This window comes from Jaculus jaculus, chromosome 17, assembly GCF_020740685.1.
Source record: "Jaculus jaculus isolate mJacJac1 chromosome 17, mJacJac1.mat.Y.cur, whole genome shotgun sequence".
Lineage (NCBI taxonomy): Eukaryota > Metazoa > Chordata > Mammalia > Rodentia > Dipodidae > Jaculus > Jaculus jaculus.
In genome coordinates this window covers 15,318,643-15,390,015 of record NC_059118.1, presented here as the reverse complement: position 1 = coordinate 15,390,015, position 71,373 = coordinate 15,318,643, and the positions used below count along the sequence as shown (strand labels likewise).

The 71,373-nt window shown below is 46.6% G+C and overlaps 1 protein-coding gene across 1 annotated transcript; it reads left to right on the top strand.

The window, feature by feature from the left end:
* The first annotated feature begins 34,749 nt into the window (after window positions 1-34,749).
* Window positions 34,750-61,343, top strand: Ltf (lactotransferrin). Its single transcript, XM_045136797.1, has 10 exons — window positions 34,750-34,850; window positions 36,935-37,089; window positions 40,274-40,364; window positions 41,282-41,329; window positions 44,861-45,016; window positions 46,021-46,162; window positions 52,627-52,694; window positions 56,970-57,154; window positions 58,682-58,871; window positions 61,152-61,343. Exons 1-10 carry the CDS (start codon window positions 34,796-34,798, stop codon window positions 61,184-61,186), a joined length of 1,125 nt encoding a protein of 374 aa, XP_044992732.1. The 5' UTR covers window positions 34,750-34,795; the 3' UTR covers window positions 61,187-61,343.
* The last annotated feature ends 10,030 nt before the right edge of the window (window positions 61,344-71,373 follow it).

The window sequence follows — 71,373 nt, the reverse complement described above, 5'->3', positions numbered from 1 at the left end:
AGGCTACCCTGAGAGTGAATTCCAGGTCTGGCTGAGTTAGAGTGAGTCCCTACCTCAAAAACCAAATAAATAAATGAATGAAAAATTATAAAAATGCAGTTCCTGACCACTAGGCACAGTGGCGCACATCTTTCATCCCAGCACTTGGAAGGCAGAGAGATAAGAGGATTGCCATGAGTTTGAGGCTAGCCTGAAAGTAGCCTGAAAATGAATTCCAGGTCAGCCTAGCCTAGAGTGAGATCCTACTTTGAAAAAAAGAGAAAAGATTCAATTCCTGGGCCTGAGGAGATGGTTCAATGTATAATCTACTTGCAATGCAAGCATGAGAAGCTGCGTTCGGATGGTCAGTTCCCATGTGAATGTGTGAGTCCTGGTCATGCCTGCAACCCCAACCCTGGGAAATGGGAGTCAGGAGAATCCCTGGAGTTTATTGACCAGCTTGTCTAGCAGAAGTGTTGTCCAGTGAGAGACCCTATCTCAACAATTAGGTGGTTGGGGGCTGGAGAGATTGCTCAGTGGTTAAAGACACTTGCTTGCAAAGCCTGCCAGCCCAGATTCATATAAAGCCAGATGCACAAAGTGGCACCAGCGTCTGGAGTCTGGAGTTCATTTGCAGTGGCAAGAAAGCATTGGCATGATCTCTCTCTCTTCCCTTGGAAATAAAGTGTTAAAAAATAAACTGTAGGGCTCTCTCTCTCTCTGTTGCTCTTAAATAAGTAAATAAAATACAAATAAACAAAAAATAAAAACAACTGTGGCTGGAGAGATGACTTAGTGGTTAAGGTGCTTGTCCACGAAGCCTAAGGGCCCCGGTTCGAGGCTCGATTCCCTGGGACCCACGTTAGCCATATGCACAAGGGGGCGCACACATCTGGAGTTTGTTTGCAGTAGCTGGAAGCCCTGGCGTGCCCATTCTCTCTCTCCCTCTTTCTCTCTTTCTGTCACTATCAAATAAATAAATAATAAATAAAAATAACAACAAACTCCAGATGTATGGACCAAATAAATAAGTAAATAAATAAACTGTGGCTGGAGAGATGACTTAGTGGCTAAGGTGCTTGCCTGTGAAGCCTAAGGACCCAGTTTTGATTCCCCAGTACCCACATAAGCCAGTTTCACAAGGTGGCACATGCATCTGGAGTTCATTTGCAGTTGCTAGAGACCCTGGCGTGCCCATTCTCTCTCTATCTCTAATGTGCTCCCCTCTCACTCTAATAAATAAATAAGTAAATAAAATATTTTAGTAAAAAAAAAGGTGGAGCGTGATTGAGGAAGATCCTCCAACAATGACCTCTGGCCTGCACACACAAGTGCACATATGTGCATACGAACCCCCACACACAAATGAGTGCACACCACACACACATATACAGACAAGTGGAAAACATTAATTTTTGCCTCTGCTCATTTGCATTTGAGGTGACAGGCAGCACGAAATCTGGTATTCCAGATACATTTGTAGGGTAGCCCCAGGAAACAACACTCCTGCACTTCCCTGATGTCCTGAGGTCTATAGTAACATGCCCGCTTTCCCAACTGGGACTAAAACAGGCAATTTGCTTTTTCTTCCCAACTCTCACTTCCTTGGGAGCAGAACCTTACTATGTGTTGACTGAACAATTTTTTAAAAATATTTTATTTACTAATTTATCTGAGAGAGAGAGGAAGAGGCAGAGAGAAAGACAGAATGGGTGTACCAGGGCCTCCAGCCACTGCAAACGAACTCCAGATGTGTGCACCCCTTTGTGCGTCTAGCTTACGTGAGTCTTGGGGAATTGAACTGGGGTCTTTAGGCTTCACAGGCAAACGCCTTAACCACTAAGCAATTTCCCCAGCCCTTGACTGAACAAATTCAATAGTTCTTTTAATAGTATGTGTTCCTAACTCATACCCTTTCCCATGCATGTGTCTAAAAAAAAAATCATTCTTAATTGAGTTGCCATGGGAACTCTTTTTATAATTAAAGTGCAACTTTGGCCAGACTGGCCTCAAAGATATTCCTTTTCTTTCTTTTTTTTTTTTCTTTTTTCCTCATTTTTTTCAAGATAGGGTCTCACTCTTACCCATGCTGACATGGAACTCACTCTGTAGTCCCAGGCTGGCCTTGAACTCACAGTGATCCTCTTACCTCTGCCTCCCGAGTGCTTGAATTAAAGGCGTGCACCACCACCACACCAGGCTCTTTAAAGATCTTTGAACATGATTTGCTACAGCATGTCTCTCACCAATTTCTGTGCCTCCCTCAAATGTCCTTTTTGGGGGCTGTGAAGAAAACACTGGCTGTGCAAGTGTCATGATCTGAGTTCAAAACCCCGAGCCCCTGTAAAGCCAGACGCAGTTAATGGTCATTTGTGATCCCAGCACTCCAATGGGAGGTGGAGACAAGAGAATCACCGGAAGTTTACAGGCCAGCTAGCCTGCTGTAGACAGCAGGGAACAAACAAAAGACCCCACCTCAAACAAGGTGGAAAGAGAGGACCAACTCCAAAGCTGTCCTCTGATCTCTACACAAATGTCATGGGATGCACATGTCTGTACTCCCAAACATGACCACACACACGCAGCGTATGCACACACACAAAGATTTTTAAAAATGTATTTATTTTATGAGAATTTATTATTTATTTATTTATAGTGGGGGCATGTCAGGGCTTCCAGCCACTGCAAATGAACTCCAGCCACTTGCGATACTTTGTGCATCTAGCTGATGTGGGTACTGAGAAATCCAACCTGGGCCCTTAGGCTTCACAGGCAAGTGTCTTAACCCCTGATCCTTCTCTTCAGCCCCAAAGAAATCTTTCTTTAGTTTCTCTAGATAAAATAGCAACACTCCCTCTTGCCTCTCACACTCTTCTCACCATTTTGGGTTTTTCCATTTATTTACTTATTACCTCTTGATGTAATTTTAGCTTGTAGGAAATGGGCAGTCCCAAGGAAAGTACAGGGAGTTTTTGTTTGTATAAACAGGGCCTGGGTATTCGGTCATTGTTTGAATGGTGAAAGAATTCTGTCTCCAATTCTGCTACCATTCTGTAGAACTATCCTGATCTGGGGCATGGGGGTGACAGAAGGGAGAGATAGGGGTGATCCCCAATTGTCTTACCACAGTGTTCTGGGATATGTGCTTTGTTGGGGGAATTGTTCCCTCTTTTCTATGGCAACTTGCCTCTTTATCTGATGGATCTTTCTTTTAAAATTTTATTTATTTACTTGCATATGTAGGAGGGGAGAAGAGGTGCATCAAGGCCTCTTGCCACTGCAAACAAACACCAGACACTTGCACCACTTTTTTTTAAACTTTATTTTTATTTATTTCTTTGAGAGAGAGAGAATGGGTACACCAGGGCCTCCAGCCACATGCACCCCCTTGTGCATCTGGCTTACGTGGGTCCTGGGGAATCGAACCAAGGTCTTTGGCTTTGCAGGCAGATGCCTTAACCACGAAGCCGTCTCTCCAGCCCATTGCACCGCTTCTCTTGTATGTGTGTCTGGCTTATATGGGTTTTTGTGGGAATTAATCCGTGGGCAGGTGGCTTTGTAAGTAAGTGCCTTTAGCTGCTGAGCCACATTCCCAGCCATTGTGCCTGGTTTTCCTAGAACATGCCATCATCCCTGATCTATTCATAATTTTCTCTTCCAGATTCTCAACTTTAAGATGTGGGTGAAAGTTAGCCTGTCTTCTCTTTCAAGTTTAGTCACCCTACCTTCTGTGCCATTCTCCCCTAAAGAAATTATACTCAAAGTCAAATTTAGTGAAAAGTTCCTCCCCATCTTCAGTTTTTTCACTGTTACTGTATTGAAAGCATGATCAATAAAACTTAAACAGCTATGTTAGGAACTGGGGAGATGGCTCAGTAGTTAAAGGAGGCACTTACTTGCAAAGCCTGTCGGCCTGGGTCCGATTCCCCGGTACCCACATAAAATCCAAGTGCACAAAGGGACAAACAAATGCATCTGGAGTTTGTCTGCAGCAGTAAGAGGCGCTGGAGCACTCATACTCTCCCTCTGTCTCCCCGTACATACATTTTTTTTTTTTGAAAAGTCGTGCTTATTCCTTCTTGAGACTGAATGAATGTAATTTCTAGAAACTTAGTTTTCCAGCCTTGGGACTTCTTAAAAGTTTTGTCATCACACGGCACTACTGATTGTATGCGAAGGGTTAATGAAACCCTAAAGTAGCTGTAAGGGTTAATAACGTTCTAAAGTTGCTGAGACAAGCTGACCCTAAAACCGAGGCTTGGGAATGAAGGTCAAATTCCTTGGTAATAACATTTTCCCAGACCTTGGGCCCCAAAAGAAACAAACCCTGTTTGATGAAAGGCCACTGTTCTATACACAATAACATATTCATATCCCAAAGACAATACATTTTATCTTAAAAGTTGTAACTGTCTCATCAGCCAGGGAAATGGCCTCGTTCCTGTCTTGTTTTCCCCGGGGCCCACATCCTTGTTTATGCTTTTCTCGCCCCTCATTTTATATAAAAATCTGCTCATCTATGAAGACACCACTGTAGCCTCTTGCCCCCCAAAAAGGTCTTACAGTCCTTCACTGCTTGACCCCAATAAAACAGTCCACATAGCCCTTGAGGTCTGGTTTCCTTTCTCATTCATGTCACCCCAGCAAGTTCTGATTCTGACTCACATCTAACGTGATGTTCATTGACAGACATTCACCATGCACCCAAGGTAAAATCCACAGCCTGGGTCAGGGCATGTGCAGGGAGTCACCCAGAGCCAATGCTAAACTGTGTGACTTCGGAGCCTGGACATCTCTATCACAGTCTTGCAGGTGCAACAAGCTCAGGTGCATGTGCTAACACACGGAGCAGCAGGTTTACACCAGCCGGCTGTGGAGCCCGAGGCAGCTGAGCTGTGGGCCTGCTCTTATCCTGCAAGTGGAAATTCTCTGAACTAGGCTGCTTGACCGTCCGTGCTCATAAGCCTCTCGGGACCTCTTTTATGTGTTTCACGTTTATTTTGCATAATTCTGTTGTAACTGGTACCCCCCCCAAAACTGTAAAACTAAGTGAAGAGGGCCTGGAGGGATGGCTTAGCAGTTAAGGTGCTTCCCTGCAAAGCCAAAGGACCCAGGTTCGATTCCCCAGGATCCACGTAAGCCAGATGCACGGGGGGGGGGGGGGGGTGCGCACGCATCTGGAATTTGTTTGCAGTGAGTGACTGGAGGTCCTGGTGCGCCTATTCTCTCTCTCTGTCTGTCTCTCTTTCTCTCTCCCTCTCAAATAAATAAATAAAAATAAAATATTTTTAAAAGTAAACTAAGTGGAGAATAAAAACATAAAATTAGTAAGCCAGGCACTTGTAATCCCAGCACTCGGGAGGCAGAGATAGGAGGATCGCAGTGAGTTCGAGGCCACCCTGAGACTACATAATGAATTCCAGGTCAGCCTAAGCTCAAATGAGACCCTACCTTGAAAACCTAAAAATAAATAAATAATTCAATTAGTTAATTAACAACATATAATTAATTAAATTTTCTTGGTGAAACTCAGCTTTGTGCATCCCTGGACAGGAAACATCAGATTTCTTTAAAGTTGTGTTTGAAAAGCCGCCTCCTTCCTAAGGGTCATGGAATCACTTTGCTGGTCCCACCCAGGGAGAAGGGGGTTGGATAGGGTTGCCAGATGAAAGGGTGTTTTGTTTTGTTTTGTTTTGTTTTGTTTTGTTTTGTTTTGTTTTGTTTTGTTTTGTTTTGTTTTTCAAGGTAGGGTCTCACTCTAACCCAGGCTGACCTGGAATTCATTTACATGTAGCCTCAGAGTGGCCTCGAACTCACGGCGATCCTCCTACCCGAGTGCTGGGAATAAAGGCTGAGCCACTATGCCCGGCTCAGATGAAAGTTTTATTTGAAATTTATTTGAACACAAAATAGTGCCGTGTACTAAAAGTTTGTTCATTGCTTATCTGAGATGCACACTTTCACTGGGACTCCAGCTTTTTGTTTTCTTTGCTAAATGTGATTTCTCTGTAAATTTGGCCTTCACTATGCCCACTGTGAGGCCCAGCGAGAAGCTCTGGAAAAATGCCATGACAAGAATTCCCGGAAATCCTCCAATCTACTGCCTGACCTCAGCAGTGGATGGGGAACTACAAATCCCATGAGGCTATGCGGCCCACCGGACGTGCGGTGGGCGTGCCGGAAGTGTGGCGAACAACGCGCTCATATTGAGGGTCACAGAAGTGCCCTATGGTCTTGCCCTCTCTGGCCTGCGATCTTGACCTTCTGGCGTGACCTCAGAGCCGACTTCCCTTAGTAGGAGGCCCACTTAGTCTGTATTGCCTGCTGATGAACATAGATTCGAAAGCTACCTAACAAAATGCAATGTTTCTAATTGTTTAGGCTTAAGGTTTATGACCTCCTACTCCACAGAATGTATTTTAAAATTATTTGTTTATTTATGAGAAAGAGGCAGAGAATGGGAGCGCTAGAACAGTGCTACTTAATACATACCTTCATTTCCCATGGTTTAAAGAAAAAAAGTAGGGCTGGAGGGATGGCTTAGCTGTTAAGGAGTTTGCTGTCAAAGCCAAAGGACCCAGGTTCAAGTCCCCAGGACCCACTTAGCCAGATGCACAAGGGAGCGCACGCATCTGGAGCTCGTTTGCAGTGGCTGGAGACCCTGGCGTGCCCATTCTCTTTCTCTCTCCCTCTTTCTCTGTTAAATAAATATTTTTTAAATAAAATTTTTAAGAAGTAGGGGCTGGGGAGGGGGGCTGAGGAAATGGCTTAGCAGTTAAGGCACTTGCCTACGAAGCCTAAGGTAGGACCCAGGTTCGATTCCCCAGGACCCACATGAGCCAGATGCACAAGGGGGCGCACGCGTCTGGAGTTAGTTTTCAGTGGCTGGAAGCCCTGGTGTGCCCATTCTCTGTCTCTCTCCCTTTCTCTTGCTCTCTGATAAATAAATAAAAATTTTAAAAAGATGTTGGGTGTCGTGCATGCTTATAATCCCAGCACTGTGGAGCCGAGACTGGTGTATCACTGGGACTCTTGGGCAAACCAGTCTATAACCGCATTGGTGAGCTCCATTCCGATGAGAGAGATGGTCTCAAAAACAAAACAAAAACCTAAACAGAACAAAACCCAAGGTGGATAATGAGCCTAAAGAGAAGTACCAAAGGTTGTCCTCTGGCCTTCACAGGCGTGCACACACGTGAACATGCACATGCAAGAGCACATGTGCAAAAAAATTGAGGTAGACACTTAAGACACATAAGATCTACACCATTTGGGAAAAGAAACCACAAAATGAGAAAAGGAATCTTCATCACATGGGAACCAAGGGAGTGTTAATAGACTGTATGGAGAATGTCTTTTTTCGAGGTAGGGTCTCACTCTAGCCCAGGCTGACTTGGAATTCACTATGTAGTCTCAGAGTGGCCTCGAACTCACAGCGATCCTCCTACTTCTGCCTCCCGAGTGCTGGGATTAAAGGTGTGCCCCACCATGCCCAGCAAATATATGGAGAACTTCTATAAATTAATCAGAAAAGTGTAAACAACCCAATGGAAAAATGAATGAGCGATATGCATAGACGAAAGGCAGGCATGGGTGCATGCCTTTACTCCCAGCATTTGGGAGGCAGAGGTAGGAGGATCATCATGAGTTCGAGGCCACCCTGAGACTACATAGTGAATTCCAGGTCAGCCTGGGCTAGAGTGAGACCCTACCTCAAAAACAAAAACAAAAAAGATGTGCATAGACGAATTGATAGGTGGCTAGGAAAACACATTACACTTGGAGGTCATTGAAGGATGGACCCAACCTCGGTTTCCCTGGTAACAATGAGAAAGGGAAACATCACAATACCACATGAGAGGCAGGAGAATGGAAGTATCAGGGCTTATTTATTTACTTATTTTGGTTTTTCAAGGTAGGGTCTCATGCTAGCCCAGGCTATTGTGGAATTCACTATGCAGTTTCAGACTGGCCTCGAACTCACTGTGATCCTCCTACCTCTGCCTCCTGAGTGGGATTAAAGGTGTGCACCACCTCGCCCAGCAGAATGTATTTTTACGTGTGTGTGTGTGTGTGTGTGTGTGTGTGTAGGGGGGCATCAGGGCTTTTGTTGAGGGAAAGCTAATTTGAGTTTTACCTCTGACCCTGGGTGGGGTCATGACATTCTACACCATCCAAAATATAAGATTATGGTCCCCTCCCTTAAGAGTTATCCAACTGAGCCAGTGAATCACCTTGCCAAGAGACCATCTCTCACCTAGGCAAATGCTAAAAAGGCTATAAGGTTATCCTCTGAATGAGATAATGAGCTTATGCCGGCAGAAGCCCCTCTTGGAACTGTGGCTCACAAACTGTGCCTGCTTTTCTTCTTCTTTTTTTAAAAAAATTTATTATTTATTTATTTGAGAGAAAGAGAGAGAGAATGGACATACTAGGGCCTCCAGCCCCGCTGCAAATGAACTCCAGACGTATGTACCACCTTGTTTATCTGGATTACGTAGGTCCTGGGGAATCGAACCTGGGTCTTTGGCATGGCAGGCAAGCACCTTAACTGCTAAGCCATCTCTCTGTAGCCTTCTGCCTGCTTTTCTGAGTTCTAATTCAGCAGGTTTAATTTTGTCTTCCCCCACCTTTTTCCCCCTGTGGTTGTCATCTGAAACCCGGAGCATGCTTGTCCTGGCACTCTGGGCTTTTTGCACAGTTTTCTTTCTCCTTCAGTAAACCTTCTTTGCCTTACACCTTGTCCATGTACTTTTTTTTTTTTTTTTTTTTTTTTTTGTGGTCACAAGACAAAATAAGCTTGACAGTATGTAACTGCAGCCAAATAACAGGAGAGAAAATATAAAAGGTCGGAGAGCACTTGGAAAAGATGTTCAACCTCAACGGTAATCCAGAAATGAACGCTAACATCAGAACGAGGGAGCGTTGTGCAGTTGTTAGATTTGCTAATCCTGACAATCTGAATCAAATGCTCGTGGGGCAACAGAGATCAATGTAGTATTGCTACTGGTAGAAATTAGCATAAGCACTTGGAATTTTTTTTTTGTTAACTCGTGTTTATATAATGTCATATGTGTGTGGTATGTGCACATGTTTGTGCCCTTGTGGCACCCTATACGCTCACCTGTGTTAGGGGCACTGTGGTGCCCAGAGCAGTATCCATGCAAAGTCAGATGCATAAAGTGGTGCTTGCATATGGAGTTTGTATGCAGTGGCAAGAGGCTCTGGCGTGCCCATTCCCTCCATTTCTCTCTCCTCTCAAATGAATTAATGTGGGGTTTTGTTGTTGTTGTAGTTTGTTTTTTTGTTTTTATGGTTTTTTTTTAAATTTTTATTAACATTTTCCATAATTATAAAATATGTCCCATGGTAATTCCCTCCCTCCCCACCCCCACACTTTCCCATTTGAAATTCCATTCTCCATCATATTACCTCCCCATTACAATCGTTGTACTTACATATATACAATATCAACCTATTAAGTACCCTCCTCCCTTCCTTTCTCTACCCTTTATGTCTCCTTTTTACCTTACTGGCCTCTGCTACTAAGTATTTTCCTTCTCACGCAGAAGCCCAATCATCTGTGGCTAGGATGTTTTTATGTATTTGTTTTTGTTTTTTCAAGACGGGATCTTGCTCTAGCCCAGGCTGACCTGGAATTCACTGTATAGTCTTTGGGTGGCCTTGTATTCACAGCAGTCCTCCTACCTCTGCCTCTGAGTTAAAAAAAAAAAAAAAAATTCTTTTAAGGGGCTGGAGAGATGGATTAGCAGTTACAGCGCTTGTCTGCAAAGCTAAAGGACCCAGGTTTGATTCCCCAGGACCCACGTAAGCCAGATACACAAGGGGGCGCATGAGTCTGCAATTTGTTTGCAGTGACCAGAAGCCCTGCCGTGCCCATTCTCTCATTCTCTCTCTCTCTCTCTACCTGCCTGTTACTATATATCTCTCTCTTAAATAAATAAATAAATAAAATATTTATTTAAATTCTTTTAGCCGGAGGTGGTGGTGCATGCCTTTAATCCCAGCACTCAGGAGGCAGAGGTAGCAGGATCGCCATGAGTTCAAGGCCACCATGAGACTACATAGTGAATTCCAGGCCAGCCTGAGCTAGAGTGTGACTATCTCAAACCCCCCACCTCCCCAACAAAAATCTTTTTTTTTCTCAATTGTTATTAACATTTTCCATGATTATAAAAAGTATCCCATGGTAGTACCCTCCCTCCCCCCCACTTTCCCCTTTGAAATTTCATTCTCCATCATATCCCCTCCCCATCTCAATCATTTTCTCTTTTATTTTGATGTCATAGTCTTTTCCTCCTCTTATGATGGTCTTGTGTAGGTAGTGTCAGGCATTATGAGGTCATGGATATCTAGGCCATTTTGTGTCTGGAGGAAGCACGTTGTAAGGAGTCCTACCCTTCCTTTGGCTCTTACATTCTTTCTGCCACCTCTTCCGCATTAGACACTGAGCCTTGGAAGTTGTGATAGAGATGTTACTCGGTACTCCAGTCACTTCTTTCCAGCACTATGATACCTTCTAGATTATCCCAAAGTCACTGCCATCTGAAAAGAGAAGATTCTCTACCCAAAGTGAGAGTAGCATTAATATAAGGGTATAAATATTAAGAGAAGTGCTTACCAGGCTGTTTGATAAGCATAGTAAATACATTTTTCCAGACATCAGCAGATGTTACACCCCTAGGGCTCATAATTACCCCTGCTTTCAGTTTTCAGTATCAGGGATGTGTTTCTCCCCATGGAGCGGACCTCCAGGCCAATTGGAGGACAGTTGGTTTCCACCATGACAGACATGCCACTATTGCACCCGTTGGCTCATTTGGCCTGGCTGGCCAATTATAAGGCTTGCAGTGTCCACTGTTGAGTATCTTCACTGGTGGTATCTCTTTCTCCCATTGAACTACATGTAGAATGGCTTCTTCCAGCTTTCTGTTAGCTGGTCTACATGGAGGAGGTTATCAGCTCAGTTCCAGCAGGATTTCTCAGTGGCCTTGCAGCCCAAGTATGTGAAGTCTTCAGCAATAGGGTCTTACTATCTATTCCTGGTGGGAAACCAAGGGCCTTGGCAATGGCCTATAATGTTTTGAGGGCATCTGGGACCTCCCTGGCCAACAACTCACTGGCGGTATCCCATGCCTGGCGCTGAAAATTTTCTAACAACGATCTATGGCTCCTGAGTGTTCCATTGTCTGAAACTGGAGGATTCCATATGATTTATTTGCATACTCTTAGATTTTGGTTAGCCCTCCCTCCACCTTTCCTTTACTCAATCTCTTCCCCTGACCTCACTTTGAGCCTTTTGACCCCCAAGAAAAATCTTTTAAACAAAGGTAAGTCTGCCTGGGCCTTCATTTCTTTTTCTTTTTTTTCTGTTCATTTTTTATTTACTTATTTGAAAGTGACAGAGAGATAGAGAAAGAGACAGAGAGAGAGAGATTGTGAACGGGTGCGCCAGGGCTTCCAGCCACTGAAAATGAACTCCAGATGCGTGCGCCCCCTTGTGCATCTGGCTAATGTGGGTCCTGGGGAATCGAGCCTCGAACCGGGGTCCTTAGGCTTCACAGGCAAGCACTTAACCGCTAAGCCATCTCTCCAGCCCTGGGCCTTCATTTCTATAACCAGCAAATGTGAGTAACAGGCAACATGCTTTGAACTGCTAGGATTACACCCATGAGGTATGACAGACAAGCTTTGATAAAATGACTTTATAGGCGTGACTGTCAACATCTAGGGCACAAAGAAGCCAGGTGGAGTGAAGGGTTCTGGAAAGAGCTGGGCAAGGGGAGAGTTTGCTGTGAGGCCTGTAGGCTGAAGCATGTCTTGCAGCCTCTTCCAGCCTGGAGGCCTGTCACTTTCCCTAGGAGCCATGTTGAACCCTCTGCCTGTCCCTCCTTCCCCAGCCTTGGCCTGTGACTTCAGCATCTCTACGATTGGCATTAAGGTTTCATATAATCCTCCCTTGATGTCATCAACTGTGACAGAACTTTGGGCTGACACCCCTACCTCAGGGTTCCCTCTTCCTCACGAGTCTTTCTTTCTGGCCCCTCAGAAAAGCCTTCACCCACCTTCTTCCCTTGGCCACACAGAAGTTTGTGCACATTCTTATTCCCAGCAGGCTCTGTGCCTCGGTCTCCAGTAGGCTATTTGTCATAATTCTCACAGCTGATCTAGGCCAAGACCACACTGGGTCAAAGGAAAAGACTTGGGGTCCTAGCCAGATCTTATTGTTTGTTTGTTTGTTTGTTTGTTTTTTGTTCTTTCAAGGTAGGGTCTCACTCTAGCCTAGGCTGACCTGGAATTCACTATGTAGTCTCAGGGTGGCCTCGAACTCACGGCGATCCTCCTACCTCTGCCTCCCGAGTGCTGGGATGAAAGGTGAGTGACAGTATGTCTGGCTTCAGGCTTTATCATTTCTATCTAGCCACTTGCCTCTGGTGTGACCAGCTTAAACCACTGACCTTTTGCCTGATTCCTGAAACTCCTAGACTGTGTTTGGACTAATCAAGAACTTGGCCAGCCTGCTTTCTGGGAAGGAAGAAGGCTCATTTTCCCCTCATGTGGGGCAGGGACCAGCTATGCCCTAAAAGCTGCTGGCACCAGGGACAGGAGGTGAAGAGAGGCCGGCCAGATAGAGGGTGTCTCCACAGAGGCCAGGCCCAGGCTTCTGTACCCTGTGACCCCTCTGTTGGCAGTCCCCAACTTCTTTGTGAGAGTTGACCACTCTCTGCGCCCGGAAGACCGTGGTGGGGAGGCGGGCATGGGAGGAGGCAGTTGGGTCAGCCCGAGTTCTCATTTGTGCCAGGAATGTTTGACTTAACTTTTTTTTTTTTTTTTTTTTTTTGGCTTGTTTCCTTATTCCTTCTGTGAGAATCTTTGATGCCTCTGTTTCATCAAGCACATCTAATTTTCATCAATAGCAGAAGAGCCCAATATGCTGGGCTCCTAAGTGCTCAGCAGGGGACTTAGAGGGTGTTTCCCCCAAGATATGCCAAACATCCTTGTTCCTTCTTTCCTTTCTCCATTCTTTTGTTTCTTCTCCAGCCCATGTTCCTATCCCACTGTGCCTGGCTAACCATAAGCACTGTCCACTTCTGAATATCCACCCTGCGCCTCTCCCTCTAATCCTTCCCTCTCCAGCCTCAAGGCTGACATGCGAGGGAGGAACAGATTCCAAAGGTCTTTTAGAGGGCAAGGCCCCCTCCTCTGGGCAGTGCCAAGGAGACAATGATTCACAAGGCTGAGGCTGTTTGTATATTGTCCTGATGGTGGATTTTAAAAGTAAAATTTCAGTATTTTACTCTTTTGATTTTTTTGAGGTAGGGTCTCAGTCTAGCCCAAGCTGACCTGGAATTCACTATGTAGTCTTAGGCTGGCCTTGAACTCACAGCGATCCTCCTACCTCTGCCTCCCGAGTGCTGGGATTAAAGGCGTGCACCACCATGCCTGGCTTTACTTATTTACTTTTTTTTTTCCTTAATGTATTTATTTGAGAGAGAGGGAGAGAGAGGCAGATAGAGAGAGAACAGGTGCACCAGGGTCTTTAGCTGCTGCCAACAAACTCCAGAAGCCTGTGCCACCTTGTGCATCTGGCTTACGTGGCTCCTTAGGTAATTGAACTTGGGTTCTTTGTCTTGGCAGGCATGTGCCTTAACCACTAAGCCGTATCTCCAGCCTTACTTATCTAATTTTGAAGCAGGCTTCCACTGTAGCCCAGGCTGACCTAGAACTCACCCAGGTCAGCCTCAAACTCACGGCGATCCTCTTACCTCAGCCCCTTGGGTTAAAGTCCTGTGCCACCATGTCTGGCTCTGAAAGTCAATTTTGATATTGAAGTGTAATATACATAATAAACCATGCACAGTTAAGCTAGGTGAATTACCACAAAATGAACATCTTTTCATAACCCAAGTCACAGAATACAGAACAAAACAAAACAAAATCATCACCAGTCCCTGGCATGATCCTGCCCTCTTTAATCACCGTCTTACTCCTTCCTCACAAAGAGGTAGTCCTAAGTGTATTCACAGAAGTTTGCGCCACCCTGCCCTTTCTTGCCTTGTGTCCCTGCGGCTCTTGAGGCTGCCTGTGTCTCTTGTATCTGCATGGTAATAATCTCTCCCCAGCTGTCACTCCTTGAAATCCTTCTATGTTGGTAGTTTGAAATTGGCCATAGAAGGAGTTTTCACATCATAGGAATCAGCAAATGCTACAAGTCAGGACTTCATCATTAAAAAAATATTTTAGGGGCCAGAGAGATGGCTTAGTGGTTAAGCGCTTGCCCGTGAAGCCTAAGGACTCTGGTTCGAGGCTCGATTCCCCAGGACCCACGTTAGCCAGATGCACAGGGGGCGCACGCGTCTGGAGTTCGTTTGCAGTGGCTGGAGGCCCTGGCACGCCCATTCTCTCTCTCTCTGCCTCTTTCTCTCTGTCTGTCGCTTTCAAATAAATAAATAAAAATAAACAAATAAAAATTAAAAAAATTTTATTTATTTGCAAGCAGAGAGATACAAACACACACACACACACACACACACACAGAGAAAGAGAGAGAGAGAGAGAGAGAGAGAATGGGTGCACCAGGGCCTCTAGCCACTGCAAACAAACTCTAGATAAGTGCACCATGTTGTGCACCCAGCTAATGTGGGTACTGGGGAATCAAACCCAGGTCATTAGGCTTTACAGGCAAGCACCTTAACCGCTGAACCATCCCTGCAGCCCCCATGGCTTGCTTTTTTAAAATTGATTGTACCCGTCAAATTCACTATGTAGCCAAGGTTAACTTTGAACTTCTGATCTTCCTGCTTCCACCTGCAGAGTGCCTGGGCCACCGTGCCTGGCTTATGCAGTGCTTGGGATCCGAACCCAGGGCACAGTTTGTGCCTGCTTGGTGAGCACACTACCAACTGAGCTACACACCAGCCCCTGGTGAGTCTTTCAACGCAGTCCAGCCATTCACAGGAGCCGCAGAATCATAGGTAACGCAGCTGTGTGTGGCTGAATAGTCTGGCGCCCCCTGGTTGACAATTATCAACCAAAAGGTCCCAGGAGCAGGTGCTTCTTGGAGAGGATCACTTGCCAAGGTGTGACCCAGGCAGGCTGGTGGGTTTCAGGAAGAGGTCATGACGGGCCACTACCCAGCTTCCAAGAGGGCACCGAACTAAGATGGCCTTGAGAGTGGTATCAGGGAAGAAGGGACATCGGAGAGCAGTCAGCGACACCTAGCATCAATCAGTAGCGGGGGACAGAAGCTAAGACCACTGCCCCTGGCAGATGTGCCCCATGGGGCAGGCCCTAAGTCCAGCCCTTAGGGAATCAGGAAAATAACACGTGATGAGTGAAAATTGCCAGCCTCAAGAGCCATGGTGCCAGGAGAAACACCTATTTCCCTGTTGTGATAAGTTAGGCTCACAGCTAAATCTACACACACATATGTCCTGACTTCTGTTTCACCTTCTCTATAAATTGCCCTTAACACGGCTATAGACAAGATAAAGACAAATTGAGGATTTTTCTTTCTCCAGTTCTGGCCAAAACTGTAAATGTTTTTTCCCCACCAACCTCTCCCTCTCTCTCCCCCCCACCTCTCTCGGTAGAATAGTAATCAAGGCTTCTGTCTCATATTTCACTGATAACACCTTTCAGGACAAATTCTTTTGTTCACCTAACACCTGTGGACAATGAGAAGTGACCTGCAAAGCAATGAATAAATAGGTAGCCGGAGATGTAAATTATAAACTTTAATAAAATCCTGGATATATTGGGGGACAGCCATTCAAGTTACCACATTTGTAAGCACATCCTATGGTCTCCATTTCTTTAAAATTTATTTTTATTTGGTACAGGGAGAAAGAGAGAGAGAGAGAGAGGGAAAGAGAGAGAGAGAATGGGTATACCAGGGCCATTGCATTGAGTTGTTTGCAGTGGTAGAAGCCCTGGTGTGCCCATTCTCTCCTTCTCTCCCTCTCCCTTTCCCCTCTTTTTCTCTGCTTCTCTCTCCCTCTCAAATAAATAAATCAAAATAATAAAAAGATAAAAATAACAAATAAAGAGTTGGAAACTGGACTCTAATATCCTGGGATTCTGCAAATGAGCAGCCCTGGGTAGCCAGGGGCAGGCAAAGTGTCTTTCTAAAACAGGGCCGTCCAGGTTTTACCTGAGCAGTGTCCCTGTGTCCCATTGTATTTACACTCGATTTCAGCACGGAGTCCTTGGGAACTGTCGCCCGGATAGCCTTGGACACATTGACATCAAGGTTTGAAGAAACTTTGGTTTGGGGGTTCACAGACAAGTCCCTCCAGTCCTGCCCCTGATACTCACTGAGCTCTAGAGTTCTCTCAAACGAATAAAAATAAATTAAAAAAAAAAACCCAGCAACAATAACGACAACAAAAATCTCAGGGGCACAAGGAAAGACCCAAGCCCATGGAGTTTTATGTCTCCACCATGTGCCTTGGATGACAGAGACGGACTTACAGAATTTAAAGTTTGCCCTGCTGGGTTTCAGTTTTATTTAGGTCCGATCTTTCCTTGCTATTCTATTTCTCCTTCTTAGAATGAGAATGTTTATTCTGAACCATGGTATGTTGGAGGTATATAATTTATTTTGTAGAGACTCACAACTGAAACTTTGCCTTGATCTTCAGAAGACTTTTTTTTTTTTTTTTCAAGGTAGGATCTCACTCTAGCTCAGGCTGACCTGGAAATCACTACAGAGTCTCAGGGTGACCTCAGTCTCACAGCCATCCTCCTACCTCTGCCTCCTGAGTGCTGGGATTAAAGGTGTGCACCACCACACACGGTCAGAAGAGACTTTTATTTTTAAAGTTTTTATTTTATTGATTTGATATACATATAGAATGGGCATTCCAAGGCCTCCAGGTACTCACTGCAAATGAACTCCAGAACATGCACTACTTTGTGCATCTGGGTTACATGGGTACTGGGGAATTGAACCTGGGTCCTTAGGCTTTGCAGACACAAACCTTAACTACTGAATCATCTCTCCAGCCCCAGAAGAGATGTTTTTTAAAAATATTTTTATTTATTTATTTGCAAGCAGAGAGGGAAAGAGAGAGGGAGGGAGGGGGAGAGAGAGAGAGAGAGAGAGAATGGGCACACCAGGGCCTCTTGCTACTGTAAACAAACTCTAGATGCATTTACCACTTTGTGCATCTTGCTTTACATGGCTACTGGGGAATCAAACCAGGGGCCACAAGGCTTTGTAAGCAAATGCCTTTAATTTCTGAACCACCTCTCCAGCCCCAGCAGATACTTTTGAACAGTGTGGGACTGTTAAGATTATGCACTTTTTTTTTTTTACAGGTAGCTTCTCACTGTAGCCCAGGCTGACCTGGAATTCACTATGTAGTCTCAGGGTAGCCTCCAACTCATGGAGAGCTTCCTACCTCTGCCTCCTGAGTGCTGGGATTAAAGGTGTGCATCACCATGCCTGAAGACTCTGAACTTTTATTTACTTATTTATTTATTTTTAATTTATTTTATTTATTTATTTTTAATATTTTTTGTTCATTTTTATTTATTTATTTGAAAGTGACAGAGAGAGAGGGAGAGAAAGACAGAGAGGGAATGGGCGTGCCAGGGCTTCCAGCCACTGCAAATGAACTCCAGATGCATGCGCCCCTTGTGCATCTGGCTAATGTGGGTCCTGGGGAAACGAGCCTCGAACCAGGGTCCTTAGGCTTCACAGGCAAGCACTTAGCTGCTAAGCCATCTCTCCAGCCCTTTTATTTATTTTTTTAAAAAATATTTTATTTATTTATTTGAGAGAGAGAGAAGAAGAGAGAATGGGCGTGCCAGGTTCCCCGGCCACTGCAAACAAACTCCAGATGCACGCACCCCTTGTGCAGCTGGTTTACAAAGGTCCTGGGGAATTGAAGCAGGGTCCTTAGGCTTTGCAGGCATGCGCCTTAACCACTAAGCCATTTCCTTAGCCCTGAACTTTGTTTTTTTTTAAGTAATGAGGCTGCTTCTTTTAATTGGACCAAGGACAAGGACTGGCCCCCTCAGAGAAGAAGGGCAAAACCAGGTGATTCAGACAATCTTCTTCCCTCAGTTGATGGGGTCCTAGTTGCTAGTGCTTTCCACAAGGTTTCTACAAACATTTGACCCTTGAGCAGTTCGTCATGACACATCACAAATGTGTGGCATGGGGCAATTAGATGGTCCCGCTGGACATCATCACCATCAAAGAGATCTTCAAAATTATTTTTAGGTCAGCCATGGTGGCACACACCTTTAATCCCAGCACTTGGGAGGCAGAGGTAGGATTGTGTGGGTTGTCATCCTGAGACTCCATAGTGAGTTCTAGGTCAGCCTGGGCTACAGCAATAAATATATATATACATATATATATATATATACATTTATATATATTTTATATAATATAATAATATATTATAATAATATAATATATTTTATATTTTATATATATATATATATGGCACACACACAAAAAATGTTTTAAAAAAAGTCTTCATGATGGCCTGGAGAGGGGGCTTAGTGGTTGAGGTGTTCGCCTGCAAAGCCAAAGGATCCTGGTTCGATTCTCCAGGATCCACGTAAGCCAGATGTACAAGGTGGCCACATGTATTTGGAGTTTGTTTTCAGTGGCTGGAGGCCCTGGGGTACCCATTATCTTTCTCTCCCGCTCTCTGTCCCTCTTTTGCTCTCTCAAGTAAATGAAATATATTTTTAAAAAAAACAAAAAAGCAAACAGACTTTAAAAAAGTCTTCATGAGCTGGAGAGATGGCTTGGGCTTTTCTGCGAAGCCTAAGGACCCCATGTTCTAGTCTCCAGATTCCACATCACCAGAGGCCACTCAAAGAAAACCATAACGGGGCTGGAGAGATGGCTTAGCGGTTAAGCGCTTGCCTGTGAAGCCTAAGGACCCCGGTTCGAGGCTCGGTTCCCCAGGTCCCACGTTAGCCAGATGCACAAGGGGGCACATGCGTCTGTAGTTCGTTTGCAGAGGCTGGAAGCCCTGGCGCGCCCATTCTGTCTCTCTCCCTCTATCTGTCTTTCTCTCTGTGTCTGTCGCTAAATAAAAAAAAAAAAATTAAAAAAATATTAAAAAAAAAAAAAGAAAACCATAACGCCATGTCATTGTTTCCCACCAAGAGGGCTAAAATGAAAAAGAACTTAATTCCAACTGTTGCCAAGGATGGAATCTTCATGTGCATTGGTGGGTTTTCTGGTTAGGATGTCAAATGTCTCCCACAGGCTTCCGTGTTTGAACACCTGGTCCCCAGCTGTCAGGATTGTTGGAAGGTTGTGGAACCTTTAGGAGATGTCGGAGATGAAGGCTTGCTAGAGGAAGTGGGTCACTAGAGGTGGTCCTTGAGGTCTCATCGACTGGCCCCACTTCCTGCTCTCTATCTCTTTCTTTTAAATAAATTTTGTTTTATTTATTTGAGAGAAAGAATGGTGCACCAGGGCCTCCAGCCACTGCAAAAGAACTCCAGATGCATGCACCCCTGTGCATCTGGCTTATGTGGGTCCTGGGGAATTGAACCAGGGTCCTTAGGCTTCACAGGCAAATGCCTTAACCGCTAAGCCATCTCTCCAGGCCCCTCGCTGTCTCTTTCTGACTGTGGATGCAATGTGACCAGCGAGCCGCTCACTCCCGCCTGCTCTGCCTTCCTCATGGACTGACCTTTCCTTCTCGCTGCTTGTTGTCAATTCTCTGGCCACAGCAACGAGGAAAGGAACTAGTATAGTGGGAATTCCCCTCCCTGTTTGTTGGTTAATCAGAAACACAAATGATGGGGTACACATTTCTATTTCCTCCTCAGCCCCAAGTTTCCAGCTTCATTGTATTTTTACAAGAAGACAGAAGGTTACAATGGCCCTTCGTGTTGCAGCTGAGCAGTGGAGGGAAGGGAGGCAGGGGTGGTTTAAAAGCAAAACCAGCCCCTTGGGCTTCTCTCACTCGGAATCTTTTTCCTGTTGGCCTGTAACCACAGAGTGTTTCTGGTCAGGTTGCCTCCACCACACCTGACCAGAGCCAGGATGTCACGCCCTAGTAAACCCTACCTCAGAGGGATTCTATCCCAGCCAGGAGCTGTCCTTCAATCTGTTGGCTGAGGGATGCTATGAATATGCAGAGAATGATCCAGGCAGTCCCCATGTGCGCTCAGCCACTATAGAGTTCTCTGCCACATTGGCTCAGTTCCATGAACAATCACTTGATTTTTTTTTTCTTCTCCATCTTCAGGAGCAAATTTGGAATGACAAATGTCTCTGAGGACATTTAGCGAGCATAGTTATCTATCTTCAGGTGCCAAACAAAATATTTTTAAAAAATTTTTATTTTAGAGAGAGCAAGAGAGACAGACAGAAAGATAGAGAGAGAGAGAGAGAGAGAGAGAGAGAGAGAGAGAGAGAGAGAGGGAGAGGGAGAGGGAGAGATAATTGGTGCACCAGGGCCTCAGCCACTACAATGGAACTGCAGACACTTGCACCACCTAGTGGGCATGTGCGACCTTGCGCTTGCTTCACCTTTGTGCTCTGGCTAACATGGGATCTGCAGAGTTGAATATGGGCCCTTAGGCTTCACAGATAAGTGCCTTCACTGCTAAGCCATCTCTCCAGTCCACAAAATAGTTTTTTGAGTGAAGAAGGTCATTCAGTCATTGTCTGATTATACTCTACAGGGATATAATGAAATCCTTTTTCTTCCTTTCCTTTCCCTTTTCCTTCCTCTCGTTCTCTCTCTCACTCTTCCTCCTTTCCTTCTTTCTTTTTTTCTAGGACTCACTCTGCAGTCTCAGGCTGGCCTTCAACTAATAGCAATCCTCCTATCTCAGCCACACAAGTGCTGGGATTAAAGGTGTGTGCCACCATGCCCGGCTGAAATCCACTTTCTTCTGGAGGATATTTCATAAATTTCTGATTGATGGCCCCAGACTAGTCAAGCTTATCATTTTGCCCTTGCGTCCAGAGCTGCTCGTGAGCTTTTGTCTGCATCTCATCGACTACTTTTCTATATTAGCGACTTTACTCATTGCCAGCTCAACAGAGAACAAGGTCTATCCTGGCTTATGGTTTCAAGAGGACACACACCATCAAGACACGGCAGACATGGCAGTAAGAGCAGGAGACTGGCTGGTCATATGGCAGCCAGAGTCAGGAAGCAGAGGACAAACACGTGTCTGAGAATCGGAGCTCCCCCCCAAGCCTCCTCTCTCCCCTACCACCTGGCCATGAGGAAAGCCGTACCACTCAAGGCTCCTCCCTTCTACTGGGCAAGTCACCAAGACTCAAAGGCATGGGCATAAAAGCCCCAGATGCCACTCTCTCTCTCTCTCTTTTCTGGCCTTCTTTCCCGAAGTAAGGTGCATGTTCTCTGACTGTTCTCTATCTCTGACTGTATCTCTGTCTCTGTCTCAGCCTCCCATCTGCTTTCCTTTATTTTCTTTTTTTTAAAAATTTTTTATTTATTTATTTATTTGAGAGTGACAGACACAGAGAGAAAGACAAATAGAGGGAGAGAAAGACAGATAGAGGGAGAGAGAGAGAATGGGTACGCCAGGGCTTCCAGCCTCTGCAAATGAACTCCAGACGCGTGCGCCCCCTTGTGCATCTGGCTAACTTGGGACCTGGGGAACGGAGCCTCGAGCCGGGGTCCTTAGGCTTCACAGGCAAGCGCTTAACTACTAAGCCATCTCTCCAGCCCTCCTTTGTTTTCTTATATTTATTTATTTATTTTGTTCTTTCAGGGTAGGGTCTCGCTCTGGCCCAGGCTGACCTGGGATTCACTCTGTAGTGTCAGGGTGGCCTTGAACTCATGGCGATCCTCCTACCTCTGCCTCCCAAGTGCTGGGATTAAAGATGTGCACCGCCACGTCCAGCCAGTCTTCCTTTCTTTCTTTTTGTCTTTCTTTCTTTCCTCCTTCCTTCCTTCCTTCCTTCCTTCCTTCCTTCCTTCCTTCCTTCCTTCCTTCCTTCTTTCTTTCTTTCTTTCTTTCTTTCTTTCTTTCTTTCTTTCTTTCTTTCTTTCTTTAAATATCTTAGGGCTAGAGAGATGGTTTAGCAGTTAAGGTACATGCCTGTGAAGCCTAAGGACCTAAGCTCCATTCTCCAGGTCCCAGGTAAGCCAGGTGCACATGGTGGCTCATGCATCTGGAGTACATTTGCAGTGGCTAGAGGCCCTGGTGTGCCCATTCTCGCTCTCTCTTTCTCTCCCACACCCTCCTCTCTGTCTCTAATAAATAAATAAAAACAAATCTTTTAAAAAATGTTTTATTTATTTATGAGGAGACAAGGGCCAGGGAGAGTGGTGAGAAGCTGAGGTAAGAGCCTGGCCTGTCTCATGACCATGGAGTAGAAAGAAGCACATGAACATCAGAGGCAGGAAGAAGGACGGGGTGAGCGTCCTTGAGCCCCAGTTCATACAAAGTGATGGACGGAGAGAAGAGATCAGTAGGGAGACTGAGAGTATGACCCCAGCACTGCTTAACTATAGAGAAGAGGAAGCCCCAGGGAGGGGAAGGGCTGCAGACAGGAAGGAGGAAGATGTGGAGAAGGGGAAGAAAGAGTCAAGCAGAACCTTTGGTTGCTGTTTCCTTTACGAATGGGGTAACATTTGGCAACAACATGATTGGTTCAGAGCCATTGCTGTCTTGATTCTTTTTTTTTGTTGTTGTTGTTTTTCAAGGTAGGGTCTCGCTGTAGCCCAGGCTGACCTGGAATTCACTATATAGTCTCAGGCTGGCCTCAAACTCATGGTGATCCTCCTCTGCCTCCCAAGTGCTGGGTGTCCTGATTCTTCACACACCCCCAACACCTTCAGCTCCCCCAAGCACCTCCAGTAACATATGCTCTGAGGAGGTCAGCTTTCTCCACCAGGGGGTCATACAAGTTGCTAAAGTGCTGTTTTTATTTTCTTTTTTCCAAGATTTTTTTTTAGATGTTAATACTCTATAGAGGAAAACTTTGGTCACAATTAAGGTTTTCTCAGTCAATCAAGAATAGGAGGCAACGGGCACGGTGGCTCACGCCTGTCCTCCTGGCTCCTGGACCTTGGCAGGCTGAAGGCTGTAAGAGCAGGAGTTCAAGATCATCTTTGTCTACAGAATGAATCTGAGGCTAGCCTGAGTCGCATAAGGCCGTTATCCTCCCCTCAACAGAAGAAAAGAGAGACTCCTAAGGCTCGATTCCCCAGGACCCACGTTAGCCAGATGCACAAGGGGGTGCACGCATCTGGAGTTCGTTTGCAGTGGCTGGAGGCCCTGGCGCACCCATTCTCTCTTTCTCTCTCTCTCCCTCTTTCTCTCTGTCTGTTGCTCTCAAATAAATAAATAAAAATAAACAAAAAATAATTAAGAATTCCGGGCATGCCGGTGGCGCATGCCTTTAATCCCAGCACTCGGGAGGCAGAGGTAGGAGGATCGCTGTGAGTTCGAGGCCAGCCTGAGGCTACATAGTGAATTCCAGGTCAGCCTGAGCTAGTAAGAAAAAAAAAAAAAATTCTGGACCTGACGTGGCAGTTGGGCTCAGGAGCTCACACCAGCCACGGTTACCTGCATAAGGCAGGCACGAGATCGGGCCCTGCAACGGCCCAGATGCGGAAGGGGCTCAGGAGGCTCCACCCACCTTGAGGAGCCGATGGCAGTCAATGATTGTGGGGCATGGGGAGGTCGCCTTCTTCAGCAGACTAGCCATTGATAAGTTGTCCACACTCTAGTAATCTCGTACCCCTACTCATAGAAACAAGCCAAATGAAACTGAGTAGCTCACAGAAAGAAGATGAGAGAGAGAGACAGAGAGAGAGAGAGAAGAAAGAAGAAGGGAGGGAAGGAAACAGCATGAAAGTAGGAACATTGGAGGAAGACTGGCTGGGAAGAAAGAATGTGTTCAATGGCAGCAAGAAGGAAATTAGAAAGGGTAGTGAGGGGTAGAGAGATGGCTCAGTGGCTAAGGCGCTTGCCTGCAAGGCCTAAGGACCCAGGTTTGATGCCCCAGGACCCACCTAAAGCCAGATGAACAAAGTGGCGCATGCATCTGGAGTTCATTGCAGTGGCTGGAGGCCCTGGCACGCCCATCGTCTCTGCCTGTCTCTTCTCTCTATATCTCTCCACTTGCAAATTCGTTAATTAAAAGAAGAAAGGGTAATGGAGGTGAATATGACCAAAATACATTGTGCACATGTATGAAATTGTAAAAGAAATAAAAAAGAAATCTTTTTGAGGCAAGCCCAACAGACTGGCCTTTTTTTTTTGTATGTGAGATAGTGAGAGGGAGAGGGAGAAAGTGCGAGAGGGTGAGAACTGGCCCTGCAGGGCTTCTAGCCTCTGCAACCGAGCTCGACACATGCGCCCCCTTGTGCGCGGCTGCAACCTTGAGCACTTGTGTCACTTTGTGGCTTACGTGGGACCCAGAGAGTTGCACAGGAGTCCTTAGGCTTCACAGGCAAGTGCCTTAACTGCTAAGCCGTCTCTCCAACCCTAAAAATATTTTTTTCTGAATTTAAAAATATTTCTTTGTTTATTTGCAAGCAGAGAGAGAGAGAGAGAGACGAGAGAATGGGCGTGCCAGGACCTCCAGCTGCTGCAAACAAACTCCAGACGCATGCACCACCTTACGCATCTGGCTTAAGTGGGTACTGGGGAATCAAACCTGGGTCCTTAGGTCTCACAGGCAAATGCCTTAACCACTAAGCCATCCTTCTAGCCCTGGGGGGGAAAAATATATATATATATTTGGTTTTTGAGGTAGGGTCTCATTCTGGTCCAGGCTGACCTGGAATTAACTCTGTAGTCTCAGGGTGGCCTCGAATTCATGGCGATCCTCCTACCTCTGCCTCCTGAGTGCTGGGATTAAAGGTGTGCGCCACCACACCTGGCTGCTAAAAATATTTTTTAGCAAAAGAGGATATGGGAGTAATGTGGAGCTAGAGATGGAGAAGGAAGTTAGGAAGTTGAGAAGAGAAAAACAGGCAGGGGTTAGAGACAGAGACCCAGAAAAAGGAGGTGAAGGCAGGTCCAGGTCCAACTCTGAACACTCAGAAATGGGGTGCTGGGGGTAGGGGTGTGTTCTGTTTGGACACATGATGGAGGTGCACACAATGCAAGGCTGAGCCCCAAGAAAACACCAGGTTTTACCTGCCCTCACTTCACGGCATGGACTCCATTGGTATCTTCTGGAGGTACCCGAGGCTTACATAGGCTGAGACTGGCCAGGGCTAGATTAGGCTAGGGCTGGTTGAGACACAAGCATCCAACTTTATCATACCTCCCCCAAGCCTCCTCGTCTTCCAGGCTGCCCAGTAGACGTGTGGATAAAGGGATAAGGATGTCTGGGAGAACAGCTACAAGACCCGAGCACTCGTCAGGGGGCCTGGACTTGGATTCACCAAGGGTAATGTGAGGAAACCTGGGTGCTCAGACTCCCTAGTTAAGAGCCCATCTAACCTGGTCTTCGTCCAATGCAGAAAGCAGCTAAGAGCTGCACTCCTGGCCAGAGGCAGCTCCAAGGGGGAGGTAGCCGAATGAGTCCCCAGGGCATCCGGTGTCTCCTGTCCTGGGACTTTCCCTGCACCCACACTTCATTCCTTCTGGGAAGAAATTTCATGGCTGACAAGCCACGGCCACCCTCCAGGCAGGCTTTGATACCTTCCTTCCCAGAAGGCTCTCCCCTGACCCTGGCCCGTTCTTCCTGAATAGATTGTGCACTCATATAGTATAATAATAATAATAATAATAATAATAATAATAATAATAATAATAAAAGTCTTCAAGGAAATGGGGTGCTCTCCTAGAGGGGAGAATTGAACTCTCAGAAAAGGAAGGGGCAGGAGACCTGAGACATTTCTACCTGCTCCTTGGACCACTGGGGAGAATGCTCAGCAGGCCTTTGGAGCAACCAGACCCAGGAGGGTTGGACCCCTGTGAGGGCAGAACCCAGAGTGGCCGAGGAACCTGGCTGAGGAGGGGTGAACAAGGAGGAGGAGGAGGAGGAAGAGGAAGAAGAGGGCTTAGCCAAGCATACACAAGCTCTATGTCTCTGTGGGTCCTGGGTGAATTGGGCAATATTTGGCAACAAGATATGTTGGTTCACAAAGCCTCTGTCTTGCCGCCTATACAGTCCTTCAGCAGAGCTTCCTGCTCATGATCTTAGTTCCTTATCCATCCAGAGAAATGCCCAGGCTCCCCAGGGGGAGCCATGGAGGAGCCAAAGACTAAAGGGCACCCTCTGGAAGTCACAGGCCTTGGGGTTATTAAAGAGCCACACAGGTCCATATCCATCTCCTTCTTACCCATTGCAGCCTTGTTTTCTTCAATCCAAATAAATGAATGATTCACACTAACACATCAAGTACCCCAAGGGGTCCCTCAGGATTTCTCTCTGTGCCATTCATCAGCTGTGTGACCCATGAGCTGCGGTTCCCCAAGTCCTCATCTGAAAAGGCGGGCTAGTGAAGCACCCCACGTTGTTTCACGGGGAAAGACTGGACAGGGCCTGGTCCCAGAAGGGGCCACTTGATGCCCGCGTTGTTTGGTGCTGAGACAGAAGCCTGGGGAGATGGCAGTTCTGCTTCTGTCTGTCAGCAAACTGTGTGACCACAGGTGACCTTTAGTTCCCCTGGGTTTTTGTTTGTTTGCTTTTTTTTTTTTTTTTTTTTTTTTGAGGTAGGGTCTCACTCTGGTCCAGGCTGACCTGGAATTCACTATGGAGTCTCAGGGTGGCCTTGAACTGAAGGTGATCCTTGTACCTCTGTCTCCCTAGTGCTGGGATTAAAGGCGTGCACCACCATGCCGGGCTGTTCCCCTGGTTTTAAAGTGGAAACAATAACAGATTCCGTTAAGAGTCACATGAGACAGTTACTGTCCATTTCATTTGGAGTTATGAGCACCCCAAATGCTAAGGGTTATCTTAGTTCTCAGATGGGGATGGCAGAGCCGTGTACAGACAAATGTATCCACACTAGCCTGGGCACCACATGCCACCCAGCAAAGATGAACACAGGCAATGGTGTGCTGGCAAACTGATCTATGGCATTTGTGAATTTCCATGATGTTATTACATCCACTTGATTGATTTCAGGCTACCATTGATTAACTTCTTGGAGTCCTTACATACTTTAAAAGGGGGGGGGGCAATCCCTTCCAAATCAGCAACTTCACACCACTGGCAGAGACACAAAACAAGTCCTCGGGTCTCCTGTCAGCCAAATTCACATCCAAATGTGGTACCCTGGGATGGCCTTGTATCCTTTCTCCCATGTGGATGCAGCTCTGTCTAGATTTCACACTTAAAAAATACAGCAATCAGGAGGCAGAGGTAGGAAGATCACTGAGAGTTCTAGGCCACACTGAGATTACATAGTGAGTTACAGGTCAGCCTGAGCTAGAGTGAGACCCTACCTCAAAAAAACAAAAATAAATAAATAAAGGGGTGGGAGAGATGGCTTAGTGGTTACGGTGCTTGCCTGTGAAGCCTAAGGACCCAGGCTCAATTCTCCAGGTCCCATGTAAGCCAAATGCACATGGTGGCACATGCAGCTGGAGTTTGTTTGCAGTGGCTGGAGGTCCTGGTGCACCCATTCTCTCTCTCTCTCTCTCTAATAAGTAAATAAATAAAAATAAATCTTAAAAAAAGTTTATTTGTTATAACATGTGAAATACTAAAGCTAAAAACATAAATTCCGGTCAGGCTATATTAAAATGCACACATACTCTTCTTTGCAAAATTATTAAAGAATGAATTATGCAGATGCATTAAATAAAATATTCTTTGAGGATATTTTTGTCTAATTAGCTGTATCAGTGCAGTGCAGTTTGTAAAATTACAGTTTGGCTATTCCCAGTACCCATGTAAGCCAGATGTATATGGTGGCGCATGCATCTGGAGTTCCTTTGCAGCGGCTAGAGGCCCTGTCATGCCCATTCGCTCTCTTTCAGCCCCCCCCATAAGTAAATAAATAAATATTTTTAAAAGTTTGACTGTCTTGGAAATCGAAGTCATCCAATTCCTCAGTCTTCTGCTACTGTGCACAATGAAGCTTCCACGAGGGTTTGCAGAGGTGGCTTTCGGTTGGCATGTCTAATTCTCTGTTACAAATATATTTACCAGTTTTTTAAAGTTTTGGTCAGGTATTTTGATTTTTTTTAAATTTTATTTTGAGAGAGAGAGAGACAGACAGAGACAGAGAGAGAATTGGTGCACTAGGGCCTCAGCTGCTGCAATGGAACTTCAGATACTTGTGCCACATACTGGGCAGGTGAGACCTTGTGCTTGCCTTACCTTTGTGTGTCTGGCTTACGTGGGATCTGGAGAGTTGAACATGGGTCCTTAGGCGTCACAGGCAAGTGTCTTAGCCCCTAAGCCATCACTCCAGCCCTATTTACCAATTATTTTAATTGGAGATGATATTATATAGTAGAACTAAGGTCTTTTCTTTCTGGGACAACTTTTCGTTTTACTTAACCCTTTGTGTGCATCTGACTGTTTCCTGTTCATATTACAGGGGACTAGATTGGTAATAGATCTCACACTTCTTTCTCAAGGCTCCTCTGGAGGTTGAAGCTACAAGGTTCAGAGAAGGCAGGGGAGAGGGCTCACTGGTCTGTAGGGGGAGGGCTGGGCTTCCCAGAGCCTGTCTCTGTTGGTAGGCTGTGTTGAACCACAGGCCGCCTGCATGGCAAAGGCTCAGGGTGTGTGTTCTGAGGACCCAGGGAAGGAGCATCCTTCCATACCTGCCTGTTAACCACCGGTGGGTGCCTTCTCTGTGCGAATTGTGTTCACACACTGCCTCAGCACTTAGAAACCTGCTCTCCGCTCCCCACACACTCTTCACGTCAACTCCCCGTTCCCGCACACTTGGGGAGGCCCCATAGATGAGGGCTGCATGAGCGGGCAGGTGACGAGTTCATGTACACGGGCTCCTGGCCAGCCTTGCCCTTCACTGTCCTTCAGACTTCACGGGTTTCAACCAGAATCCTTTGAGCTCCCCTCCTCACTCATTTGTTCCTTCAACCAAGAGGCACGCACAGAGCCAGCTGGCCAGAGAGCCAGAAGGAGTCTCTGAGGTTCTTTGTTTGATATGCCTGTTGGAGAGAGGTCAGAAACAGGAGGAGTATGACCCAGACACACCACCTCTGGGTGAGTACCCACGGGACTCCAAGTCAACAGGCCACAGACACCCTTGCATATCTTTGTTTATTTCTGCACTATTCATAATGGCCAGGAAATGGAACCAGCCTAGATGTCTGTCAACTAATGAATGGATACTGAGTGGTGCCCACACACAATGGGGTTTTATTCAGCCATAAAGATAAATGAAATCATAACATGAAAATGAAACCATGAAAAGAAAAGGGATGGAATAAGCCAGATTCAGAAAGATAAATACTGCAAGTTGTCTCTCACGTGCATAATTTAGATTTAAATGTGTATGTGTATATGTGTGTGTGTGTGAAAGAGAGAGATAGTGAGAAATAGAGAGATAGTGAGAAATAGAGAGAGAGAGAGAACTAGAAAGGGTATTGTGAGGGATAAGGAAGAGATTTTAAGGGAGGAGGAAGGGGAAAGAGAAGGTAATGGAATACATTGACTATTTGGAAGGAAGGGGAGACCAGCAAGAGAGAAGAGGGCCGAGAAAGGATAGAAGAGGGAATAGGTGGAAGGGATAAATAAGAATAAAGTATATTGACATATGTGTACATGTCATAATGAAAATATCAGTGCCAGGGATGGGATACCTTCCAGTGAGTTCTTGGCCAGGAGGGTCCCTGATGCCCCAATACATTATAAGCCATTGCCGAGGCCCTTGGTTTCCCACCAGGAACTGATGGTAAGAGCCTATTGCTGAAGACTCCACCTACTTGGGCTGCAAGGCCACTGAGAAATCCTGCTGGAACTGAGCTGAAAACCTCCTCCATGTAGACCAGCTGACAGAATGCTGGAAAAGACCATGCTGTATGCAGTTCAATGGGAGAGAGAGAAATCACCAGTGAAGATACCCAATAGTGGACACTGCAAGCCTTATGTTTGGCCAGCCAAGCTAAATGAGCCAATGGGTACAATAGTGTCACGTCTATTATGGGGAGAACCAACCACCCTCTAATTCAACTGGAGGCCACTCCATAGGAGGGAATACATCTCTGATACTGAAAACCTACAACAGGGATAGTCATGAGCCCTAGGGGTGTAACATCTGCTGCTGTCTGGCTAAATGCATATACTATGCTCATCAAACTGCCCAGTAAGCACTTCTCTTTATATTCATACCCATATGTTAATGCTACTCTCACTTTTGGTTAGAAAATTTTCTCTTTTCAGATGGCCGTGACCTTGGGATGACTCAGAAGGCACCATGGTGCTGAGAAAAAGAGACAGAGGAGTGCTCAGCACTGAAATATCTCAATCACACCCTTCCAAGGCTCAGGGTCCATTGTGGAAGAGGTGGCAGAAAGAATGTAAGAGCCAAAGGAAGGGTAGGACTCCTTATAACATGCTCCTCCAAACACAAAAGGGCCTGGATATCCATGACCTCACAGTGCCTGACACTACCTACACAAGACCATCATAATAGGAGGAAAAGATCATGACATCAAAATAAAACAGACTGAGAGGGGGAGGGGATATGATGGAGAGTGGAGTTTCAAAGGGCAAAGTGGGGGGAGGGAGGGAACTACCATGGGATATTGTTTACAATTATGGAAGTTGTCAATAAAAAAAATAAAAATAAAAAGCTCTTAAAAATAAAAAAAAGTGTCATAATGGTGCCCATTACTTTATATTGCCAACTTAAAAAAATATTTTAAAAGAAAAGAAATATCCTGTTGTGGTGGTGCACACTTTAACCCCAGCACTTTGGAGGCAGAGGTAGGAAGATCACCGAGAGTTCAAGGCCACCCTGAGACTACATAGCAAATATCAGGGCAGCCTGGGCTAGAGCGAGACCCTACCCCAAAGGGAAAAAAAAAGGAAGAAATAAAGAAATTCTGAGAGGGTGAAGGGATGAAAGAAGAAGTTGCATGTTATTATATTACTTTTTCTTTTTGCCTGTGTATATGGGATGGCCATGTACTTGTGTGCACACGTGCGTGTGTGTGTGTGTAGTTGGGTGGGAGCATGTATTTGCAGGCGTGCATGAGGAAGCCAGAGGTTGACATCAAGTGTCTTCTGTCATTCTCCGTCTTATCTTGCTCAGCCAGTCTCTCGCTGAACCCAGAGCTCACCATTCCGTTTGACTAGCTGGCCAGCTAGCCCCAGGAATTCGTCGGTCTCCATCTATAGATGCGCACCACCCCGCCCAGCCTTCACGTGGGCGCTGGAGAGCTGAGCTCGGGTCCTCAAGCTTGCAAGGCAAGAGCTCTGCCCACTCAGCTCCAGGAGCTGTGGTTGCAAGGCATTCACGTACGCAGCCCGCGAGGGGAGCTGTCCAGAGGCAGATGACCATGAGCATGGAGCTCAGGACAGAGGACGGGGAACTGGTGGACACTCTTCCATCAGGGAGTCCGCAGCGACCCTGGTGCTCAGGCCATGCACGCATCCGAGACTTTCCGTAGCTGTTGCCTTGAGCTGGAACACCTCACCTATAGAAATCTGCCCTCCCTTCAGGTCAGAAGTTCTTCCTCAGGGCTGGAGAGATGGCTTAGAGGTTAAGCGCTCGCCTGTGAAGCCTGAGGACTCCGGTTTGAGGCTGGATTCCCCAGGACCCAACTAAGCCAGATGCACAAGGGGGTGCACACATCTGGAGTTCATTTGCAGTGGCTGGAGGCCCTGGCGCTCCCATTCTCTCTCTCTCTCTCTCTCTCTCTCTCTCTGTGTGTGTCGCTTTCAAATAAAATAAACAAAAAAGGTTCTTCCTCAGTTCTTTGGAACTGTCAAATGCTCTTCATCTGGGCTGCCATCCTCACTTGACTTTCACACTTGGCATTCCCCGGGGAGGGGACCGTGTGCTGGAGGTTCAGTCAGCTCCTGCCCTTCCGCTACTGGCACAGAAAGCAAGGACAGTCCTCTTTTTTGTTTCTTTTGTTTTCGTTTTTCGAGATACGGTCTCGCTCTAGCCCAGGCTGACAAGGAATTCACTCTGTAGTCTCAGGGTGGCCTTGAACTCACGGTGATCCTCCTACCTCTGCCTCCCGAGTGCTGGGATTAAAGGCGTGCGCCACCACGCCTGGCTTTTGACAGAATTTCTTTTTTTTTTTTTTTTTTCAGACCTCGCTTTTCTGTTCGTCGTAGCCCCTGCCAGTTCGGGCATGAGTGGATGGAGGCTGGTAATGGATGGAGTTGTCTTTTCGTTTGTTTTTCTGCAGACATCTCCCATGCCAGCTTCCTTGGGGTGGGGGTGCTGCTCTGCCTTAGTCCAGGTAGCATCTCCCTGCCCTAAGGTTGGGCCATTCCCAGTAGGCATGGCAGGGATCAGTCTACCTTTCTGCCTGCCCCACCCCACCCCATCCTGTCTCCAGGGCACCCCTTCAGCTCAGCTGCGTGGTTGTGGCGCCAGGTTCGGTGTTCTTGTCAACTCTGTAACACCCCTAAGAGGGTCTAGGGTCTCCCGGCCACCCAACGTATCCTTTTCTTTTTTCTTTTTTTTTCCTCAGTTTTTAAATTTATTTACTTATGAGAGAGAGGTTAGCAAATGTGAACGCTAGGGCCACTGGCTGTTGCCTGAGGCAGATGGCCACATTGCATTCAAGGTCAGAAAGCAGAGAGATAAATGCTGGTGCTCAGCTTGCTTGGTCCTTTGTCCATGTTTATTCGGTTTGGGACCACAGTCCAGGGGATATGATCACCCCCAGTTATGGTGGGTCTTCCCACCTCAACTCAGTCTAGAAATTTCCTCATAGTGGTTCATCTCCTGATTCTAGCTCCTATGGAGTTGACAATGTCTACCGCCACAGAGGTCTTCCTCAGTGTAGTCGACTGAGGTTCCCACGCTCCATTTAACTTACTTACACTGTGATTTTTTTTTTTGTAACAATTTCTCAGAATATTGAGATGGGGAAATGAAGGCAAGTCCCCTTCATGTATTTTTTTTTTCTTACTTTCTAGTTGATTGAAATCTCTTCCTTTGTCTCTGAGGCATTGTCCTTAAGGCCCCTGCCCTCCTGGCTCCAATTAGGACACCTCACTTTCATGGCCTATGCCTCAACTGTCCCTGGGGGTTTCTTTTCCATACACTCTGGGTTCTCTTCACTGTCTTCTGATGGCCCCATCTTCACTTTTCTTCGTTCACCAACCTTTCCTTTCCTAATTGGCACTCAGAGACATAGGTCGTGATGTTTCTTAATTCTCTTATAATCATAGAAAGGCAGAGCTCACTTGCACTCCTTGAGAATTAGTCAATTCTGCGTTTCTTCATCGTTTTTGAAATGGCTCATTGCAATTATTGATGAAAGCATCTTTTAATGTCGCCATATCTTATTTCCAAACCAGATACCTTGGATCTGGCACCTCTCAAACCCAGCTGGTGATTCTAGCATCAAACCCAGACCCCCACTCTTGCGCAGGATCCCTGATCGGACCCTATCACTGGATCTTGGCAGGACCCACACCCTGGCTCGGAAGGCCCTGCAGAACTCAAGCTGGGCCGGCTCCTCCTGGGCCAAGTGTGCCTTCAGGCCCACCCTTGGCATTACAAGCTCTCTGGGTACTGCCCTTTTGTTCCAGGCTTCAGAGTGGACTACACACCCATCTTTCAGGACCAACAGATTACAGAGTCATGGACTGGCCACACTGACCTGGCTTCCCTCTAGCTAGCGTCTCCCTTCTTCACACGCCAGCTCTTAGCTTCCAGTTGTACAGACAAGGCAGTCGTGTTCTTCTTGAGGCCCCAGACTCCCCACTGCATGTGTGGACACCCTGCTTTAGGACATCGCTCTCACAATACACACACACACTCTCTCTCTTACACACACACACATAGCACATTTATTGTTTCCAGTGAGTTCATGACATGCAGCCACGCTTAGACACCTTGTGCCTCAGCCCTGGTATATCATGGGAGTAGATTTACAAGAAGGGTCCTCAGAAGCAGTAGTTTAGCCTTCGAATTTAAAAATGGCTTCCCCAATAATATTCCACCTAAGACGCTCATTAAAATGAGGCTGAAATTGTCATCTCCCACCTCATACTGCTAACACACACACTCACAAAGAAAGAGAAAGGAAGAAGGGAGGGGTAAGGGAGGGAAGAAGGAAGGAAGGAAGGTAGGAAGGAAAATGAAGTGCTAAGGGCTCTTTCTCATTGGCAAATGAGGGGACAGGCCAGCCCTGGGTGGTGGCATTCCCTTAGTAAGCCCAAGACATTTTCTCGGAGCTGTACTGGGGTCTCAGCATGGCCCAGCCAGAGGCCTGTGTCCCACCTTGGGCCGACTTTATTGCCCCCACCGGCTGTCCTCAAACTGCTGCTGACCAGAGATCAAAGCAGGTCAATGAGCTCTCATTAGCAGCCGTGGCTCCCGTGGCTGTGGACTCGCTTCATCCAAGAGCGGGGGTCTGGGTTTGATGATTTCAGAAAGGAAAACAAAATGAACGTCACACAGATCAAGGCGACGTGAACACGAAGCCCCCGTGCTCTTCCCTCAAAGCAGAGGCGGGGAGGGGGGGGAAGACCCCCCCACAGACACACCCCGGGCTGTGGAAGAGAAGGAACTTGGCAGCAGCTGGAGGGGCGTGTCCTGGGCTCTGCAAACCTGGCCGAGGGGCGTGGGGAAGGGAGGCCCGCCTGGATTGAGCAAACTGGGCGGGGCGGGGTTTGGATAAAAGGGCGCCGGGAGATGCAGCCTTGCCCTCCAGGTCCCCGGGATCGGATCGGATCGCAGACATGAGCCCGCACACCTTCCTCTTCGCCGCCCTGCTGCTGCTTCTCGCCGTCCTGGGTGAGCGCGGAGGCCCCGGCGCGGGGGTGGGCGGCTCCTGCATCCTTGCGCCCACCTGGCCCGCACTTCGGACCTTGGCACAGAGGTCGGGCGCAGGTGTAGCCAGAGAGGTGCTCTGTTTGGGGGGGGGGGTGTCATGGGAGGAAGGCCCTGCCTAGCCTCGTCTGGGGTGCGTCATCGGAGCTCACCCCTCTAAGCCTGGTTGGGATTATGCCAAGGACTGCTCAGAGCTTCGCAGAGGGCCCCTGGGAGCCCCTTGTGTGCGGTGTGCCCTAGGACCTCTGTCACCTGGGGAGAAAAGCAGGTCTCAGAGAAGTTGGGCGGCTTGTTCAGGTCACGCAGGGGACCTGAGCTGACATCCTAGCTCCTGCGAGCAGTGGGTGACTCCGGCAAAGCAGAGCCCCTCTGACCCCCCTCTGGCTTCTGCATTTGGAAGAGGGCCTCGGTTGGTAGAATGCCTGGCATGCACCCCAGCACATTGGATGCGGAGGCAGGGGAACCGAAGTTCAAGGTGTTCCTCCGCTACATGGTGGGTTCAAGGCCAAGCCGGGGCTCTATGAGACCCAGAAACAACAACGACCAAAAATAAATAAATAAATAAATAAATAAAAAACCTGCCCAGCCCTCTTTGCACAGGGTTATGAGGAGGAGGTGAGTTGGCTTAGTGGTTAAGACGCTTACCTGCAAAGCCAAAGGACCCAGGTTCCATTCCCCAGGATCCACGTAATCTAGATGCACAAGGTGGCACATGCATCTGGAGTTCCTTTGCAGCTGCTGGAGGTCCTGGCGCTCTCCCTCTCCCTCTCTCTCTCTCTCTCTCTATCTATCTATCTCTCTCAAATAAGTACATAAATAATTTTTTAAAAAAAGAGATGCCACCTGTTTCGTGCTAGGCACAGGTGAACAGAGGAGATGCAGACCCTCCTATCGACGTCAGGAGAGGGAAATGCCTGATTGCCCCCTTTGAAATTGTGCCCAGAATAAGAAGGGGTGGGTGGGTGGTAGAAGGGACTAAACGAGAAAGGGCTAAAGGAATTGAGTTCCACATCTGTGTAGCTGGAGTAATTTCGGGGGTGCGCAGGGAGCCCTCAGTGGCGACGTCCTTCAGTGTGATACTTTTGGGGGAGGAGCCTTCTTGCCATACCCGAGCTGAGTGACAGGGTCAGCAGCAGAAAGGGCCCTTCTGGGCGTCAATATCTAGTGCTGAATGAGAGAAGCCCAGGTGCCCCACCTCCCTAGCCCGCAGCCTCTTCCTGTCTGGGGGGGTCTCCGCTTGGAGGGTGGGGGCTTACTGGATGGACAACAGTGAAACAAAATCAGTGGTTCTACAACCCCAGCATGCCCCTGACTTTCTGCCCCTTCTCTCTAAAGTTCTTCCCATGGACTCTGGCTAGCCCTCTGCCTCCTGTAAGGTGTATCAGACCTAGCCAAGATCAACTTGCTTGCCTCCCTTCATACCCTCAGCTGCGTGACATGCTGGGCAGGTCAGGGTCACCTAGATGGGACTGGGCAGGAAGGAAGCCTTGCTTCCCAGGAGGTAGCCACCGGCCACAGTCCAGGAACGCGGCTCCAAGTTGTCCCTCAAGACTCCATTTCTCACTCTGATCTTTAGTTGTCTTGGTTCCTATAGTGAGTGAGATGGTGATCTGCAGTCCAGAGTGCCCCTGAGCCCCCTCCCCTTTCACTGAGCAGAGGGTAGAAGGGTGGGCACCAGGCTGGCGAGAGTGAGATGGGACCTGCTGGATCCCAGCCATAGGGCAGAAGCAGTAGGTGGGGAATTCCTGAAACTGTGGGTTAGGAGAAGTTCATGAGGGTTCCCATCAGGTTGAACACGTGGGTCTCTACTGCCCCAAAAGTGAGAAACACGGGGACCCCTTGGGACCTGAAGCCGGGGTTAGAGAGTTGAGAACCGGAGGAAGAGGAGCATCATGGGTTCCACACATCCACACGAGGAAAACACTCTCGTCCTAGAGACGCATCTGGGCAAGGAAGCTGGATGCCATGAAGGACAGCGGGTGCAGCGCCTGGGTACCCCCAACAGGACTCAATGCCCCTTGCCCACTTGCTGCTTTCCCTTTGCACAGTGGAGCAGAGCGAGGCAGCCAGGCGCCCCCGGATTAAGTGGTGTGCGGTGGGCAGCGAGGAGAAGCGCAAGTGTGACCAGTGGAGCCGACGGAGCAACCGCAAGGTGACCTGCGCCTCGGCACCCACCACGGAGGACTGCATTGCCCTGATCCTGGTAGGGGCCTGAGTCACGTGGGTGGGACTGGTGGGCTGCTGAGAGGGCGCAGGACGTGGACATCTGAGGACGGACTGGCTAGAGAGGGTGATGGGCTTGGGACCATGCAGATTACAGGAAGGGGTGCAGTTTTAGTACTGGGAAGCAGTTTCTGGTGGGAATCCTCATCCAAGTTTCTCTGCACATAGAGCACACAGTGATCCTGGCTTTATCACTTATGTAGCTTTTTTTTTTTTAAATTCCTTTCTTCTGAACAGTATGTAATGGTCATTTCCTACGTGAATACTTACTCTTGGGAAACATTGTTTTAAAAATATCTTGTTTATTTGTGAGAGGAGAACAGGGAGAAGATGGGCATGGCCTCAGGGCCTCTTGCTTCTGCAAACTAGCTGTAGATGCACGCTCCACTTTGGGCATCTAGCTTCATGTGGGTTTTGAGAAACTGAACCCCAGCTGTAGGCTTGGTAAACAACACCTTGAACTGCTGAGCCATCTCCCAACCCATGGGAAACGTTTTTTTTTTTTTTTTTTAATCAGTGGGGAGAGAATGGGTGTGCCAGGGCCTCTAGCCACTATAGTCAAACTCCAGATGTGTGCACCATCACCTTGCATCACCTTATGTGTCTGGCTTATGTAGGACCTGGAGAGTTGAACATGAGTCCTTAAGCTTCACAGGCAATCACCTTAACTGCTAAGCCATCTCTCCAGCCCCAACATTTTCTTTTTCATTTTTAAAAAAATTATTTTTATTTATTTATTACAGGCAGAGTGAGAGAGAATAGGTACACCAGGACCACCAGCTGCTGCAAACAAACTCCAGATGCATGCGTGACCATGTGCATCTCAGCCCCAACATTTTAAAAACATTAATTTATGGGAGGGAGCTGGGGAGATGCCTTAGTTCACAAATGCTTGCAGCACAAGCATAAGGACCTAAATTTGGACCCCCAGCATTTATATAAAAGCTTGGGGGCTGGAGAGATGGCTTAGCAGTTAAGTGCTTGCCTGTGAAGCCTAAGGACCCTGTTTCAAGGCTCGATTCCCCAGGACCCTCATTAGCCAGATGCACAAGGGGGCGCAAGCATCTGGAGTTCCTCTGCAGTGGCTGGAGGCCCTGGCGCGCCCATTCTCTCTCTCTATCTGCCTCTTTCTCTCTCTCTCTGCCACTCTCAAATAAATAAATAAAATTAAATAAAAATTCAAAAAAAAACCTGGGTACAGCATGTACCTGTAACCCCAGAACTGGGAAGGTGGAGTCAGTGGATCCCCGAGACTTGTTGGCTCCTCAGTGTAGCCAAATCAGGAAGCTCCAGGTTCAGTGAGAGACTCTTATTTCAAACAACAAGGTAGGCTGGGTGTGGTGGCGCACGCCTTTAATCCCAGCACTCGGGAGGCAGAGGTAGGAGGATTGCTTGTGAGTTTGAGGCCAGCTTGGAGCTACAGAGTGAGTTCCCAGTCAGTTTGGGCTGGAGCGAGACCCTACCTTGTAAAAAACAACAACAACAACAACCAAAAAAAAAAAAAAAGCAAGGTAGAGAGTGATTGAGGAAGACACCTCTGGCTTACACACACATGCACATGTTCCCCCCCGTATGCACACACGTGTGCATGTACACCACACACATGCATATGCAAACAATAAAATTATAACTAAAATAGTGATTTCAGAATACCTTTAGCTAGATGAGCTCTGGGTAGTCATGACCCTGTTCTTCTTTGTCCTTCTATTAATTTTTAATTTTTTAATATTTTTGTTTATTTTTATTTATTTGAGAATGACAGACAGAGAGAGAAAGCGACAGAGAAAGAGAGAGAGAATGGGCACGCCAGGGCCTCCAGCCACTGCAAATGAACTCCAGACGTGTGCACTCCCTTGTGCATCTGGCTAACGTGGGTCCTGGGGAATCAGGCCTTGAACCAGGGTCGTTAGGCTTCACAGGCAAGCACTTAACCGCTAAGCCATCTCTCCAACTCAGTTTTATTTTTATTATTTTTATATTTTTTTATTTTTTGGTTTGTCAAGGTTGGGTCTCACTTTAGCCCAGGATGACCTGGGATTCACTCTGTAGCCTCAGAGTGTCCTCGAACTCACGGCGATCCTCCGACCTCTGCCTCCCGAGTGCTGGGATTAAAGGCGTGGGCCCCCACGCCCGCTGTCCTATTTTTGCTATTATCCATAGTCCTGTGATGAACTTCTTGAATAAAATCTTCATCCAATCTCTATTTTATTTTTTATTCTTTTTTTTCCATATTTTTTCAAGGTAAGGGTCTCACACTAGCCCTAACATGGAATTTACTCTGCAGTCCCAGGCTAGCCTAAAGAACTCATAGTGATCCTCTTATCTCTGCTTCCCTAGTGCTGGGATGCAAGACGTGTGCCGCTATGCACAGCTCACATCTGTTTTATTTTATTTTATTTTAGTTTTTGAAGCAGGGTCTCACTCTAGCCCAGGATGACCAGGACCTCACTCTGTAGCCCAACCGGGTCTCGAACTCATAGAGGTCCTTCTTCTTTAGTCTGCTGAGTGTTAAGACTAGATTATTTTCAATATAGTTGTAAAAATTATTAATGGGGGGGCTGGAGAGAAGGCTTAGTGGTTAAGTGCTTGCCTGTGAAGCCTAAGGATCCTGGTTTGAGATTCCCCAAGACCCACGTGAACCAGATGCACAAGGTGGCGCATGCATCTGGAAGTTCCTTTGCAGTGGCTGGAGGCCCTGGTGCACCCATTCTCTCTCTCTCTCTCTCTCTCTCTCTTTCTCTGCCTCTTTGTCTGTCTCTCATAAATAAATAAATAAATATAAAACAAAACATTTAGAAAAATATTAATAGGCCTAAGAGAGTGTTGCAATCTTGGTGAATCTGTGTGTGTGTGTGTGTGTGTGTTGTGTGTATATGCTGGCGTGTGGCTTGTTCACTGTGATCAAGAACCAATTCACTGCACAGCCTGTGGGAAGCATTTTGAGTGCAGTGTCAATGAGTGGCGACCAGCTGAGGCCAGCTGTTCCCATCTGTAGTCTCCCCGAGTGAGGCTGGCTCAGGAGGGAGTCACCGGGGTGCTCAGGTACACCAAGGGTTTTGTTCAGTCCCTCCGAGTCATAAAGACAGCAGCAGAATGGGAAATCACTCACTGTGGTTTGAGTGGTCTGCTTTGTTATTATTATTATTATTTTTTTTTTTTTGCAGAAAAAAGGTGCGGATGCCATGAGTCTGGACGGAGGGCACATCTACACTGCGGGCAAGTGTGGCTTGGTGCCTGTCCTAGCAGAGAGCCAGAGTGAGTGGCATTAATGTACCTGCTGGGTTATTCTATTCAGCGTGTAGGGTGTGGGGGGAGGTGTTACAGAGTCCTGGTGACAACAGATGGGAGAATCAAGGGAAAGAAAAAAAAGAGAGAGATCATGCTGTACCACTTTGTGCGTCTGGTTTTATGTGGTCCTGGGGAATGAAAGCTGGCCTGGCAAGTGTTGCAAGCAAGCGCCTTTAACCACTTAGCCATAGCCATCTCTCCAGCCACAGTTTGCTGCTTCTTGCCTTTTTTTTTTTTTTTTTTTTTTGGTGACCCAATGAGTTTAATTAGGGTTGCTTTCAGGAACATGGTCTGGGGGTTACTTAGCAGTTCATGGGCAACTTACCAGTGGCTATAGCACAGGTTAAGTTTTACAAGCACAGCCCAATAGCCTGGCACCCAGGGGGCCACACAGCCCATTTCAGAAGTCCCCTGCACCCCGCTGCCACCAGCCCCCATGTCCCTAAAGGTAGTGACTCTCGTCTTGCAGTGACACTGATCACTTGGCCCGCTTTTGAAACTAATGTAAAGGGAGTCACACAGCATATGTTTCTCATGTCCGGGGTCTCTTATTCAGCATTATGTTTGCGATACCCATGCACATAAATGTACAGTCAGTTGTAGATTACCTGGTCTCATGACTGCAGAGCATTTCGTTGTGAAATTCTACCGTTATGCACTCGTGTCCCCGTGGATGGGCATTTGAGTGATTTCCAGTTGGTGGCTCGTGTGAATAGCCCTGCTGGGCACACCTGTGCCTCAAGCTTCTGGTGAAAAAGCTTTTTTATTTCCGCTGCATGGAAATGCTGGGAAAGCCTCTTCGAATTTGATTTTGCATTATCGGGATTTCAAAATGTGTGACTTCTCAGTAAGTCTGAGTAGTCAATCATCTTCCCTTCTTCCAGAATCCTCCCGAAGCCAAGACACTGACTGCGTGAACAGACCGGTGGAAGGTAGGTTGGAATCAGGCACTTTCAGGATCAAAAATAAATTCTTGTTGTTGGTGGAAGAAGTTGTAGGGACTGAAGTGACAGAAAGAGCAGTGGAAGGTTAATGGCATTTTATTTTATTTATTTTATTTTTTATTTTTATTTTTTGGTTTTTTGAGGTAGGGTCTCACTCTGGTCCAGGCTGACCTGGAATTAACTCTGTAGTCTCAGGGTGGCCTTGAACTCACGGCGATCCTCCTACCTCTGCCTCCCAAGTGCTGGGATTAAAGGCGTGCGCCACCACACCCAGCTTGGCATTTTATTTACTTGTTTATTTTTTTAAAGAAATTACTCTTTTTATTATTTATTTATTTGACAGAGAAAGAGGGAATGAGAGAGAGAGAGAGAGAGATGGGTGCACCAGGGCCTCCAGCCACTGCAAACTATGCTTGCACCCCCTTGTGCATCTGGCTAATGTAGGTCCTGGGGAATCAAACCTGGGTCCTTTGGCTTTGCAGGCAAGCGCCTTAATCGCTAAACCATCCCTCCAGCCCTTATTTATTTATTTATTTATTTGAGAGAAAATAAATGGGCATGCCAGGGCCTGTAACCATTGCAAAGGAATGCCACCATGTGTATCTGGTATACATGGATACTAAGGAATTGAACGTTGGTCCTTGGGCTTCATAGTCAAGTGTCTTAATCACTAAGCCGTCTCTCCAGCCTGGTTAATGGTGTTAATCGTTGCATGGGGAAGGGGTGTCATGTTCTTCAGAGGTATATCCAGCAATCTTAATTTCTCTGGCTCACTAAAAATGCCATGAGCCGGGTGTGGTAGTGCACACCTTTAATCCCAACACTCAGAAGGGAGAGGTATGAGGATAGCCATGAGTTCGCGGCCACCCTGAGACTACAGTGTGAATTCCAGGACAGCCTGGGCTAGAGTCAGACCCTACCTTGAAAACCCAAAAAGAAAAAAAACACCATGAAAGTAAAAGGAAATGAATTTGGAAAAGAGAAAGGAGGAGGAGGAGGAGGGGGAAGATGTCAGCCTTATTAGCTCAGTCACCACGCAGGGCTGGTTGGACTCAGCCCAGGACATTCCGTGGAGACATGGGCCCCATGTCCATGAAGCAGTGAATGTGGCAGCTGTCACTGCCCATGCCTGCATCTGCAGGGGTGATTGGTACATTGGCGGGGACACTCTTGGTTGATTCTTTTTGTTGTTGTTGTTTTTGTTTGTTTGTTTTCTTGTTTTTGTTTTTGGAGGTAGGGTCTCACTCTAGCCCAGGCTGACATGGAATTCACTATGTAGTCTCATGGTGGCCTCAAACTCTTGGCAATCTTCCTACCTCTGCCTCCTGAGTGCTGGGATGAAAGGCGTGTGCCACCATGCCTGGCTGGAACACTCTTTTTGTTCAGAGATTGTTGCCTTAGTAGTTCACAGGTTTATAACTCAGGGACCTTCTGTGGATGGTTGAGGACAGTCTGAAGTCACTTTAAAGGATTAGCTTTGCAGGGTGGAAGAGATAGCTGTCAGTAAAGTGCTTTCCATGAAAGCATACAGACCTGAACTCATGTTCCTGGTATTCACATGAAAGCCTGACACGGAGGCCGGAGAGATGGCTCAGCAGTTAAAGGTGCTTGCTTGCAAAGCCTGACAGCCTGGGTTCAGTTTCCCAGTATACATATAAAGCCAGATGCACAGAGTGGTAGATGCATCTAGAGTTTGTTTGCTGTGGCAGGAGGCCAGGCCCATCCATACACTTTCTCTCTGCCTTTATTTATTTTTTCCTCTCTCTCTATCAAATAAATAAAAAACAATTTTTTAAGCTAGGTATGGTGGCATGCACCTGTAATCCTAATGCTTGGGAGACAGAAACAAGAGGATCTCTGGGGTTTGCTGGCTAGCTAATCTAGCTGAATTCATGAACTATAGATTCAGTAAGAGAACGTGTATCAAAAACTAAGACGGAGGGCTGGAGATATGGCTCAGTAGTTAAAGGCACTTGCTTGCAAAGCCTGGTGGCTCAAGTTCAATCCCCAGCACCCAGGTAAAGCCAGATGCCCAAAGTGGCGCATGCATCTGGAGGTTATTTGCAGTGGCAAGAGATACTTGTGCACCCATTCTCACTCTCCCTTTCTCCCTCTCCTTGCAAATAGATAATAAAAATATATAAAATAAAGTGAAAAGTGATTGAGGAAGACACCCTAAATCAACCTCTGACCTCCACACACATTGGCACACATGTATGAAAACCCACACACACACACACATGTACCCACATACATATGAACACACATGCACACCACACACAGAAAACAAAAAAGGGGGCAGGCTGGAGAGATGGCATAGCAGTTCAGGCACTTGCCTGCGAAGCCTAAGAACCTATGTTCAACTCTCTAGATCCCACATAAGCCAGACACACAAGGTGAGGCAAGCACAAGGCCACACATGTGCACAAGGTGGAGCACACATCTGGAGTTTGATTTCAGTGGCCGAGGCCCTGGTGCACCAATTCTCTCTCTCTCTCTCTTACTATAAATAAGCAAATAGAGAGACTGATTGAGATGGGGAGGGGACGTGATGGAGAATAGAGTTTCAAAGGGGAAAGTGGGGGAGGGAGGATATTACCATGGGATATTCTTTATAATCATGGAAGTTGTTAATAATTTTTTTAATTTTTTTTTCTGTTTTATTTATTTATTTGAGAAGGACAGACAGAGAGAGAATGAGGCTGATAGACAGAGAGAGAGAGAGAATGGGCACACCAGGGCTTCCAGCCACTGCAAACGAACTCCGACGCGTGCGCCCCCTTGTGCATCTGGCTAACGTGGGTCCTGGGGAATTGAGCCTTGAACCGGGGTCCTTAGCCTTCACAGGCAAGCGCTTAACCGCTAAGCCATCTCTTGAGCCCTAAAAAAATTTTTAATTGAAAAGAAAAATAAATAAGCTGGGTGTGGTGGCTCACACCTTTAATCCCAGCACTCAGGAGGCAGAGATAGGAGGATCGCCTTACCTTTGAGGCCACCCTGAGCCTACATAGTGAATTCCAGGTCAGTTTGAACTAGAGCGAGACCCTACTACCTCAGAAAACCAAATAAATAAATAAGGACCAGCTTTTATTACTTTCACAGTTTAGATCCTTCTTCTCTTGACATAGAGTAGCTTTTGTTTGTTTGTTTTCGTTTTTGTTTATCTTATTTATTTATTTGAGAGCGACAGAGAGCGAAAGAGGCAGAGAGAGAAAGAGAGAAAGAGAATGGGCGCGCCAGGGCCTCCAGCCACAGCAAAAGAACTCTAGACACATGCGCCCCCTTGTGCATCTGGCTAACATGGGTCCTGGGGACTCTAGCCTCGAACCGGGGGCCTTAGGCTTCACAGGCAAGCGCTTGACCGCTAAGCCATCTCTCCACCAAGGGGTTTTTTATTTGTTTGTTTGATTTGGGGGAGTTGACGCTGGTTGTCTCGTGGCCTGGGCTGGAGATGTTACACTAGACCCCATGTGCTTCCCAGAGGTTAAGACCAGCTCTCTGTCGTCTCTGTTGCGCAAGGGTATCTGGCTGTGGCAGCGGTTCGAAAATCGAATGCTGGCCTCACCTGGAACACTCTGAAGGGCAGGAGGTCGTGCCACACCGCCGTGGGCAGAACGGCAGGCTGGAACATCCCCTTTGGGCTGCTCTTCAACCAGACAGGCTCCTGCAATTTTGGTGAGGATGCAGTGGTGAGGGGCTTCGGGGAGGGCCATGGTGGGTTGGGGAGGGGAGAACACTTACCGCTGGAGGAGTTCAGGGAAGGGAGGGGGCTGGGCGATGTGCAGACTGCTGTCTCCTGCTGGTCTCTTGGAACAGCAAATATGGCTACCATATAGGGAGGTTCCCTACAAAACATTCCCAGAGGCTCCCCCCCATCCCACTGGAATATCACTGCTTCTCTGCACCCTAAGAATGCACTCTGGCTCCCAGAAGCACCTGTTTTATTTCTTGGAGCCCCTACAGTCTGAACTCCCTATTCTAACTCAGGGAAAGGCACCTGCTTGCCTCCTGAAACGATTTCTTTTTGTTTTAAAGTTGCTTGTTGTTGTTTTTTTTTTAATTTGTTTGAGAGAGATAGAGAGAAAGAAATGGGCTCACCGGGGCTTCCAGCCACTGCAAACAAATCCCAGACCCACGCGCCACCTTCTACTTCTGGCTTGCACGGGTAGTGCGGAATCGAACTTGGGTCCTTAAGCTTCTCAGGCAAGCACCTTAACCGCTAAGCCATATCTCCAGCCCAATACCCAAATAGTACCTACAGAGCCTGCCTCTGCCTGCCTCTCGGGTCTTCTCACCCCACTTCACCCAGCACTCAGCCGGGTTCAGCCTTCCTTGTCTGCTGTGGGCCTGAGGATGATTCCTAAGATTGTCCTCTGGTTTCCACGTGCATTCACACACATCTGCACCTGTGTGTGCATACACACACACAATTCAACTCCTGGGTTAGGTTGGCCAGCAGGCTCTGCTTCAGAGGGCAATGTGGTCATCAGCTGAGCCCCACTGGGAGACCGTGACAGCCCGGGGGCCCCTTGTGCTTTTGAGTTCCCCCTGGTCTCACTCAGGCCCATCTGTCCTGGGCAGCATATGGAATTGAAAGCAAGCTGTGTCACCGGCCTGGTAAAGGTCATTTGTGTTGACTCCGGCGGAAGGAGCTGACTTCCCTCGGTGCTTCTGTCCAGGTGAATTCTTCAACCAAAGTTGCGCCCCTGGATCCGACCCAAAGTCCAACCTCTGCGCTCTGTGTGTTGGCAACGAAGCGGGAGAGCACAAGTGCGCAGCCAACAGCCAGGAGAGATACTTCGGCTACAAGGGGGCGTTCCGGTGAGTGTGGGACCGGGATCCAGCAGCTCGCCCCCCCCCACTTCCTCAACAAGGGCGCCCCGCAGTTGGCCAAGCGCGGCCTGGCAGGACAGAGTCAGGAGTTGCCTTGCGGGTGTGCGTGCGAGCCTTCCACCAGCCCAGAGCCCCGGGGCGTGCGGGCTGCACCAGCGCCGCAAGACCTCACTTCTGCTGTGCTGGGAGCCAGGGTCGCCCGCAGTGGGTCCCAGTGGTTTTCCATCTTCAAAACTCCACGGGTACCCCCAGCACTTGGGAGGCAGAGGTAGGAGGATCGCTGTGAGTTCGAGGCCACCCTGAGACTCCATAGTGAATTCCAGGTCAGCCTGGGCTAGACTGAAACCCTACCTCGAAAAACCTTAAAAAATAAAATTAAAAAAAAAACAAAAAACACTCCACAGGTAGAGCCAGGCGCGGTGGCGCACGCCTTTAATCCCAGCACTCGGGAGGCAGAGGTAGGAGGATCGCCAGGAGTTCGAGGCCACCCTGGGACTACATAGTAAATTCCAGGTCAGCCTGAGCCAGAGTGAGACCCTACCTCGAAAAAACAAAAACAAAAACAAAAACAAAAAGTCCATGGTAGAGGCTGTTTCAGTGTTGGTGGGGAGAAATCTTTCCCATAGCCGCCACCTGCTCGCCTCACCTAGATCACCATTATGTCCTCAAACTCTTACCTCACCCTCCCCAATGCTGGGATGATACAGACTTGAGCCATCATGCCCAGCTGGTTTTTTTTTTTTTTTTAATTTATTTATTTGAGAGAGAGAGGGAGAGAGAAAGAGGAAGAGAGAGAGGGGGGAGGAAGAGAGCATGGGCGTGCCAGGGCCTTCAGCCAGTACAAACAAACTCCAGATGCCACTCTGTGCATCTGGGTTATGTGGGTACTGGGGAATCAAACCTGGGTTCTTAGGCCTTACAGGCAAGTGCTTTAAAGGCTAAGCCATCTCTCCAGCCTTTTTTCTTTTCTTTCTTTTTTGAGGCAAGATCTCTAGCCCAGTCTGGTCTCAAACTCCCTTTATGTAGCCAAGAATGACCTTGAGCCCTTCATTTTCCTGCCACCAGCTCCCACGTGCTGGGATTATGAGCATGCACAGTCACACCCAGTTTTATGCTGTGCGGGGGATGGGACCCAGGGCCCTTGTGCTTACTAGGCAAGCATTCTGCCAACAGAGCTCCCTCCGTCCATTACGTTCATGGTTTTGCTTTTCTCTTTGATCTTGGCCTTAGAAGAGGGAAGGAGAAAGCTCCAACAGCAATGTTAAAAATAAATAAAAAGGGCTGGAGAGATGGCTTAGCGGTTAAGCGTTTGCCTGTGAAGCCTAAGGACCCCGGTTGGAGGCTCCATTCCTCAGGACCCACATTAGCCAGATGCACAAGGAGGCATACGCACCTGGAGTTCGTTTGCAGTGGCTGGAGGCCCTGGCGAGCCCATTCTGTCTCTCTTTCTGTGCCTTTCTCTCTCTGTCTGTCGCTCTCAAATAAAAATAAACAAAATTAAAAATAAATAAATAAATAAAAAGTTAGCTTTCATAATTCACAAATTATAACCACCGAGTGATTCCATATTAATAATTTCATTAATCTGGGCATTGCTTCTCAGTGGCACTGTTTAGGGATGTAAGGGCATCCACTATCCTCCAGGCTCTCAGTATATCTTGCCAGCAGATGGCATTATGTATCTGAGAATGACAACAGACAATGCCTTAGCCTTTAAATACAGTCAGTAACTTTGTTCCAGTGAGACTACGATGATGGTTTTGCTACACTCTGAGGGATTGGCAAACATCAAACAAATGTCTTTTTGTTTGTTTGTTTGTTTAGTTGGTTGGTCGGTTTTTGGTTTTTCGAGGTAGGGTCTCACTCTATCGCAGGTTGACCTGGAATTCCCTATGTAGTCTCAGGGTGGCCTTGAACTCAGGTGATCCACCTACCTCTGCCTCCTGAGTGCTGGGATTAAAGGCGTACGCCACCATGCCCGCCTACAAAAATATCTTTAAGAAACTTAAGATTTGCAAATACAAAAGTTGTGAAGTAATTCCACTCAGAAATATTGAATAGGCATCTGATAAAATTCCAGTGGAATCATGTAATCCTTTTTGTCTTCAAACTTGTAAAGTATTATTTCACTGGAAATGTCTTCTTGTCAGGATTCTTTTTTTTTATTATTATTAGTCTCTATTTATTTGAGACAAAGATGAGAGAGAGAGAAAGAATGGGCTTGCCAGGGCCTTCAGCCATTGCAACTGAACTCCAGACGCATACGCAACCTTGTGCATCTGGCTTACGTGGGGCCTGGGGAATCGAACCGAGGTCCTTTGGCTTTGCAGGCAAACGCCTTAGCTGCTAAGCCATCTCTCCAGCCCTAGGATTCTTTTTTACATTGTAGACACTGCTCTGTCATGTGTCTAATTATATCTAGCATCTAGACTAGACAACAAAATAATTGAAAGCTAGAAACAGGAAGTCTTATTCACTCTTTTCTCCCTTCCTCCCTCCTCTTCTTCCTTCCTTCATTTTTTCTTGTTTGTTTTTATTCAAGGCAGGGTCTCACTCCAGGTCAGGCTGACCTGAAACTCACCTGTTGTAATCCCACACTGCCTCAAACTCACAGTGACCCTCCTACCTCTGCCTCTCCTTCTTCCTTGCTTTTTTTTTTCTTTCCTTCCCTTCTTCCTTTCTTACTTTAAAAAAGTTTTAGGGGGCTGGAGATATGGCATAACAGTTAAGGTGCTTGCTTGTGAAGCCTAAGGACCCAGGTTCAATTCCCCAGAACCCACATAAACCAGATACACAATGTGCCTGGAGTTTGTTTGCAGTGGCTAGAGACCCTGGTGTGCCCATTCTCTTTCTCTCTCTATCTGCCTCTCTCCATCTCTCTCTTAAATAAATGAACAAAATACTTTTTGTTTGTTTGTTTGTTTTTCGAGGTAGAGTCTCACTCTGGTCCAGGCTGACCTGGAATTAACTATGTAGTCTCAGGGTGGCCTTGAACTCATGGCAATCCTCCTACCTCTGCCTCCAGACTGCTGGGATTAAAGGTGTGTGCCACGATGCCTGGCTTACAAAATACTTTTTTTAAAATTTATTTATTTATTTATTTATTTGAGAGTGACAGAGAGAGAAAGAGGCAGTTAGAGAGAGAGAGAGAGAGAGAGAGAACGGGCACGCCAGGGTCTCCAGCCACTGCAAATGAACTCCAGACGCGTGTGCCCCCTTGTGCATCTGGCTAACGTGGGTCCTGGGGAATCGAGCCTCGAACCAGGGTCCTTAGGCTTCACAGGCAAGCGCTAAACCGCTAAACCATCTCTCCAGCCCACAAAATACTTTTTAAAAAACTTTTAGGGTAACATAAAAAGTAGTGGGTTTCATTGTGGAGACATGCACCATGATACTTTGTTCATTCCTTTCCTTCACTGCCCTCCCCTGTGCTCCCCACACCTAGTTCCTTTTCTTCTGCCAGTCAATCACTTTTTCTGTTTTTCTAATGTTTGTTTTTCTTTTTCTCTTTTTTTATTCATTTTTATTTATTTATTTGAGAGCAACAGGCAGAAAAAGAGGCAGATAGAGAGTGAATGGGCGCGCCAAGGCCTCCAACCACTGCAAACGAACTCCAGACACATGCGCCCCCTTGTGCATCTGGCTAATGTGGGTCCTGGGGTGTTGAACCGGAGTCCTTAGGCTTCACAGGCAAGCGCCTTAACCACTAAGCCACCTCTCCAGCCCCCTATTATGTGTTTTTCTTGACCCTATTCCTTATCTCCCTAAAGATTTCTTTCTCCCCTGTCATAATATTTCTAGATATCCCTGCCATGAAATATATATATATATATTATATGAAATATATAATATATGTATGTATGTATGTATGTATATATCATGTGTGCTTATGTTTGTAGGTCATGACAACTGTGTCTCTCTCTATATATGTATATATGTATGTATGTATATATATATATGTGTGTGTGTGTGTGTATATATATATATATATATATATATATATTTGGTTGTTGCTGTTTTGAGGCAGGGTTTCAGTCTAGCCCAAGCTCCTCTGGATTTCATTTGTAGCTCCAGGCTGGCCTCCAACTCACAGTGATTCTCCTACCTCAGCCTCCCAAGTGCTGGGCTGAAAGGTGTGCGCCACCACACACAGCTTACATGTAATTTTCAATTTAGGGTCTGCATATGAACATCTGGCTTATTTTGCTTAATAGAATAATTTCCAGTTCCATCCATTTTCCTACAAATGTCATAGTTTTATCTTTCTTCAAGGCAGCAGGAAATGCCATAGTGTGTGTGTACCTCATTTTCCTCACCCACCTGTACCCACTGATAGACACATCGGCCGATTGCGCTTCTCGGCTACTGTGAGCAGTGCGGCACTAGCATCGGGTGTGCACGCGTCTCTGTGTTAGGACTTAGAGCCCTTCAAGCTATGCCCACAGTGGTGCCACTGAGTCATGAGTTCAACCTTCAGGCTGAATTCAGAGGGTGGCATTCTGGTCTGTCTTCGACTCTCGACCCCTTTTGAGGCAGGGTTTCCTCCCTTTCAGTCTTACTTGGCTGTTGTTACTTGCTGACTCCCCTTGAGCTTCCAGCAAATTCTCCCATCTCTCCGCCTTCCATTTTTCTGTCAGCTTGCTGGGATTACAAAAGCTCTCCGTGACTTCTGGTTTTATGTGGAGTCTGGGGATCGAACTCCAGCACTTAGGCTTGAGCAGTAAGTGTTTTATCCACTGAACAATCTCCCTACAGCCTGTATGTTTAAAAAAAAAAAAAAATCTAAGCCGGGCATGGTGGCGCACGCCTTTAATCCCAGCAGTCGGGAGACAGAGGTAGGAGGATCGCTGTGAGTTTGAGGCCACCCTGAGACTTCATAGTGAATTCCAAGTCATCCTGAGCCAGAGTGAGACCCTATCTCTAAAAAACAAAAATAATATCTATTTATTTACAAGCAGAGAAAGAGAGAATGGGCACACCAGGATCTCCAGCCACTGCAAATGAACTCCAGATACATGCCCTTCTTTGTGCACCTTGCTCTATGTGGGTACTGGGGAATTGAACTCAGGTCATTAGGCCTTGCAGGCAACTGTCTTATCCACTGAGCCATGTCCCCAGCCCAGAGCCTGTATCTTTCACTTGGTTTTGTTGCAGTAGTAAATCCTACAGGAACTTCCTGAGGAAGGGTGAGTGGGAGTTGCTATTTTTTAAGTATTTACATATCTGAAAACATTTTCATTCTACTTTTGAAATGATTCATGGTTGGCTGAAGAACTAAGTCTAGATTGGAAAACTTTTCCTCAAGGGATTTTAATAAAGTTCTATATCTGGGGAGGCTATTTTGACCAGGCTCTCCTGCTAAAAAGAGCAAAAGTGTTGGAATAAGTATAAACATACATGCATTCCAACATACACGTTTTTAAAAATTATTTTATTGAATTTATTTGTTAGAGAGAGAGACAGAGACACAGAGAGCCAGGGCCTTCAGCCACTGCAAACGAACTCCAGACACATGCACCCCTTTGTAGGTCCTGGAGAGTTGAATTTGGGCCCTCAGGCTTCACAGGCAAGTGTCTCAACTGCTAAGCCATCTCTCCAGCCCCCACATACATGTTTTTAAAACCACTGAGTAAAAAGCCAGGCGTGGACTTCCGGTTAAGATGACGGCGTAGGAACCTCTCCAAAACAGCCTAGGGGAGAAAAAAAAGAAGAAAACCCAGCAAAGTACACACTTTTACTAAAAAGCCGGGCGTGGTGGCACACACCTTTAATACCAGCACTTGGGAGGCAGAGGTAGGAGGATCGCCATGAGTTCAAGGCCACCCTGAGACTCCATAGTGAATTCCAGGTCAGCCTGGGCTAGAGTGAGACCCTACCTCAAAACAAACAAACAAACAAACAAAAAACCCATTTAGTAACTGACTATAGTAAGAAACTGTCAAATCTAAGGGGAAACAGAAAGTCTGAAAGGAGAAGAGTGAAGCCACTGTGTCATGAACATATGTCTTTGTTCTGATAGACTTGACCCCAAGAGGTTATACTGCCTACATCCTTAAGGTAAGAGTGCACCAGAGTCAGGCATACCCATTCCTAGTGAATTTGAGGTTGCCTGAAGTTGAGGAAAACATCGAGAAACTACTCTTTAAATTTTTTGTTTTGTTTTATCTTTATTTATTTATTTGAGAGTGAGAGCAAGAGAGAGGGAGAGAGAGAGAGAATGGGCGGGCCAGGGCTTCCAGCCACTGCAAACGAACTCAAGCCTCGAACCAGGGTCCTTAGGCTTCACAAGCAAGCACTTAACCGCTAAGCCATCTCTCCAGCATGAGAAACTACTCTTGAGAGACTGAAACTCTCTCCAGTCCGTGTTTCATCTTTTTTAATGCATGCTATAAATATTAATGAAAACTTTGTTTCTCTTCCCTGTGACATGGTCATTTGCGGGAACATTTTAGGTGCCTTGCTGAGAATGCAGGAGAAGTTGCATTTTTGAAGGATTCCACCATCTTGCAGAACACTGACGGTAGGTGATGCCATTTCCCTTCCTCCTTCAATGCAGCCTTGAGCACCATGACACATCCTTGTAGTCACATTTGCAATTGGCAAGGTATTTTAATAGTTTTCAAACTTTTGATGCAAAGAATTCCTAAATCAGCCTATCAATTTATCCATCTTCATTGATTTCCTTTCTCTCCCCCCTCTATCTCTCTCTCTCTCTTCCCTCTTTTCTCCTTGTTTCTTTGAAACATGCCTCAGCATACTGAGTGCTGAAATCATAGGCATAAACCACTACAGCTAATGAATTCAAGAGTCTTAAGCCGGGTGTGGTGGCGAATGCCCTTAATCCCAGCACTTGGGAGGCAGAGGTAGGAGAGTCACTGTGAATTTGAGGCCACCCTGAGACTACAGAGTGAGTTCCAGGTCAGCCTGGGCTAGAGGGAAACCCTCCCTCAGAAAAATAAAAAATAAAAATTAATTAAAAATTTAAAAAAATCTAAGGGGATATAAATAAATCATATGAAAATAAAAATAAAATAAATAAAAATAAAATAATTACCTCTGTAGACAACATGGTAACATCTGTAGGTGTTACAGTGATTTTGAACACACACACATATACACAAACACACACACACACGTGCCACCACCACCACCTGCTCTGTCTAATCACCTGCAGAAACTCCCCACCTGCCCATACCAGATCACACATGCTTATGTGAAACTGAGTATAGCTTCTAATAAAAAACCAGGACATATGCAAATCAAGTTACCCTTTTGAAAGAAAACAAAAAACAAAAAAAAAAAAACAAGTAGAGGCCTTTCTTCAGCCCCATGTAAACCCTTGGTCTGGAAACTCTACAGAAGTCAGTGAGGACAGAAAAACCACAGGCATAGCCGGGTGTGGTGGCGCATGCCTTTAATCCCAGCACTTGAGAGGCAGAGGTAGGAGGATCGCCGTGAGTTCGAGGCCACCCTGAGACTCCATTGTGGATTCCAGGTCAGCCTGAGCTAGAGTGAGACCCTAACTCGAAAAACAAAAAAAACAACAACAACAAAAAAAAAAATCACAGGCACCTGTAGGTGACAAAAGATCATCACCAGCCAAGTTTCCATCAAGCACCCTCTCTTCTGGTCTCCAGCGTGAAGCGGGAATGTCAGATCCAATCCTTCACAGACCTTTGCTACTTTCCAGACTGTACCTTCCTCCTCAGCACCCCCAGCCCCGCCTCAGCCTCAGCAAGTGACTTGCTGTTTTGTTTGGTTCTCTGAGAAAGAACCATCCTCTGCTTCCCACCAGTGAGCTTGTCAGGCAAACACTTCTTCATGTTCTTCCTGCCCTCGTCTTATCTCTGGGAGGGTGGTTAGAGCCAGGCTTGTGAGTTTGGAATGATCTCAGTATCGAACAGAGGAACCTGGGGGATGGTGAAGTATCTTCTGTGGAGAGAGGCAGGAGAGCTGAGCCCCAGCCTGAACTATGAGCTCACAGTTGGCACACACAGACATGTCTAGAATTACACTTAGAACTTAGGGCAGTCCATCAGTGTGATCCTCAGGATTCAGACTGATAACAAATTTAATTTTAAGGTTCTTGGATACTTTACAAATTATATAGTTTATTTATTGCTATTGTTGTTGTTGTTGTTGTTATTATTATTGGTTTTTCAAGGTAGGGTCTGTCTCTAGCCCAGACTAACCTGGAATTCACTATGTAATCTCAGGGTGATCTCAAACTCATGGCTATCATCCTACTTCTGCCTTCCAAGTTCTGGGACTAAAGGCATGCACTACTGCACCCTGCCAACTATATATATATATATATATATATATATATATATATATATAAAATATTGTATATATATAATATTGTATATATATAATATGATATATAAATATTATATATTAAATATCATGTATATAAATATATAATAAATTATATATATATTTATAATATATTAGATATTATAAATAAATAAATGTATATATATGTATAATTTATTTGTAAAAAGAGAGAGAAAGGGGCTGGAGGGATAGCTCAGCAGTTAAGGCACTTGCCTGCAAAGCCAAAGGACTCAGGTTCTATTTCCCAGGACCCACATAAGCCAGATGCACAAGGTGGTACATGCATCTGGAGTTGGTTTGCAGTGGCTTGAAGGCCCTGGAGTACTCATTCTTTCCATCTCTCTCAAATAAAATAAATTTAAAAAATAATTTTTTTTTAAAGAGAGTGAGAATGGGTATGTCAAGGCCTCCTGCCCCTGGAAACGAACTCAAACACTGCACCACTTTGTGCATCTGGCTTTAAGTGGCTACTGAGGAATCAAACCAGGGCACCAGGCTTTGCAAACAAGTGCCTTTAATGGCTGAGTCACTCCCCTAGCCTACAACTATATCCTATTGGAATTAACTAAACAAGCTTGATAAATCCATGGAAGCTCCTGTCCTTTCCCTGGTTACACTACAGTGAAAGGGAAAGAATCTGCCACCAGTTGAGACACCTACTTTGCAAATCTGAAATAGAAAATGCTCCAGAATTAGGAGGTTTTTGAACAGTGACATGACGTCACAAGTGGAAAAATCCCACCTGATCTCTGGTGATGAATCACAACCAAAATGCAGGCACACTGAAAACGCTGTGGAAAATTGACTTCAGATTATGTGTATAATATGCACCTGAAACATAAATGAATTCTGTGTTTAGACTTGGGTCACCTGTGCAACATATTTCATTATGTATATGTGGGTATTCTAAAATTCAAACAAGTTCAAAATCAAAAGCACTTCTAGTCCTAACCAGTTTGAATTGAATAAAGGATACTGAGCTTTCTTTTTTCCTTTTTTTTTCTCTCTTCCCTTCCTTCCTTCCTCCCTTCTTTCCTTCCTATTTTTGAAACCAACCAGGAAAAAAAAAAAAATAGCACAGGTGGAGGATTTTCTTTTCTTTTCTTTTCTTTTTGTTTTGTTTTGTTTCTCGAGGTAGGGTTTCATTCTAGCTCAGGATATCCTGGAATTCACTATGTACTCTCAGAATGGCCTCGAACTCATGGCGATCCTCCTACCTGTGCCTCCTGAGTACTGGAATTAAAGACGTGCACCACCATGTCCGGCTGAGGATTTTCTTGTTAAAAAAAAAAAACTCAAAAAGAATCTTTTTGTTGTATGTGAGCTTGTGTGTGGGTGTTTGTATACACATGTGTGTGCCCGTGTGTGTGGAGGTTAACCCCAGGAACACCATCTACCTTTTCTGAGCCAAGTTCGAACACCATCTACCTTTTCTGAGCCAAGTTCCATCATTGTCCTGGAGCTTACCAAGCAGGCTTAGACTGCCTCACCAGTTAGCCCCAGGGATCCATCTGTCTCTGCCTCCTCAGTGCCAAGATCATAAGCAAGTACCACTGCGCCTGGCTTTTTTTTTTTTAATTTTTTATTTATTTATTTGAGAGCGACAGACACAGAGAGAAAGACAGATAGAGGGAGAGATAGAGAGAATGGGCGCGCCAGGGCCTCCAGCCTCTGCAAGCGAACTCCAGACACGTGCGCCCCCTTGTGCATCTGGCTAACGTGGGACCTGGGGAACCGAGCCTCGAACCGGGGTCCTTAGGCTTCACAGGCAAGCGCTTAACCACTAAGCCATCTCTCCAGCCCTGTGCCTGGCTTTTTAACATGGTCTGTGGGGATTGGACTCAGACCCCCGGGCTCGCAAGGCAAGCACTGCTGGCTAGGCTATCTCGCCAGCCCTAAAAGAACTTTAAATTATTTTTTAACTTATCTTTGACAATTTCACATATGTATACAATACATTTTTGATTCTACTCCCTCCACTTGCCCTTCTCTTCTCACTAAAATCTTTCTTTTCCGCACTAAAAGAACTTTTTTGTTTGTTTGTTGAGGTAGGGTCTCACTCTAGCCCAGGCTGACCTGGAATTCACTATATAGTCTCAGAGTGGCCTCGAACAGAGAAGGCGGGGAGGGTGGAGAATAGGCAAGCCAGGGCCTCTAACCACTGCAAATGAACTCCAGATGCACGTGCCACCTGATGCATCTGGCTTTACATGGGCACTGGGGAGTCGAACTCCGGGTCTTTGCAGGCAGGTGCCTTAATGGCTGAGCTGCTTCTCCAGCCCATGGCATCTTATTTGAATAGCCCGGGTAGGACATACTTACTACAATCTGTTTCCTCCACACCACTGTGGCCTAGTGTGTGCATTTTGAGAGGCTGGCGGGATCGTCATGTCGCCCCTTTACCCTCTGACCAAACAGGGCATCTGTAACTTGATGACACCTTCTTTTCTGTCACCAGGGAAGAACCCTGAAGAGTGGGCTAGGGATTTGAAGCTGGAGGACTTCGAGCTTCTGTGCCTCGATGGCACCCGGAAGCCTGTGACTGAGGCTCAGAACTGCCACCTGGCCACGGCCCCAAATCATGCCGTGGTATCTCAGAAAGAAAAGGCGCCAGTCGTTGAACGGGTGTTGCTGGAGCAACAGGTAGGAACTACCGGAGCACCCCCTCCCCCAGCCCCCCGCCTTGTTCTTCTCTGCATGGGCGCCTGTTGAGTAGGGAAGTCACCAAGCACGGTGGCTCAGCCCGCTCAGGCCTTTTTCTTCGTCCCCTCTTGGCTTGATTGGCGGGAACAACGTTTGCTTTGTGCTGTGTGGCTGCCCAGAATCTCAGCAGAGAGCAGAGGATTCTAACTCTGGGGGAATGAACCAGACTTCTGCCTGCAGTCGTCAGTGCTGGACTCGCGCCTGCTGCCTGGCTCGGGGGCAGTCCTGTCCTTTCCCTCCTGCAGCTTTTAGGCAAATCAATGACCCTTCTTCCCACAGCCCATGGCACAGAGCAGTTTACTTTGGCCCTGGGATGAATGAACAACGGTCAGGAGGTATCAGGGTTCTGTAAGGGAATAGAACCAATAGAATGATTTTGTATTATTTATTTTATTTATTTATTTATTTATTTATTTATTTATTTATTTATCTATCTATCTATTTGAGAGAGAGAAAGAAGGAAGGAAGGAAGGAAAGAAAGAAACAAACAAACAAACAAGCAAAGATGGTTGGAGAGATGGCTTAGCGGTTAAATGCTTGCCTGTGAAGCCTAAGGACCCTGGTTTAAGGCTCGATTCCTCAGGACCCACGTAAGCCAGATGCACAAGGGGTGCACATGTCTGGAGTTCATTTGCAGTGGCTGGAGGCCCTGGTGCACCCATTCTCTCCCTCTCTCTCTCTCTCTCTCTCTCTCTCTTTCTCTGCCTCTTTCTCTCTCTGTCTGTCGCTCTCAAATAAATACAAATAAAAAAATAAAAAAGAAAGAAAGGAAGGAAGGAAGGAAAAGAGAGAGAGAGAATGGACACTCCAGGGCCTCCAGCTGCCGCAAACAAACTCCAGACGCATGCGCCCCTTTGTGCATCTGGCTTATGTGGGTCCTGGAGAGAGTCAAACCGGGATCCTTTGGTTTTGCAGGCAAATGCCTTAACCACTAAGCCATCTCTCCAGCCCCATGATTTTGTATTGTAAAAGGGATTCACTGGATTAGTTTATAGGATATGAGCAGGGCAGTCCAACAATAGCTGTCTGCAAACTTTGGTATCAAGAAACCCAGTAGCTACTCCATCCATGAGGCTGGGTCCCTCAACGGCCTCAATCTGGCACTGAAGGCCTTGTGGATGCCTAGATTTGCCTATGAAAACATCCTGTGGGAAGGCTGGCACGTTAGAAGGTTCTCGGTGATCAGAATGGAGCTTAAACGGCCTCAGGTGGGCTCTAGACACCTGCGTGAAGTTCTGTGGGGACAGATGACAGATGAAGAAGGAAGGAAAGATGACAGGGGGTGGGGGGTGGTGAGGGTACACATGGCATGAGGCTTGCCCTCTGCCCGGGACGGCTCTGTGGGGAAAGGAGTCCGGAGCTGGCTGGACTCCGTGCTGACTCAGGATGGAAGCGTGCCCCTCCCCCTCCCCCACACTTGTCACTTTTCCTTAGCTAGTCATGGACCAATCTGCCTTTTTGTCACAGATGCTGTTTGGGAGTAATGGAACCAGGTGCCCAAGAGACTTCTGTCTGTTCCAGTCACAGACCAAAAACCTTCTGTTCAACGACAACACCGAGTGTCTGGCCAAACTCCATGGCAAAACAACTTATGACAAGTATTTGGGACAGGAGTACGTCACGGCCACCACCAACGTGAAACAATGCTCAAGCTCCTGTAAGTGGACCCTAGGCAGCATCGCTGCCAGACCCACAGCGGGGACGGTCAAGGTTTGGAGGTCTGTTGTAGGAACACGGCGTGGCGGAAGAAAGTCCAACCCAGGAAAGTTCACCTTAGCCAGGAAAGCGTACTGATCGCACTTTAATCCTTCAGGAATATTTAGAAGTCGTCCCAGAGTGGCGACGGTCCCCAGCCTTGGCGTGTGCTGCGCTGGCTCCCCTGACGGTCTGAGTTCTGTCCAAGATGGGCAGGTTTGCTGGCGCTGTGGCCCGGGGAAAGCGGCAGTACCAGGAATCTCTTTGTCAGAGGTTTTCAACTCAGGATGATTTTGCCACTGAAGGAGACATTTAGCAATGCCTGGAAATTTCTTATTTATTTATTTTTTGAGGTAGCCCAATAGACTGGTTGTTTTTTGTTGTTGTTGTTGTTTTGTTTTGTTTTTTGAGAGAGAGAGAGAATGGGACGTGCCAGGGCCTCCAGCAAATGAACTCCAGATGCATGTGCCACCTCGTGCATCTGGCTTACATGGGTCCTGGGGAATCAAACCTGGGTCCTTTGGCTTTGCAGGCAAATGTTTTAACCGCTAAGCCATCTCTCCAGCCCTTTTTTTTTTTTTTAATGCAAGAGAGTGAGAGCGAGAGACAAAGAGAGAAATTTGATGTGCCAGGGCCTCCAGCCACTAAAATGTAACTCCAGATGCGTGTGCGCATGAGCAACCATGCGCATCTGCGGCACTTCGTGCATCTGGCTTACGTGGGATCCGGTGAGTTGAACACAAGTCCTTAGGCTTTGCAGGCTAGTGCCTTAACTGCTAAGCCAGCTCTCCAACTCAGGTAACTTTTGTCTTAAGGGTACTTTACCCCACAGTAGAGAATGATTATCAGGCTCCACGTGTGCCAAGTGGCACCAAGATAAGAGCCCTGTCCTGTAGTGAGGCACATCTCTGGCCACTGCGATGCCGGCGAGGACCACCCCTTGACATCTACAGCTGTAGGGTTACTGGTGTGAACAAGTGCTTGCGTGCCTGAGCACAGAACTGCTCGTTCTAGTGGCTCCTCAGCTCTCACCCCAGTGATTCATTCAAGGCAGGTACTCAGCAAGCATCTGCAGGCAGATGAATGAGTGGTTGAGTGGAGGAGCAAACGGACTGTTGCCTCAGTAGCTCATGTTTCAGAAGGAAGAGGGCCGTGAATGTCTTGTGAATCTGGAACTGAAAACTGCTTCCCTTAGCGGTGTGGTAGGAGTGCTCTTCAGGTCAGAGCAGGGGAACGCCCCCTTGCTGGGAGAAGAGACAGTGGGGAACCTGTGGGTAAGCTGGGCCCTGAACTCACAGCGGTGGGAGAAAAGCCAAAGAAATGATTTTCGTAACCTCCTCAATTTTGTTTTGTTTTGTTTTTGTTTTTTTCTTTTTTAAACATTTATTTATTTATTTATTTATTTGAGAGCAACAGACACAGAGAGAAAGACAGATAGAGGGAGAGAGAGAGAATGGGCGCGCCAGGGCTTCCAGCCTCTGCAAACGAACTCCAGACGCGTGCGCCCCCTTGTGCATCTGGCTAACGTGGGACCTGGGGAACCGAGCCTCGAACCGGGGTCCTTAGGCTTCACAGGCAAGCGCTTAACCGCTAAGCCATCTCTCCAGCCCAATGTTTTTGTTTTTTTCAAGGTAGGGTCTTACTCTATTCCAGAATGACCTGAAATTCACTATGTAGTCTCAGGGTGGCCTCGAACTCACGGCGATCCTCCTACCTCTACCTCCCGAGTGCTGGGATTAAAGGTGTGCGCCACCACGCCCGGCTTTACCTCCTTAATTTTTTAAAAAAATTCTTATTTATTTATTTGCAGGGGGAGAGAGAGAAAGAATGGGCACGCCAGGGCCTCCAATCACTGCAAATGAATTCCAGATGCATGCGCCACTTTGTGCATTTTGGCTTTACATGGGTCCTGGGGAATCAAACCTGGATCATTAGGCTTTATAGTCAAGTGACTTAACTACTGAGCCATCTCTCCAGCCCATAATCTCCTTGATTTAATTGATTTTAAAATATTGATTTAAAAATCAGTTTCTGAGCCCGTCATGGTGTGCATGCCTTTAATCCTAGCACTCGGGAGGCAGAGGTAGGAGGATTGCTGTGAATTTGAGGCCACCCTGAGACTACACATTGAATTCCAGCTCAGCCTGGACTACATTGAAACTCCACCTTGAAAAACAAAACAAAAAAACAAAAAAAAAAAAAAAGTAAGTTTCTGAATGTTTTGCTCTCTTGTTTCCCACAGCACCCCTGAAAGACTGCACTTTACTCAGCAAGTAATCCCCAAGGAAATCTCCCAGCCTCCCTAGGGAGCCTCAGCCCTGAACCCCTGGCATGTTAAACCCCGCCTTCCACCTCAGAAGGTGAAGTTTGCCAAGCTTCTGTTCCTATAATCTCCCACTGTCATTTTAAGAAGAAATAAAATGAGAAATAATGATGGTTTTCCCTTCTTATAAAGTGTCACTCATCTTTTGAAGACCTTGACACTGAGATCCTGTGTCTCATCAAATTCTCTGACACTGCACCAGCCTGCTGAGTTGTTCCAGTTCAGTCCTTCCTCTGTTCTGCAGACGTGGGCATGAAATCCACTGGTCTGGAGTCTGGGGAACAGGCCAAGCCAACAGTTTTGTTTTGTTTTGTTCTGTTTTGTTTTGTTTTGGTTTTTTTTTATTTAATTTTTTGTTTACTTTATTTTATTTTTAAATTTTTATTTATTTATTTATTAGAGAGCGACAGACACAGAGAGAAAGACAGATAGAGGGAAAGAGAGAGAATGGGCGCGCCAGGGCTTCCAGCCTCTGCAAACGAACTCCAGTCGCGTGTGCCCCCTTGTGCATCTGGCTAACGTGGGACCTGGGGAACCGAGCCTTGAACCGGGGTCCTTAGGCTTCACAGGCAAGCGCTTAACCGCTAAGCCATCTCTCCAGCCCTGTTTATTTTTATTTATTTATTTGAGAGTGACAGACAGAGAGAAGGAGGCAGAGAAAGAGAATGGGCGCGCCAGGGTCTCCAGCCACTGCAAACGAACTCTAGACTCATGCGCCCCCTTGTGCATCTGGCTAACGTGGGTCCTGGGGAATTGAGCCTCGAACCAGAGTCCTTAGGCTTCACAGGCAAGTGCTTAACCACTAAGCCATATCTCCAGCCAGAGCCAACAGTTACTTTTTCCAAGAGGACGTGGTATACTAACTTAGGGGGTCTCAGTATGGACGCATGTGTGTCCATGTAGGTGTGTGTGTGTATGGTCAGCATATATTTACACAGTAAGAGAAGGGGGGAATATATTTCCAAGGTAGGATAGGAATAAAGGACATGGGAATCAAATAATCAGGGAAAGAAACTGAAAATAAGGAAGATTTATAATTAGAATTTAAAGTAAATATCAATTGGTATATAAACATTTGGGCCAGGTAACAGTGGTGCATGCCTTTAATCTCAGCATTTGGGAGGCAGAGTTAGGAGGATCACTCTAAGGTTCAATGCCAGCCTGGGACTACAGAGTGAATTCCAGGTCAGCTTGGGCTAGAGTGAGACTCGACTTCAAGAAACACCTTTAATCCCAGCACTCGGGAGGCAGAGGTAGGAGATAGGAGGATCTCTGTGAGTTCGAGGTCACACTGAGACTACAGAGTCACCTTTATGCATCTGGTTTATATGGGATCTGGAACGTGGAACATGGGTCCTTAGGCTTCACAGGAAAGCGCCTTAGCCACTAAGCCATCTCTCCAGCCCCAGGACAGGATTTCCCTCTGCAGTTAAATCTTTCTGGAGGGCTGGAGAGATGGCTTAGTGGTTAAGTACTTGCCTGTGAAGCCTAAGGACTCCAGTTTGAGGCTCAATTCCCCAGGACCCACGTTAGCCAGATGCACAAGGGGGAGCACGCATCTGGAGTTCGTTTGGAAGCTCTGGCGAGCCCATTCTCTCTCTCTCTCTCCCTCCCTCCCTCCCTCTGTCATTCTCAAATAAATAAACAAACAAACAAAAATGTTTTTAAAAAAATCTTTCTGGGATCACCCTCCACCAACACACCCAGGGAGGTGCTTCCATGGTGATTCTCAATCCAGTCAAGTTGACAATGAAGATGACAGTCACCGTGTGGGCTCTGATCAGTGTCCCTGCCGTCATTTCCTTACATAGCAGGTTTCCTACAGCTCTGTCCTCAAGGAAAGTTCTAGGTCTCGCATTCAATACAGCCCCCTATGGGACCATTTTCTCTCTGTTTCTACCCCTGGAAGGGTCTCAAGGCATTTCCAGAACTGTATCCCATTGCCAGGGGACACATTCCTGCTTTCCTCTCGGAAATTCTCTAAGGACAAGGGAAGGCCCCTTGGTTAACTTAGGCTAACCACAACTCAGAAAAACAGCCAAACCAGCAAATGAACCAAAAAGTCCCTTGGCTTCTGTTTCCTCTTTGTTGAGCTGGGGTGACACCATTTCCTGGTGTCACTCCAACATTTCCAAATGTTAAACTTTCTGCACATACTTTCCACTCTCTGCCTGTCAGGGAAAGGGGGGAAGGCAGACAAGGTCTGGAATCTGAAGTGTGAGAACCCTCGCCTTGCCCTCCGCAGACCCAGCCCGGTGGACTCAGAACAGGCCCGGCCTCTCCCAGCCCTGCCCTCCTTTCTTTTGCCACCAGTTTAGAGAACCCTCCTCTTTTCGGAGGCTGACCTTCTTAGAGGAAGGGATGGTTTTTTGCAACTTCCTTAGGGGCAGTCACCCCTACCTTAGGTAGAGTCTTCAAGCCAACTGAACGGCTGGTGGCTGGCTTCACGGGCAGAGAGCCTCGTGCCCACACAGGCAGGGAGCGCAGGACTTGGACAAACACAGACACTGTTTCACGGTGCCACAGGTCAGAGAGCAGTGAGAGGAGAGCCCCTGGGCAAAGTCCTCAGAGGTGCCCTTTTTTGAGAATAAACAGTCCCTTTCGGGCTGGAGAGATGGCTTAGCGGATAAGCGCTTGCCTATGAAGCCTAAGGACCCCGGTTCGAGGCCCGATTACCCAGGACCCACGTTAGCCAGATGCACAAGGGGGCGCACGCGTCTGGAGTTCGTTTGCAGTGGGTGCAAGCCCTGGTGCGTCCATTCTCTCTCTCTGCCTCTTTCTCTCTCTGTCACTCTCAAATAAATAAGAATAAACCAAAAAAAATTAAAAGAAAAAACAGTCCCTTTCCTGGGCAGTGTGGACTGGTGAGCGGAGGAGCTGGATGTTTTCTTCTGACCACCACTTCAGGGACCATAGGAAGGGTTGTGACTATATTAGTGACTAAGTGGGGCAGGTACCTTCAGGGCCGGACTCCTGTGTTAATGCACCTACAAAGTCTTCTGAAGATGCAAGCTGAACATACCTCAAGGCATTCTGCTCATCTCTTTAGCTTTTTAAAAATATTTTATTTATTTATTTTTATTTATTTATTATTATTATTTTTTTTTGGTTTTTTGAGGTAGGGTCTCACTCTGGTCCAGGCTGACCTGGAATTAACTCTGTCATCTCAGGGTGGCCTTGAACTCATGGCGATCCTCCTACCTCTGCTCCCAAGTGCTGGGATTAAAGACATGCGCCACCACGCCCAGCCGGGAGCAGGGCTTTGGAAACCATCCTCTTAGCCTCTTCGCCTGCTGCATATAATCCATCTCTCTCCACGCTCTTACGTCTTGGCTGTGCTTATTGTGGCTTTGTACTCACCATTGTGTTCATTCCCTACGTATGGCTGCCGCAGTGAAACAGAAAGATTGTACCAACCCTACTTCCCCCCTCCCCGACAACCCACGCCTACTGCGATACCCCCAGCCACGACCCTTCCCTCCCCAGAGACCCAGGCAGCAGCTTCTGAGGATCTCCAGAGCCCTTCCTCAGCCTGTGGCTAGAGCGCCGTAACAGTCAGTCTCCACAGCTGCATCTCCTCCGTGCCAGGCCACCACTTCAACACTAGCTCGAATACAATTCCCATCACTTTAATCGTATCTCTAAAGTTGTGTCCTCTTCCAGTTTATCTGTCATGACTTCCGGTCTTTGTTTAGCTCTTTCCCATCAGTTCTGTTTATTACACAAAACAAAATACCCCATGTGTTATCCAAGTCAGATTCCAACTTAAAAAATAAAAATCAAGGGGCTGGAGAGATGGCTTTGCAGTTAAGGCATTTGCCTGCAAAGCCAAAGGACCCTGGTTTGATTCCCCAGGACCCACGTAAGCCAGACACACAAGGGGGCATATTAGTCTGGAGTTCATTTGCAGTGACTGGAGGCCCTGATGCACCCATTCTCTCTCTCTCTACCTCTTTCTTTCTCTCGCTCTCCATTAGATCAATACAATATATTTTTAAAAATCAAAACAAACTTATTGCTATGTAAGAAAATTCCAGGGCTGGAGAGATGGCTTAGCGGTTAAGCGCTTGCCTGTGAAGCCTAAGGACCCCGGTTCAAGGCTCAGTTCCCCAGGACCCACGTTAGCCAGATGCACAAGGGGTCACATGCGTCTGGAGTTCGTTTGCAGAAGCTGGAAGCCCTGGCGCACCCATTCTCTCTCTCTCCCTCTACCTGTCTTTCTCTCTGTGTCTGTCGCTCTCAAATAAATAAATTAAAAAAAAAAAAAAGAAAATTCCACTTTTTTGTTTGTTTGTTTTTTGAGATAGAGTTTCACTCTAGCCCAGGCTGACCTGGAATTCACTATGTATTTTCAGGGTGGCCAGTAGGAGGATCACCATGAGTTCGAGGCCACCCTGAAAATACATAGTGAATTCCAGGTCAGCCTGGGCTAGAGTGAAACCCTACCTCGAAAAACCAAAAAAAAAAAAAAAAAAAAGAAAGAAAGAAAGAAAGAAAAGAAAACTGAGTCTTCTTTCTTATAAAATTACTGGAGGCAGCCAGGTGTGGTGGTACACATCTGTAATTTTAGCGCTTGGAGGTAGAGACTAGAGGATCAGAGGTTCAAGGCCAGACTCATCTATGTAGTGAGTTCAAGGCCAACCTAAGCTATGTGGGACCCTGTTTCAAAAGCAAAAATTACTGGATCTAAATAGCAATCAGGGGAAAGGAAGAAACCAAGCAGTGTGTGGTAGGGGAATTGACAAAAGGGCATCATAAGGGGCTGGAGAGATGGCTTAGCGGTTAAGTGCTTGCCTGTGAAGCCTAAGGACCCCGGTTCAAGGCTCGATTCCCCAGTACCCACGTAAGCTAGATGCACAAGGTGGCACATGTATCTGGAGTTGGTTTGCAGGGGCTGGAGGCCCTGATGTGTCCATTCTGTCTCTCTCTCTCTCTCTCTGTCTCTCTCACTCTCTCATAAATAAATAAAAACAAACAACAAAAGGGCATCATAACAGGACAAGATCCAAGTACCCCAAGATAGTTCTATGCCAGTTACTGCTGCAACTCTCTTTTTTTGTTTGTTTGTTTTTTGAGCCCAACAGACTAACCTTTTTTAATTTTTTTATTTTTCTATTTTTTTATTTTTAGATAGAAAGAGAGAGAACTGGCATGCCAGGGCCTCACCCACTGCAATTGAACTCTAGACGCACATGTGTGACCTTGTGCACTTGCATTACCTTGTGTGTCTGGCTTACCTGGGACCTGAAGTCAAACATGGGCTCTTGGGCTTCACCTTAGTCAGTAAGCCATCTCTCTGGCCCCTGCTTTAATTCTTAATACTTCTGAGTAAACATAGGAAGCACAGTGGAGACTGATAATTACATTGTGTTCCATAGGGTTACAATTGGTCTCAGTCTCTCCCTCTCCCTCCACCCTGGGTTCTTCCAGATTCTTGGCATCTCAAGAGGAAAGGTTTGAATTCACTGCCAAGGGGTAGTGGGCCATTCCAGTGAAGAGGAGTCAAGCACCTCAGGAAGTGGTCTGGTGCTTCTCTTTAGAGAGATTCTATTATTATTATTATTATTATTTGTTTTGGTTCAGTTTTTTCGAGGTAGGGTCTCACTCTAGCTCAGGCTGACCTGGAATTCACTATGCAGTCTCAAGGTGGCCTCGAACTCACAGCGATCCTCCCACCTCTGCCTCCCGAGTACTGGGATTAAAGGCGTGCGCCACCACGCCCGGCTGTCTTTAGAGGATTCTTAGGAGAGGGTGGATGAGTTGCTGGGGGCATAGTTAGGTGGTCCTCTGTTTTGATTGACAGGTTTGAGTTGTATGTTTTCTGTACTGCTCATGTTCCTTCCCATGATGCATCTGATTTTAGTTCTGTGTCTGCTCAGTCATGCACAGACATAATACGCTAAACAGGAGTTCCTCCTTAAAAGTTCACTTGGAGGACACAGTTGCCTTATTGCACATGCATCGACAGCTAGTCCAGGATGGATGACCCCCTCGGATCCAATTTCCAATCTATCCAAGAATGTATTTGAACAGGTACTGATGGTGAGTAATGGGAATAAGGTTCACCAAGAGGAGGAGAGAACTGGCTCATTGTTCGGGCCAGGTGTATATGCAGCTTGGTACAGGTGGTGGTCCCAGGTCCCCAACAGGTTGCTAGGTGCATTGTGTGGGACAAGGTTGTTTTTACTGCTCAAGCCAGTGTTTTGTGTGGCTAAACTATTCCCGGTCCTAGCCTGCCTTAGTAGCAATAACGTATACACACTATAAACATTAATATTTCATCAGAAGTTGATGCTTGTAGCCATTGTGGATGACACTGAATCAGACATAGGTTGTACTCCTCCTAAGGCAGGCAAGACAGCATCCATGTTTCTGTGGGCCACTCCCCAGCCAAGTACCTGTCAGCGAAAAAAAAAGAAGTCCATCTTGTGCCTAATCCGTGTCAGTGGCACTAAAGATACTAGTGACTAGCCTGTTCTTTCTTCCTTTGGGATGGCGAGACAGAGGGTGAGTGCCCGGCACACCAGAGGATGATGCCATGAAGTGCCTGACTTCTGGGCACCTGACCTGGAGCTTCATGCTGCGGTTGATGTGGTTTTGAAATCTACGCGGTAAAAAGCCGCTCGCTCCAGCCATCTCATGTGGAGAACGCGTAGATCCTTAGATGCCGCTCCATTCTCTCTCACTGTTCGTTCACTGTGGCAAAAAAGATGTAACTGGGGCTGGAGAGATTGCCTAGTGGTTAAGGCACTTGCCTGCGAAGCCAAAGAACCCAGGTTCGATTTCCTGGGACCCACACAAGCCAGATGCGCAAGGTGGAGCACACATCTGGAGTTCTTTTGCTGTGGCTGGAGGACCTGGTGCACCCATTCTGTCTCTCTCTACTACATGTCTCTCTCTCTAAAATAAATACAATTAAAAAAAAAGAAAGAAAATAAAAGGATGTGAGCCAGGTGTGGTGGTGCACGCCTTTAATCTCAGCACTCGGGAGGCAGAGGTAGGAGGATCGCAGTGAGTTCAAAGCCACCCTGAGACTACAGAGTGAATTCTAGGTCAGCCTGGGCTACAGTGAGACCGTACCTCAAAAAACCAAAAAAAAAAAAAGGACATAACTTAAGGCTGAGGATAGTGTTCAGTAGTAGATCACGTGCTTAGCTTGTACAATGCCTTGGTTGAGAACTACAAAAAAAAAAAACCCCTACCAAAACCACAAAATTTAGCAACTTAGTCATTTAAAGTACACAGTAAAGTCGTGTTACTGAATTCACATTATTGCGCAACAAATTTTCCCATGATCTGCATGTGTGTGTATGTATGTGCATGCATGTGTGTGTACATGCCACAGAGCCTGTGGAGGAGAGAGGACGACCTCGGATGTCAGTCCTTGCCTTCCACCTTGGCTTGATGCACGGTTTCTCCTTGTTCCCCACTGCGGATGCCAGGCTAGCCCACTAGCTTTGGGGTGAGGCTCCTGTTTCCCCCTCCTATGTCACTGTGGGTGGGCTGGGATGCCTCCTATGGTGTCCCATGGCTTCGGGGACCCCGAGCTCAAGGGTTCATACTTATATTCAGTGCTTCCTCCAGTGAGCCATTTTACGACACCAGATAGGTCTGTTCCATGTAATTCAGACTTATTCATTTATTTTTTGTTATTTCTTTTTCAGACAGGGTCTCACTCTGTAGCCTACACTGGTGTAGAACTCATTAGGTATGCAAGGCTGGCCTTGAAATTGAGGCAATCCTCTCACCTCAGCTTCCCACATGCTGGAGAGCTATCATGCCTGGCTATAATCTAGCTGTATCCATAACTTAAAATCGGAGGGTTGGCAGGGCGTGGTGGCACATGCCTTTAATCCCAGCACTTGGGAGGCAGAGGTAGGAGGATTGCCTTGAGCTCAAGGGCACCCTGAGGCTACATAGTGAATTCCAGGTCATCCTGGACTAGAGTGAAACCTACCTCAAAAAAAAAAAAAAAAAAAATTAGCCAGGCATGGTGGTGCACACCTTTAATCCCAGCACTCGAGAGGCAGAGGTAGGAGGATCGCTGTGAGTTCGAGGCCACCCTGAGACTACAAAGTGAATTCCAAGTCAGCCCGGGTTAGAGTGAGACCCTACCTCAAAAAACCAGAATAATAATAAAAAAAAACAAAACAAAACTGGAGGTCTGTAGAGATGGCTCAGTGGTTAAGAGGCGCTTGCCTCCGAACCCTGATGGCCTGGCTTCAATTTCCCAGCACCATGTGCATATATAACCTGATGTACAAAGTGATGCATTCATCTGGAATTTATTTTCAGTGGCAAGAGACCCTAATGTGCCCTTTTCCTCCTCTCTTTCTCTCTCCCTCACTCCTTTTCTCTCTCTCCCCACTCCGTGCAAATAAATAAATACAAATAAAATTGTTGTGCATATTTATCTCAAACCTCTTGACTGTATTTAACATTATTTTGTTTGTTTGTTGAGGTAGGGTTTCACTCTAGCATAGGCTGACCTGGAGTTCTAAAAACAATACAAGACAAGGCCAGGCATGGTGGTGTATGCTTGTAGTCACAGCAATTGGGAGGCACAGTCTGGATGATTTCTGGAAGTTCAAGGCAAGGCTTGCCTACACAGTGAGTTCTAGGCCAGTCAGAAACTACACAGCAAGACCCTATCTTTGCTATATGTTGTAAAAATTAACTTATTAGCCAGGCGTGGTGGCACACGCCTTTAATCCCAGCACTCAGGAGGCAGAGGCAGAAGGATCACCATGAGTTCGAGGCCACCCTGAGACTTCATAGTGAATTCCAAGTCAGCCTGAGCTAGAGTGAGACCCTACCTCAAATACACAAAATATTAACTTATTATTTAAATTACATCGGGAACAACTATTATAAGGGTAAGGCTACTTATGTTATTAATTCTTATCAGAATGAGAAATACATTTACTATATAGTATAATGACTATTATTGGTAGGAATGAATTAGCACATGAGACTTCCAAACTATTCAGAGGAAAAGGGGAAAAATAATATATGCATCTGGACTATCCCCACGGGCATACCATCCACTGTCCAAAGTGTTGGCTTTAGGGCTGAAGAGATAGCTCAGCAATTAAGGCACTTGCCTGCGATGCCTAACAACCTGGGCTTGATTCCCTAGTACCCATGTAAAGCCAGATCTACAAAGTGGTGCATGCATCTGGAGTTCTTTTACAGTGGCTACAGGCCTTGGAATTCTCTCTCTCTCTCTCTCTCTCTCTCTCTCTCTCTCTCTCTCTCTCTCTCTCTCCTTGCAAATGAAGAAATAAAATATTTTTCAAAAAGTATTAACTTCAAGTGGTGTGGGTAGAATAATTTAATTTTCACTATAGTGTACCATTGCTCTTACAAGAATTATTCAATTAAATCTGAATCAGTAAACGTCATCAAAGAGCAAGGCAAATATACGTTAGAAAAATTATAAATCATTTCTTACTTAGTTTCACCACCAGACACTGCCACGACTCTAGCTCCTTCAAGGTAAGGCCAATCAACAAAAGACTGATTTCCCAAGGCACTGATGAAGCTACATTTTCTAGGAAAAGCAGAGAAGTTCATTTGTAGTGTAGGCCCAAAAGAGAACTTTACACAGACAAAACTCTCCAATTTCCATTTAAGTTTTTTTTTTTTTAACTTTGTAAAATGAATGAGGTGGATAGAGTAGTGTTGCAAAATTGCACCCACTGATAAAATTCTATGAATTGACTAGCTAGACTCGTAATTAGTTTGCTGATAACTGAGAAAAGTAAAAAGAACAGTGGAAATGGCCAGAAAAGAGCTATTCATTGTTTCTTACCAATAGGTACTTAGGATCTAATAAATCATCTCACTATGGAAAAGGGGAGTGGGGAGATGCCTACACGGGAAGAGAGAGAGCTTGCTGTGGGAGCATGAGGACCCCAGTATGATCCAGTCACTCCTATACCAAGTCAGACATGGCCATGAACACCTTGTGACCCCAGCATTGAGGTGGGCACGGACAGGACTGCTGAGTCTCAGGAGGACTGCTGAGATAGCCAGTCTACCTGAACAACTGGATGCTCTAGGTTCAGTGAGAGGCTCTGTCCCTAAAGGAAATAATATATGTAACATCTTAAAAAAAACTTTATATTTATTTGTTTAT

Excerpts from the sequence above, each read along its gene's own strand:
- Ltf (XM_045136797.1), top strand. The coding sequence starts at position 34,796 with ATGAGCCCGCACACCTTCCTCTTCGCCGCCCTGCTGCTGCTTCTCGCC. Across the intron at positions 52,695-56,969 it reads CATCTTGCAGAACACTGACG|GGAAGAACCCTGAAGAGTGG; the intron begins GTAGGTGATGCC and ends TTCTGTCACCAG. Across the intron at positions 57,155-58,681 it reads GGGTGTTGCTGGAGCAACAG|ATGCTGTTTGGGAGTAATGG; the intron begins GTAGGAACTACC and ends TTTTTGTCACAG.